Below are 72,089 nucleotides of genomic sequence, written 5' to 3'. Positions count from 1 at the left end.
ATCAAACCCTAGCAAATATTTACGTTAAATATGGTCCTCACGTTGATTACTGCAACGGTTGGGTAAGCCGTACAACTTAGCCTAAAGCTGAAACTGTGCAATAGTGACATGAACTCCTTTGCATGGTCGATGGAGGGCCGATACAACTCTTTAAAGTCCAGTCCCGCGGAAAAGACCTTCTCATCAAACTCCTACAAGTTACAAATATTATGAGCTTGGCAACTCTGTGATCACATACCGATGTGAAAATTAGACCTTGCGTTTCGTCCTTCTCTAAATCTAGAAGTAAACTCGATAATTCCCTAAGGAATTCAGCCGTCAAACTATTTACGGGAGGTCGCTTTAACGTAACAGTCGCAATTCCATTTTCCGAGTTCCAACAGACATTCACGAATTTGTATTTGCTGTAATCGGCACAAACGTATGGCATCTTTGATCGGCTGCGGTGCACTAAACCTGTCAAAGTTCTTTTATTCTTATCATTTCGTTATTGATTAGATAATATGTGATACTGTACATTAGTATAAAATTTAATCTCTTCAATAACCTCAAACAAACATAGTTCAAGTCCAAACATTTTGTTTGTCGATAGGTTTGTTCCATAGAGGAATTCCTCGATGGTTTATGCTAAACGATGGATCAATTCCTTCAGTATGTCGCTGCTTCTTGTTGTGGGTGACGTCTTGAATTTTTCTAACCCCACTGGTTGGAAGCCAAATTGTTGCCGTCAAGGTTAGGTCTTATTGCAACGAAGGCGATTACTAAATAATCAATAGATACACAAATGAAATGTACACAATACGTTTAATTAACAGTTCAAGTACAATAAAAACGACAAGACAAATAAATCATATTCTAGTGAGAACATAAATTAAACACACTATGTCCCTGTAACAGTGTGGACGTTGTGATAATCAAAAATTAACTTGCTTGATGAAAGATAATAGCATTACAAGGAGTTATACAGTATATGTTTTTTTTTAATTTAAAATAACACAATTCTTGGAAAATGTATCTCGTTTCTTTCAATTCCGAATGTAACAAATAGAATATAATTAATATAATAAGAACCTTTGATTATAAAATATGTAAATATATTTAAAGATAAGAACCATATAACATCTAAAAATGTCAAACGCACGTATTAGAAGAAATGTATTTTCAACACTATACCTATACGAAAGTAAACAACTTACATAGAACACAAGACAGTGGAGAAAAGGATGACCGTGAATCAATCACGTCATTACACAGAAGTTAACCCTTGTGACACCACAATAAATGTGTCTCTGAAAATAGCACACCTTAATGAAGCAATTTTTCCGTTAAATTGTTCTATACTTTTAAATTAACAGATTTTGTTCAATTGTACTACACAATACAAAACAAGTGTAAATTGTGCACAACTCTTGTGCAGATAAAAAGCAATTTTTTAAACCGAAATAGTTTAGTAAATGGTTGGGTTATAAGGGGAGGGGGACCTGTACACATAAACATTTAAAGACCGCCTGGCATATTTTCAAAATCCTCCGACACTACATTCTGCAAATTGTGACTTTGAGAGTACTTTCCTCCGACAAACCGTTTTCGAGATGTTCGCTCTTAAAGTTTTGACATCAATAATGGATATATTTCTTTCAGATGTCCCAATTGCCTTTTGTGAGTACTCTCTTCCGACAATCAGTTCTGGAGATATAAGGGGAATATATCCGATCACGATAAGGGGTCGAAAGAAATTCCTTTCGTTGAGACCTTTCATTAGAATACCATGAAGAATTAAACCAGTTCCACTCCCCCCTCCCCCCCGTCTTTTGAGAAAAGGACAGAAATAAGGGCAGTAGTTGGTCGAAAACGGTTCCTTTCGTTGGAACCTTTAATAATTAGAATACCATGAAAGATAAAATTAATTTCTAACAATCCCCCCCCTAGGCCCCGTCACCCACTTATCTCGAAAAAGAGTCCAAATCTGAGACCAATTGGTTACCGTAAGTAAAAGTGATGCACGTTTCACTTTCAAAAATAGCGTCTCAGGAAATAATTCGTGGGGAGCCCCCTTTTAAACCAGCGAAATTTGATGGCCGTCTAGCACACCTTCAAGGTATAGGCTACCTACTGCAAAAAATTCCAGGACTCTATGACCATTCCCCTAGAAGTAGTTAAAAATGGCAGAAGTGGGTCAGGACGGACAAAACGCAAACAATAGCACATTTTTTTAATTCTTAAAAAAATGCGGTAAAAATCAATTTCTCTCTTAATTTTGGTTGTTTCCACACTAGTCCTGTAGTAGCATCAAAGAAAATGATTAGAGCAAATCTTAAACGCATTCATTGACGGACCTTCCTACATTTTTGTTATCAGAAAGAAATAAAAATAAATAAAAAACTCAAAAAAATTGAAATACGGATCTCAGGTATTTAAATAAATTCAGCGGCGGCGAGTTTATCTTTTTTGGTTTGTAGGGCGATTATAATAACGCACATGAGAATTACGGAACAAAAAATAAAGTAAGGAGTACTTACAGCGCCGTTGGTTGGTTGAGCAGAACAGTGACTGAATTTTTTTTATTCTTCTATTGTGAAGTTTAGGTTTTTAGAGTTGAAGTTTGGCACGACACGACAGTAAAATTTTTATTAGCAAGCAGCAAAATTGGAACTTGTTTTCTTCACGACACATTTCCTCCTTCCACGAACATTTTGCGTGCGCACTAAGTAAGTACATACAAGGACGGACACAAAACGGCAGGGAAAATCAAAATTATTAGATATTAATTACCATTATTACCAAACTTTAGTGGCCCTTTTAAAATTCATTGAAGTCTGTGAAAAAGTTGTGGTGGAAATTATAAATATTTAAAACATTGTAACTGAAACATCACATCATGCAAAAATACTGGTATTATGGCTTGCTATGAATATAAATGAACATTATGCATTCAAATAAAGAAAAACACAAATTTCCCAAACGAAACAATTTCGTCACCGGTTTATTTGGGAAAAAATATGTTTTGGTCCTCTTTACTACCGAACAAAACTCCCTTTCTAAGCATTGTGTGGACTATAACGCCTCTTTCAATAAGCCGAAAATGTCAAAATCGTTCTTCGTTCGTCCCTTCAATTTCCTTAATTAAATTTAGAAGAATCTTAGTTTGCCCATCCCTTTAGTTCTTTCCAATATATGACTTTAAAATAGAAATACAGCAAACTAAATTTCAGATATAATATTTGACATGTACCAGGTACCTAGTTTGTATTTTAATTTGTAAATGTTTGAATATTTAGATAATTTTCTTTGATCTTTTGCATTTTTTTTTTCACGTTTCGTCAACCTTATCTGATCTGAGTTGAGTAATTAAACAGCATTTGAAAGTAACTATGAAAACGCATCTATTATATTGTTATAACTTATAAAATAAAAAGTTCTTGTTTTTTATGTTATTGATTTCAAAGAAGTATCATAAAAATTAGTCCAGGCGACAGACGTTTCGATAAGGAAAAAATTTTTAACAAACCAATTGTTGTTTTAATCTTTTCTTCAGATTGTAAATGTAAATAATAAGTGTTAAAAAATAATCCTCCAATTCCCACCGGAACATTTGTTTAGACAAATGGAAAGGTAAATTTTTATGATTTTTTGAAATTATCTCGATAAATAGGTACCAGTCGAACTATAAAAATTGTTCAGTACTTCTTTGTTTCTTGTTAAATTGGCTACAATAAGTTATGCCACATTTTCTTCTCAGGATCGATTTGCCTATAGAAATCAGATTTAAGTGAAACACGTTTGAGAGTGGATGAATAGGAAGCATTTACGAACAAAGTCTTAAATGCATCGATAATGCTTGCATATATGAAAGAAATGTCAAAGGTATTTAAATCTTCTATCTTTTGGTGCATTCATTCAAAACTTCAAACAATGCTGTGATTAAAAAGTGGAACAGATTTGGAAGCATACCCTAAATTACGCGCGTTTGTGAAAGCTTCAAGCAAAGGATAGGTACAAACCAAAGAAATGTTCTGCATTTACAGAAAACGACCTAAGAGGATTTTTTATTTCACCCAGATGACAGTTTCAAAAGTCATACTTGAAGTATCATTGCTTAGCAACTTTAAAGCACGTGTGTTTAAAAGGCCTTTTTTCGCACGCATTTGAGTGTTTAAAACGGAGATTGTGATTCAGGTATAATAAAATAGTTATTTATATAACAAGAACGCGAAGTTCAATTTCGCGCATTGAGACTGAAGGTATTTTGACGAGGCGAAGCCGGGTCAAAATATCAGTCAAATGCGCGAAATATCTTCGCGCTAGCGTTATATACAATATTTTTTCTACAACTGAACCGATTGTTAATTAAATTTGCTGTTTAAGTTCAACTTTGTCACGTGCGCGAAATACTTTTTTTCACTGTTGACGATTTCGCGCACGTTGTCAAGAGCAACCTTACTTATTAATTAACCGTTTAAAAATCTAGTACTTCGCGTTTCGAAATTCGTCAGAAAATGACAGGTTTTTTTGACAGTTGCAAAAAAAAGTTGACACACAATAAAAATTGTCTTGTTCCGATCGTAGTTGGAGGATTAATTTTCTACCACATATTATTTACATCCAAATGAAGGGTTTAATTAAAACAAAAATTAGCTTATTAAAAATTTTTTCCTTATTGACCTGCTTTTGGGTCTCTGACGCTGGACTAAATAGCGTTCTCTACACATCCAGAAATGCTTTTTTGCACTCCTTCGTTCTAAATCGCGTTTTCCCAAATAAACACCTCAATTTTACAATTGACTATCTACTTTCGCGCACTAGTGCCTAAAAATTCAACGAAATTATCTATTTAGTGCGGATCATAAACTAAAAAGTAGTATGATGGAAGAGTAAAAAAGAAAATATAAATACACTTTACATCATTCCCTGTAGTACAGGGGCAAAAATAAGCTTAAACCAGAAGTTTTGACAATAAATTGACATTTTAAATTTCTAGATTTCTACTTTATCGGCATAGAGGACTTGATTTTTTCAAAAGAATTATAATGTCGCAAAAATCTCGCGAAAAGGATTTGAATTTATATAAATTCGATTTAACTAATCCGTGCAAAAAATAGAATACATGTTACGTGCGTGAACAGTATTTGCTTGATTCGCGCGACATGCGTCGCTCGTGCGCGTTGCGCACTCGCGCCGCCAAACTTCGCGCTCATCTGCAAAATAACTGTTCCCACACTAATAATGTAAATAATTACTATTTCCGTGTTTGCATGGTTTCTCGTGTGAGGCGTAGAAAATTTTCCACGGGCACACGGACACGTAAAATCAAAAATGTAATGAGGTTTCACTCTACAATCGACCAGTTAGTAAACCTACAACACGAAGTCTTTAAAGGCTTTGCTAAGAGACAACATACGGTTGCAGTGTCTTTTGATATTTCTAAGGCATATGACACCATGTGCCGCCACAGTATAATCGAAAAGTTGCGTCAATGGAAGTGTGGAGGCAACCTGGCAAACTTTATTCTATCTTTTTTGGAAAAGAGATATATTACAGTTAGGCTAAATCAGGTAGAATCTACATTATGTAAATTGGAGAATGGTATACCCCAGGGGTCTGTCCTAAGTGTAACGCTTTTTCTCATTGGAATTAACGACATAATTAACTCCATTCCAGATACTGTACATAAGGTACTCTACGTAGACGATTTAGTGATATTTAGCAGTTCAAGTTCAATGGTGGAATTGGAAGGTCGAATACAAGAAGTAATAGATAACGTCGTGACGTTGGCTGAAGGTAGAAAACTTACTTTCTCTAGAGAAAAGACAGCGGGTATTCACTTCTGCCGATTGAGAACAGAACACGCTGAACCACAACTATTTATTAAAGGAAAACGGATTCAAATCAAAAACACAATAAACCTTCTGGGAATGATTTTTGATAGGGGAATGTACTTTAGGGACCACATTGAATATCTTAGTGCAAAGTGCAAAAGACGGCTAAATATCATTAAATGTATCGCTAATATAAATTGGGGCGCTGAAACAAATACACTGTTGCTGCTGTATAAAACGTACATACTACCTATCTACGATTATGGATGCATCATTTACGCCTCGGCTCGACCATCACATCTGAAATTATTAGATAGAATTCATGCAAACGGTCTTAAGGTGGTACTAGGTGCTTTTAGAACGAGTCCGCATTCATCGCTACATGTAGAATCTGGTATCCCTCCTTTGTATCTGAGAAGGAAAAAGATCCTTACTAACTATTACCTGAAAGTTTTATCGCTCCCAGAACATTTGAACTACCAAATCACGCAAGACCTAGATACTGCCAGATTATTTCATGCAAGACCTACCATGTGCCAACCAAGTATTGTTAGGGCCATATACTTTATGGATACAAATATCCCTAATCAACCTGATGTATTCCAACAACATATTTCGGAATACCCACCATGGGTAATCAGGCAGGATGATATTATACTAAGCCTTGAAAGATTTCCTAAGAATACTACACCAAATAAAGTATATCAAACTTCATTTTATGAAATTCGTAACAAATTTTATGATTTCCGAGCAATATACAGATGGATCTAAAACGACAATAGGTACTGGCAGTGCCATTCATACCTACGGAAAAACATACTCCTGGACTTTACATAAACAAGCAAGTGTATTTACGGCCGAACTTTACGCAATCTGGCATGCGTTATTGTTGTGTTCTCATAGCCATGGAAACAAATACATCATATTTTCGGATTCATTGAGTGCCATCAAACGAATTTCAAACATAAAAGATAAAAAAGATCCACTAATTAACAACATAAGCGCCATACAGCATCATTTACAAGAAAGGCGTATTAGAACCATTTTCGTCTGGATACCAGGACATGCCGGAATCGTTGGTAACATGGTAGTTGACAAAGCAGCACAAGAAGCGTCGAGAGGTACTTACCTTAATGACATCCCCGTAAGACCAGATGATTTGAAAGGGTGTATCAAACAATCGTTGAAAGACACATGGCAGAGCGAATGGAATAATGTAGATACTCACCTAAAGGAAATCAAGCCAACCATTATCCCATGGGAAAATAAGTGCTATGGAAGTAGAAGAGAACAAGTTGCATTATCAAGAATAAGAATCGGTCACACGAACTTAACACATTTACATTTATTAGAAAAAGAGCCAACAACAGAAATGCAACGAATGTGATATCTATTTGAGTGTCAGACATGTTCTTTGTGAATGCCCAACGTATAACAGACAGAGAATGCAAGTAGGTATACCAGAAACGGAACGAGAAATTTTTCGTGATGAGAAGCATGCAATAGAAACTTTAATGGAATATTTAAAAATAACGGGGCTAATAAAAAGAATCTAAAGGGAAATAGTGACAGTGATTAGTTTACAAATAAAGGCAAATGACCATAGCAGTCGAGCCTTAAAAAAAAAAAAAAAAAAAAGTTGAGTTGTCATTTCTGGCCATCGAAATATTTATGTCGATTCGGCTTTCGGAGCAAAAAAGTCCACATTTTTAGACATTAAACGAAAGCTTTCGAAACACACCTGTTATGCACTTACATAGCTACTTGCTGGTTGCGGTACCAACCTAATCCAAGTTCAATAAGGAATACAATCGTGGACAGTGCCAATCCAATCCCTAGTGCGACAAACGCGAAGCACAGATGGCGTAAGGACAGCATCACATTCTCTTCATCTATAGGCTTCTTCTTTTTGATATTCGCACTCATGTCGTTTAATATCTTACTTTCAATTCCAGATTCTGTCATTGTTGCAATATAATGATCGATATAAACGCTAAAGTAATGGTTGTGATAATAATGCAGTCGCCAAATCATTTGACCGGTTATGGTGTCGTCTGTAATTACGTATGTCTTAGGATGAAAGGGCGCGGAATGCAATTGGTCTTTCAATGTCACAAGCGCATAATTACGATAATGGTACAGATTCAAGAAAATATCGACATATTGTTCCGAGGACATTACGGGAACCGTCATATTCTTCAATTTTGTGTACAATCTGCAACCGGTGTCGTTACGATTAAATTGGTTCTTTATAAATTTATATGGAATGTATATAGGTAAATTCGACTCTGCCAGTTGTTTTAAGTTGCTGATCTGGAACTCGTATTGCGGTTGTGTTAAAATATTAATTAAATTGGATGTGAAGCCGCAACTTATATGGATGACGTATATTAAATACGTGATTAAGACACAACGTAGAATATGCGATTTTGGAACTGTAGCAATGGAACCGAGAATTGTAAGCGAACTGACGCTTGTCATCGCAACCGCCATGTTTCCGACAGTCCATCTTGTTTTTTTGCACGATAGAATAATCCACCACACAATAGTGACCATAATGAAACTGAAGCCGATTAACATCCAAACTGTTTTTTCAAAAGTAACGAAAATCACCTCCATCGGTGGTATGACATTTGCACGAGGTACCACCCATAAAACACTACATCTATAGACTGGCGATGATACAGCTCCTACATGGTCAGAACCAACGTCACCATAAATTAAGTCTACAGTAATGCTGGACGGGGAATAATTCGTTTTTTTGTATGTTTGGATATTTCTAATCGTCCATTGTAATGGTCCGCCAATAATTGAAGAAAGTAAAGTTGATAAACTGTAGCAATCATCCCTTTATAATCGTCATTCCATATACCATCTTGATTAAGGAGTGTAATAGGGCATCGGTTCAAGTTTATTGGAAAGCTAGCGTATTTTATTTCCTTTACATCATAGCAACTGTAGTTACTGAGTATGGTCGCCAATCTTCCACACCCATTTCCTATTTCGAAACGGTTCCCTGTATACAAAATCTCATCTTCGTATACGTAAATAAAGATATGGGAAACACCAAATGCCCACGACAGCCGAAACAATTCATTAATTTCTTGTTTCCAGTAGGCGGAAATCAATACTAATAACCTTAAACTTCCACAGCCTTTCACGTATGCACTTGCTCTATGTAGTTTGAGTAGCAGTATTTGACGTTTAAAAGTCCTTATGTGATTTACACATATAATCACGTGATCAGTATTATAAATTTTATACTGATTACCAATATTTATATGGACATCTAATACTGTTTTAGGAATTGTGGAACCCCACGCGCTATGGCATAGTTCACTATCATCTGTCAAGATGGTCAATGATTCAGAGTCATTGAAAATTGATTTAATAATCTTTTCAGCGCATTTTTTGTTTGATATATTTTGATTTTCTTCCAACCTTATACCACCTGCCACTTCGCAGAGAGAGAAGTGCAATAATAAACAGAACTTTGTTAACACCATCACTACAAACTTGACACTACACGACTACACCATAAAAGCTTTAGAGTTTTATTTTCCTTCGAACATTAAATAATCGGTTACCTCCTAATACTTGTTTTTATCCTGTTTGTTTGTACAATGTTGATTACATTATAATTGGAAAATTTGTTTGGTATAGGTACATAGTAGTAAGGTAGTTATTATAGTAGTGTATTTTCTATACTAGAGTAAATACAATGATTTTATTACTTGGAAATAAGGTGAGTCGACAGGGGCTCGTTTAGGGGGTCAGAGATTTTTTTTCAATTGTTGGTGAGAAATTACAAGGAAATAACTAGTGCAGGCATCAATTATTATTCGACATACTTTACATGTGCTACTTTGTCGTCTCATTCCCGTCCGGTAGTACCTATTGCTCCAAAACGTCCCGCGCTGGGAGCGGCGTGATAATTTCTAAATATTTTTTCACGATCCTGTTGGAGCATTTCTGTGATTGTGGCTCATGTTTGTTTATAGTCGTGAGTAGATCTCTAATGGTTGCCTGAGCTTTGGGTGTCCACTGCGAGGTCCACTGGAGGCAGAGGCGAACTAGTAACCTTTAAGCGGCAAGGGGCAAAAAACCGCCCCATTTTGCATGAAACTTCCGAGTTTATATTACCTAAACAGCATGAAACGCATAAAAAAGTTTTTGGGGATGTTTATTATATTCGGAGTAGGTACATCATTTAAAAAAAATTATCAAAGTCCTCGGCGCATTTTGGTGTGGCATATCAGTATTCTATGACTCCACCATCAATAATATTTTGTCGAAGACTACCACATTCCCTTTGTCGGTACCCCGTCCCGTTCACTCGCAGGTCGCAATAATTACCTTTGAAGTTTTGACTCAATCATCAGTATGATCTTATCGGGAGCTAAGGCTAACACATTCTCTCTGTCGGTACCCAGTGCCGACGTCCCGTTGACTCGCATTTCCGTTGATTTCGCTAAAAACCCGCCACAAAAAAGAACGCAATTTTTGGATAGGTACTTCTCATAGCTCGAGCTTCTATTATAGCGACACGAGAACGAAAGACCTAAGTTCTAAGAAACCTTTGGGCGCCGAAAGGCGACTGCACCTCGAAGACGCACACCTTGCAAAAGGTGGTTAATTTCGTCCCCTAGGAAAAAAAACAAAATTCTGTCACGCAGAGGTTGTACGTTTCCTGACATTTCCGACGACACTAATTTGAAAACAATCGGAGCAAAACTGTAGAAAGAGAAAAGCTGAAAAACCTCCAGTTTCGTAATCCATTTTTAGAAAATTTTTGAAAATCTATTTCTAAAAATGTTGCTTTTAATCTCTCTTTGACCGTCTGGCTGGCTGGCTGGCTGACAGCAAATGCGGGCCCGTAAAAGAACGCTTGTAGAAAGACGAGGAGTGAACAAGTACCTACGACTTTTGGGAACGGGTTTGCATGATGTGGGGTCGGCGACAATTTGGCGTCATCCCTGAGCGTGTCATACTAACCTGGAGAATATTCAGATTTTTCTTATCTTCTTTTACAGTTCTGGTCCAATTGTTTTCAAATTGCTGTTGTCGGAAAGGTCTTGTAAACGCGTACAACTCTTACGTGGCGGAATTTTGTTTTGTTCCTAGGGGGAAATTAACCACATTTTGCAAGGCAGGCGTCTTCGAGGGATAGTCGGCTTTGACCACTAAAAAGTTTCTTAGAGCTCTAAACGCGGTCTCTCTTTCTCGTGTCGCCAATAGAAGCTCGAGGTACAGAAAGTACCCAAACATTGAGTAGTATTTTGTAGCGGTTTTTTAAGCGAAATCTACAAAAATGGAATTGCGGGAAAACGGGACGTCGGAACTGGATACAGACAAAAGGAATGTGGTAGCCTCCGACAAGATCTTACTAAATGGCGGAATTAAAACTTCAAACCTGAGTTGCGGGTGAACAGAACGTCGGAGGTGGGTGCCGACAAAGGGAATATGGTAATCCCCGACAAGACAAATAAAATGTGGTACCCTTTAACAAGATCCTATTGATGGTGTGGTCAAAGTTGGCTAACAAAATACTGATCTGCCACAAGCCACACAAAAATGCGCTGAAGTCCCTTCGCTCTCATACGAGGACTTTGATAATTTTTGTAGCGCATTTCGATAAAAATAAAAAATGCGCTGTTGTGACCACTTTGTCCGTCCGTTTGCCCACCCGTTTGTCCGCCCGTCTGTCTGTCCGGTTGTTTGTCCGTTTCTCTGTCCGTCCGTCCGTCCGCCCGGTCGCTACTACATGTTTATCTTATACGTTCTACGTTTTTAGTGCACTTTCACGGTCAAAAAATAAAAAGTGCAGTTTGGCGTTGCTTATGTCTGTGTGTCTGTTTGCCTGTCTGTCTGTCTGAGTCACAAACGCTCCGGAACTACACTACTTATATATTGGTGTCACTCGATCGATCGAAATTAAAAATTATTTCACGTTTGTATTCTCGTTAGACATAAAATGTCGATAAGGGCTATTAAAATCGAAAAAACAAATTTGAAAGTGCACTCTTCTTGCTCACAAGCGGCTTAACGAATTTCGCTATTTGATTCGTTATGTTGTCGAGGCTTGCACCAAGTAAGGAATTTTTTCTGCGTTTCTTACTAAAAAAGTTATAGTAAAAAATCAATTTTTTCATGTAAGTACCTTAATTTTACACTTTTGTCGTTTTTTACGATCCCGAGATGTACTGTCTGATGTCTGTATGTCTGTTGTCTGTCTGTCCGTCTGGGCCACGCTTCTCTATCTCTGCCAAACGCTTGAACCTATTCGGTTGAAATTTTGCACAGTACACGTATATGTCACACGTCTATTGAAAATGGGTCAAATCCAATGACGCCGAAGTGCTCTGTCGTTTTTTTAGATGCTCTTTAGGGGTTTATTGGTTAAACGGTTGAAAACGAATTTGTTTAGAGCAACTTATTTTTCGAGCAAGGACTGTTAATGTGGAAATACCCTTTTTGTAAATCGTTTACGATTACTATTTTAATTTGTTTAATTTTAAGTTTAGAAAAACTTCGTTCACAACTGGCGGATGTAATTGATAAACTAAGTAATTATTTATCTGGCAAGAATTTTTTTATCAAGAACCTATAGCAACAAAACAAACATTCCTGATGCCAGGATTTACATCTCCTCTCACCGCATACCAGTGGCGTAACTAGGTATTTTTCGAAGCGGTGTCGGATCGTGTTTTGGCTCCCTACCAGATTTTTATGCCTTATCAGTTACCAGTGACAGCGCAAATCGCAATGCGCATCGAGTCTGTGCTACGCTTCGATACGTAATACGACGGCCCTTATAATAGAGATAATAAACAGCTCGGTGGGGTCATTCATTGGATCGTATGCGGGGGTTTGTGAGTGGGTACCGTAATTAAATGTTTTATGTACATTTTTCAAGAGAGACACTTTTCAGTTGCCCCTTATCTCGGGGGCATCTTTAAATAAGGACGACCATTTATGGAGTGACAAAACCGTAAAATAGTGCATTTTCAGTGTAGTAAAAGTGTTGCAATCAGGGTTTAGCTTCCGATTAATTGATGTGAAGTACTGACGTGTTTTTAATAAAAAAAAGTTGGATGCATGAATAATCTAATTCTAATGAAGTGAGCAAGAAACGCTTGTGATAAATGCATGAATTTCCTAGAAAGAATGATTTTTGTTGGAAAGTAACCAACGTGTAAATGTGATGACACATAAAAATTGTCAGTCTTAATTCAACAATAATTCCAAATAAAAGTCTTATTGTTAAGGTTAGGTCTTACTGCAATGAAGAGGATTACTGAAAATCAATCCACAAATGAACTGTACTGACTTTACACATTGCATTTAAATTTTAATTAACAATTCAATTACATTACAATAAAAACGACAAGACACACGACCAATTTTAACATATAAGTAAATGTAACAGTGTGGACATTGTGATAGATGACAGATAAATATCCTTAAAAGTATAATAGTTATGCAGTATACAATGTTTGTTATTTAGATATTTTAAAATTACACAGCGCTTATAAAATATATCTCATTCGTTTCAATTCCGAGTGTAACAAATACAATACAGTAACAATATAACATCTAAAAATATGTCAAACATGATAAACGCAAGTAAGTATAGAAGGAAAAGTGTGAGAGTGTGAAAGTGTTATTATTTGAATCAGCTCGCTTTTCTACACCATTACAAAACCACTTACAAAGAACACAAGACGGTGGAGAAAATGGTGATTGTGAATCATTTAGGTTATAAATTTAATACACATGAAACCACAATAAACGTGTCTCTGAAAATACCACATCTCAATGAAAAATTGGTAAATTTACCCCAAATTGGATGTTAGGTGATCAGAACCCCAAATGAAAAGTTGTAGGTCAGAAATTGTGAAATTCGGTTTTCCGGTGTAATTGTCAAATTGTCAACCGATTTCCGACTTCGACGAAATTTGTTATCTATGTCTTTCAATAAAAAAAAAGTATCCAAAGCTGGATTTAGAGAATGAGACGCCGTACAGTAGTTTTTTTATAATATAAACTAAACAAATATAGAAAACAAGCTCCTGGGTATGGCTATAGCATGTGCAAAACCAAATTTTAAACCTGATGTTAGTTTTGCTTTTATTTAAAGTGTATATATATGAAATTTCATTTAATTGCTTCCATAAATAAGAAAGTGGCACTGTATATCCTACACAAAACCATATTTGGAAAATGGCGCTACATTTGCTTGTATTCCAAGCGGCTATGCTTCAAATTTCATTTAAATCCCTCCATAAATAAGAAAGTTGGCACTGCGCATGCGCAAAACCAAATTTTGAAACTGGCGTTAAATTTGGTTTTATTCCAAGTGGCTATGTATCAAATTTCATTTAAATACCTTCATAAATAAAAAAGTTTGCAATTCTGTTTATAAATGGTCGAGATGCGAAAAGGGCACTGCACTGTGAATGTTGATCGATTAGGCTCATTTTTGAATTGCGTTTTATATGGCTAAAGGTATACGCATATTGAATTTCATGAAATTCGGTTCATAACTCACGGAGATGTCCAAAGGGCCTTCATTATTTTTTGGGCTACATTGCCAATTCACGAACTCCGATCTACAAATTTACCATCTACTAAATTTTGTCGTAATCGGTCCATTTGTTATCGAGATATCGTGCTAACGGACGGACAGACGGACATACACCGCAAAATATAAACTCGCTAGGAGCTCGTTAATAACGCATCTCTAGTAGGTAGTTCATATTTTTTATATCCTGCCACTATTGTGTTGTCTTGCCACGAATTTTGTTTTTGAATTTTGAAATATCACTCTGATTTCGGTATATTCATGTTAAACATCCCCAGATACCAAATTTTGTCAAGATCAACCCCATCTTAGGGTGGGAAATTAATAATAATTGTTTGTTGTGGTAGAAATATTTAAAACTGAAATATTAATTAATATACCCCCAGGTAGTTTATTAATAGATTTTTTGAAAGCTTTAGTTAGAAGTTTCTGCAAAAATGTTTTTCAAATTGTTAGCTGGGATTTATTCTGAAAGTTGAATGGATATAAAATACTTTCAAGAAACAAGATGATGGGTACTTTGAACAAGCTCAGGAAATGACGAAACAAGCTAGCACCTTGGTTCCCTACTTGTTATTACACTTTGCATTCCACTTAAAATTTTGTTATTTTTTGACCGCAACATGTTAGGATCTACCATTTATAGGTTTTACTCACAAACAAATGTCGGATATGGAAGGTATAGCTATAGTGTGAAAATACATATGGCTCTTCAAATTTAAATTGAAATTCTAAAACCCATTTTTTTTAATGAATAGCCATTATTTTAGAAAAAATACCAATGCACATATTTTGATATTACATGTTCCTATATACCACCTTGAAGAGTTTTTGATTGATTAATTTCAAATTGTTCACTGCACTTTTTTAAATTAAAAAGAAGTGATATTGGTTACGTGTTGTCCGTTCCACTTCTGTGGCATTAAACTACTTTTAGGGGAAATGTTTTGCAATAGGCAGCCTATACGCTGGAAACGTGCAAGGCAGTATGCAACATTTTTTGCATGGGGGAGGAGGAGGGACTAATTAGTTCAAGAGATGAAGTTTTGGAAATGTTAAACGGCCATAAATTTTATATACGATGACCAATTTGTGTCAAATTTGGATATACGTATGCCACTAGTGGCGCCAAGAAATTTATTTCTAATAATAATAATAATAATTGAACTTTATTGAACATGTTCTCTGGCGAAATCTAGCTCAAGGCTATTATTTCTCTATTTGGAATTTCCAACCTCTGAATTTCATTAATGGGTTAAACCTCTTTGTTATGAAAAAATTTAATGTCTGGATATCAGGAAACGAAGAATTAAAAATTGATAAGTAACAGGGTACGGTGACATTTTTTGAATGAGGTGCGCAGGGGACGTTAAAAAGCAGCTCTGTCCTTCAATTGTATTCGTCGTTCCCTATAAGTTCAGCACCCACACATCGTAGCAACCCGTCCCTTGCTTTCACACAGCGTAGTAGGTAAGCATTATTTTATTCAGGTTGGATAGTTTTGTTTAGGTTTAGGTGATCAAGCGCTTTTGGGTTCAGTAGTTAGCAGAGAAGTTTTGCTTTTAAAGTTTGAGATGTGCAGTGACTCCTACGGAACGTTACAAGCGCTACTTGGTTGAGGTAACATAATGGCTTAATGGTCCCCTAATACAAGAACCTTGAAAGAGTGACATCAATGTGAATCATTCAAAAACCTTTGGAAATAGTGCGGGACATGTAATACCAAAAAAGGATATTGGTCCTCTGTCAGATACGAAAGTAAAATTACTTCATTTAAGAAAACAAAGAGTGTAAAGTTTGAAAACCTTCAATCAAAGCTCCCAAAAAAACACCTTTTATGCTCCTGCATACTTACTGGTTGTGATACCGGCCAAATCCGAGTTCAATAAGGAATACAGTCGTGGACAGTGCCAATAGGGCAAACGCGAAACACAGATGGCGTAAAGCACCACATTCTCTTCATCCAAAGGTTTAATCTTTTTCCTATTCGCACTTAAGTCGTTGAATATCTTACTCTCAATTCCAGATTCTGTAATTGTTGCAATAAACTGCTCGAAATAGACGCTAAAGTAATGGTTGTGATAATAACTGAGTCGCCAATTTATTTGGCCAGTTATGGTGTTGTCTGTAATTACGTATGTATTAGGGTGAAAGTGCGTGGAAATTAATTGGTCTGCCATTGACACAAGCGCATAATTGCGATAATTGTCCATATCCATGAAAACGTCGGCATATTGGTCCCTGTTCGTCACGGTAACCGTCATATTCTTTAATTTTGTGTACAATCTACAGCCGGTGTCGTTACGATTAAATTGGTTTGTTATAAATCCACGTGGAATGTATATAGGTAAATTAGACTCTGCCAGTTGTTTTAAGTTGCTGATCTGGAACTCGTATTGCTTTTGGGTTAGAATATTAATTAAATTAGATGTGAAGCCACAACTTATATGGATGATGTATATTAAATACGTGATTAAGACACAACGTAGAATTGGAACTGTAGCAATCGAAGCAAGAATTGTAAGCGACGTGATGCTTGTCATCGCAACCGCCATGTTTCCGACAGTCCAGCTCCTTTTTTTGCATGACACAATAATCCATCATGTGATGGTCGCTATGACGAAGGTGAATCCGATTAAAATCCAAACTGTTTTTTCAAAAGTAACGAAAATTACCCACATCGGTGGTATGACATTAGCACGAGGTACAACCCATAAAACATCACATCTATAGACCGGCGATGATAGAAATTCGACGTCTTCAGACTCAACGTCACCATAAAAAAAATCCACAGTAACGCTGGATTGGGGATATTTCGTTTTTTTAGTATGTTTGGATATTTCTAATCGTCCATTGTAATGGTCTGCCAATAAATTAAGAAAGGTAAATTTGTACTTTTGACCAATCGTTATATTATAATTGCCACTCCATAAACCATTTTGATTATGGAGTGTAATCGGGCATTGATTCATGTTTATTGGAGCGCTAGTATATTTTATTTCCTTTATATCATAGCAACTGTAGTTACGGATTGTGGTTGCCAATCGTCCACACTCATTTCCTATTTCGAAAAGGTTCCCTGTATACAACATTTCATCTTCGTATACGTACACAAAGATATTATAAAAACCAAGTGCCCACGACACCCGAAACAATTCATTAATTTCTTGTTTCCAGTAGGCGGAGACAAGTATTAACAACCTTATACTTCCACAACCTTTAATCACTCTTGCTCTTGCTCTATGTATTTTGAGTACCGCTATTTGACGTTGAAAAGTCCTTATATGATTTACACACATAATCACGTGATCCGTATTATAAATCTGATACTGATCACTAGTAGGTATATGGACATCTAATACTGTTTTAGGGATTGTAGAGCTCCACACGCTATCGCATAATTCACTATTATCTGTCAAGATGGTTAATGCCGCAGAATCATAGAAGATATTTTTAATAACCTTTTCAGCGCATTTTTTATTTGATATATTTTGATTTTCTTCCAATTTCATGCCACCTCCCACTAAGCAGAGAGAGAGGTGCAATAGCAAACAGGCCTTTGCTAACACCATCACCATCACTACAAACTTAGCACTACGCCATAAACACGTTCCTCCTAACAATAAGTAGGTAATCGATTACGTGCTTTTATTCTGTTGTTTACAATGATAATGGATTCCATTACAAAAACATCCTTTGTACCGATCGAAAATGCTACCACCACCAATCAGGAACGTTATCCTTAATACATATTGGAATGTAATGTTGATACAACGACAGATTATTTGAGTGCTAACGTAAGTAGTTTTGTTTTGTACACATAGTGAAGTATATTTTCCTAGGGCCCATAATATTTGTAGGGGGTAAATAGGTGAAGGGTGAAGGTCATCCATTCTTTACTCATTTATTAATTTCAGTTATTTTTGATAGACCACTCATCCTCAATAAATTTTTGGATAAACTGAATGGTTGTCGGCCGTGCAGACTGGTGCTGCCAATAATTTTCTAAACCAACTAAACAAATTTACTGTTCAATCTCAGAATAATCTGGATTGTACAGATTAAGTAATAAGTTAGGATAGCAATTACGGCATAGATATAGTATGAACCACGTATACTTGGGTATGGCCATAGAGGAAATACAATAAGAGTTACAAACAAATAGGATAAACTGGCATTGCTAATTTTCGCTAAGGAGATGCTGTCATCTGCTTTTTAAAGGGGTGTAACTAACCGTAAAATTAGAAAATCGTACGTTCATTAGCGTGCCGATTATGCGGTCCCCTCGTTCTGAGATGGCGCTATATAGTTAATCGAGGAGCGCTTAGTTACGAAATGCGTTCTCGTAAATCTAGCTTAGAAAAACGTACGTAGTTTCTTCACTCTCACACTTTAGACTCTTTAGTTTCATTAAAATTTTTCTCTACGTTTTAAGACATAAATACAATTTCAAACGAAATACAGTTCAACAAACGCTCAACGTACTTATTTGGTTTCAGCAATGGAGCAATTTACGACATTTACTGTAATGGTCAACACTCAACTGCAAGTGTACAATCTAATCTACTATGAAATTTGACACTTTCTATACAATGTGTAAAAGATAATTCGCGAAATATGACACAACAAAAGGCGTAAAATTAGGAAAGAGAGGTTTTACTCAGTATTACAATCACTTTTAACGACAATTTATTTTAATCTTACAAAATACATTTTATAGTTAACAAAAATGCATCAAATTCATGTCTTGGGCATTGAGATAATGCTCTTGGTTTTTTTCTCAACCATCTTGGTGCATAAATAACGATTTTGACATATTTTGATCAAAATCCATATGGCCTCAAAAAAATAATTTAACATTTTTGAATTACACACGTGCGGTTATCAAACGTGCACGTTATCAACTCTTTCAGCATCAAGATAATGCGTTTGAAAGCTTTTACAACTCTAAATTCATGTGTAAAGAATAATTTTGGGTACATTTTGCTCTAAAACTTTTGACCTAGACCACAGAGAAGAGTTATATTGAATTGTTACACTTCTAAGAGTCATAGGGAATAATCTAGCGAAAGTCCGAACTCGATACATGACCTAGGGAATTAAATTTATGTTGATTTTTATTATATTGAGTTCGCAGTTTTTCCTGTTCCCGATTCACTCGAAGTCCTATAACTTTTGTTCCTGTTGAACCAGCTTCCTGAAAATCAATAGCGTCCGTCCTTAATGTCCAACGTACCCGTACACCAAATTTCAACGCAATCGGCCACTTTTAAAAAGAGTTAGAGCGCACTCGGACGGACGGACGACAATACAAAACTATAAAGGATCTGAGGATCCTTAATAACGATAGATTAATGGTAGGAAAACTAATTGATAAAATTGTAGATTTTCCCAAAATTGAACGAAATTTATGAAACAACGTGCCAAACAAGGATCAAGATTATACAAACAACGTGTCAGAGAAGGGTGAATATACCTACCACAGCCTACGTTAGGCGGCATGCGTTGTTGATTTTCAGTGCCCTTCCAGTGACAGAGTACACAGTTCCGAGACTAAGAGCAAATTCTCTCGAGTCTTTATTTTTATTATTAGTATCAAATTGTGATTTTTTTAACACAAAGACTTATTAGAGACGATAACGTGGAAATATTAACATGGTATCAGAGTTGTACTGTTGTAACACAGTTTTGTCGCGTGTAATGTTGGTTGCATACAGCCATCTCTCCATGCCGTGACATGGTTCTACATTTGATCCCCTTTTTTTAAAGTATACATCGCCCATATGTATACATTTATGAAAAATTCCCTGTATATAGATGAGATCTGCATTCCGGGGTTGCCATGTTTATTTTATTTTCGTGTTTCTGTAGTGTGAACTGTGAAGTTAACGTTAGAGCCTGGGGTGCACCTACTGCAACTGTATAAAGCCACATTAAACTAAATTCATAAAAACAATAAATTGCAAGATTAACTCAAGCTCAACAGTATTCGGTTAATTGTTTTCCAAACAACTATTTTACGAGAAATATTCAAGGGTAATATAACAAAACCTTGATAAATAGTCGACTATTTTGATTGCATCTAAATTTGGATTGTATTTTATAATAATTTAACGAGACATATTAATTTTGGCGTTAATAATTATTAACGCCAAAATTATGTCGAGTCAAATTAATAAATACAAGAGAAATTGAGCAGCAATCAAAATAGTCGCTTATTAATCAAGGTCGTGTCATATTTATGAAGATTATGTCTTGAATCCAATTATTTATATCAGAGAGGCGTATTCGCAAAATGAAACAAATATATATGATTTATTCAAAATATCAACAACAATCTACAAAATATACATATATATGTATCAATGAATGAATTGAATTCCACATACACTTTACACTGTATTCTTTATAACCTTCCCCATCTTCTTTTTTCATGTTCCAGGTCAAAATATAATTCAGTTTTGTGAATGGTGTTGATACATTTAGTTCACATTGACGATGCTCGTAAAATTTGGTAAACTGCCTCCATACGCTATTTTTTCTCCTCACTGTATTACGCGGGATTGTCTGTGGACTGGACCTCAGAGTAAGAAATAAAGATTAATTTGACTGTTGAGAGGACGAAAGTAAACATTAGTCAGTGGCGTAGGGTTTATTTATCTTTATGGGCAACAAAGTTTATTTTTTTTTTTAAAGGTGCAGCTCATCAACTACTGGGTTATTAGTGCTACACCCTCCTTTGATCGTTGTCACTAATCGCAAAACGAGTGTACTACTTCGGAATTATAGTAAGAAGAAATAAGGTAAGAACAAGTTGCACATATATTCACGTCTTCGGGTCTGTGAAGACGGCTTACTTGAACACACACAAGATAAGACCTCGGATAGGAGGAAACAGGTAGTAACAAAAGGTAAGAAACAGAGGAAAAACCTAGGGAAGAAATACATGTACTAGTTCAGTTTTGAAAACCACAAATAAACGACGTTCATCAGAATTCTTTGTCCAATCTAGTAATCCTAGCGAACAGGAGGATAGTTTTCTGGTTATTTGGAGACAGTGCTTCTTCCAGTGTGAGTGGCACCCGTAACGCTCTTCTTACATTCTGGTACCTCGTGCATTCTAACAATAAATGGGAAACGGTGATTTCAGTGTCGCATAGGTCACAGATATCTGGTGCGGCTTTTTGGAACAGGTGGGAGTGAGTGACTCTAGAGTGGCCAATTCGCGCTCTGGTAAGAAAAATCTCCTCTCGTCTTGTTCCGATAGCAGGCCATGGATCGACTTTTGCTTTTACGCGTCGGAGTTTGTTGTTATTTTGTTGATCCCATACTCTTTGGAATCTCTCCCACATGGAACTTCGAACTTTTATTTTGATATCCTCGGCTAGGATCATGTTGTGGGACTCTCCAGAAGTTGTCGCGTCCCTAGCGACAGAGTCAGCGCTTTCATTTCCCTCTATACCTATATGGGAAAGGACCCATATAAATGTGACTTTGCGGTGACTCTTAGATAATTCTTGTTGGATTTCCGAGCTAAGTAGATTTCTTGGGTTAAACTGTTTTATACTCATAATTGCACTAATGGAATCTGTGTGAATGAGACTATCTTTATTGTTATTACCTTCATTAATATGCTTAAGAGCCTGCCATATAGCGAACTGTTCGGCTGTATGAATACTACACATCCTTGGTAGGGAAAAACCGAGGTGAATTTCATTGGCGACAACTGCAGCCCCCACCTTTCCGTCGTCCGTTTTTGATGCATCAGTGTAGATATGACTTCCCAGCTGACGGTCCTGTATTTCCTTCAAGGTGTTTTTGAAAATGTTGGGATGTGTTTCATCTTTGTTGGAGGTGTTAGAGAGTTGCAGATTTATTCTTGGTTGTGATAGAGTCCATGGAGGTATCGTCTTATTTATTTTTAGTGTAGATACAGGTAACTGTTCAAGGTTAAAGTCATTGTATGCTTTTCTCAGCCGTTGGTGGACAACTTGAGGCAGATTTCTTAGTCTGGATGTCAATTGAATAGCTGGGAATAGATATTTTTTTGTCGGGTGATTATCAGCATTTTTCACGTTCACGCCGTAATTTAAAAGAAGTTGCTGCCGCCTTATAGACAGTGGTGGTTCTCCCGCTTCACATAGGATGCTTATTATGGGACTTGTTCTGAAGGCGCCTGTTGATAATCGGATTGCATGATTTTGGATCGGGTCCAGGATTTTTAAGACTTTTTCCTTGGCTGATGAATATATAATACTGCCATAGTCGATCTTTGATCTTATAAGTGTCCTATATATTCGCATCATAGTTTCTCTATCCGCTCCCCAATCGAAATTTGAGAGTGTTTTTAGGATTCTCACCTTGGTGGTACAATCATTCTTGAGTAGTTTAATGTGTGGGACCCAACTTAGTCTTTGATCCAGGGTCATACCTAGAAATCTCACTTGGTTCACGCATTCAATTTCTATATTATAAAGTTTAAGAACCGGCGGATGAGAATTTTTTTTGTGACGTCGACTGAACATAATTGTCTTGGTTTTATGGGGTGAAAACTTATACCCTGTATTCTCGGACCAGTTCTCAAGTTTTCCTATTGCACTCTGTAGCAATTGTTTGGCATTGTCTGGGTTTTTTCCGCGATAATATATGGCGAGATCATCTACATAGAGAGATGTTTTTATTAGGGGTGATATCGAGGTGGTTATTTTATTTATCGAAATCATAAATAATATAACACTGAGAGTGGATCCCTGCGGTACTCCGTTTTCCTGCCTGTATTGAGATGATAAGAAACTGTTGTGTTTGACTCGAAAGGTTCTATTTTTCAGGAAATTTTGTACAAAGTGTAGAATGTTTCCATCAAGTCCAAATTCCTTTAAAAGTCTTAATATGTTAAATTTCCAGGTTGTGTCGTAAACCTTCTCCAAGTCAAAGAACACTGCTGTTACTTGCTCATTGCAGTTAAAGGCTTGTAGAATTTCTGATTCAATGGCAATCAGTTGGTCCACTGTTGATCGTCCTTTTCTAAAATCACTCTGATCTTGATTTATTAGCTCATTACTTTCAAGAAACCACATCAATCGCCTACAAATCATCCTTTCTAAAAATTTACACAAACAGCATGTCAAAGAGATGGGCCTATAGTTTGTTGGACTTGTTCTGGGCTTGTTGGGTTTCAAAATAGGAATTATATGGGCTTCCCTCCATTTATGAGGGAAAACATTACCCGACCAAATATAATTTAACAACTTGAGTAAGTAATTGAGGGTATCATCAGGTAATTGCTTGATCATTTCGTAGGAAATATTATCTGGGCCAGGTGCTTTATTTTTGGATTCACCTAGAGCAGAATCGAACTCCCATTTGTTTTGTATACATGTGCAAACGTAATAACGTATCACTAAATATTTATGATCAAAAGCTGTATGTGTTTGAAAGGTCCCTATTGATCTATGATCTATGGTGATACTTCAAAGTGGGAACTTAGAAGGAAATATAAACACATTAAAATGCGAAAATTCCAGACACTCTCTCCATGTCTCTGGAAAATTCCCGTATGCACGTCTATGACTTCAAAACACAAAACGATGAAAGGTTATGTTAGGTAATTCAATAATTCCACAAGTAATACAGCTTTTCCCCATTTCAGAGGGCTCCCATAAATTAATACACCATAAATCGAATAAGTCCTGCACTATAAAAACGCCTAAAAATTGAGGAATCACGTTTTAACGAAATAAACAAAATACCTCTCGACGGAAAACAAAGTTACAGCGTTGCCGTTGCCGCTATAGTGCACTAATCACAGAGACTTGTTTATAACTAGACCGCGCGTAACGTAGATTTTCCTTTAAGCGCCTTTTGCCAAGATAGGATAGGCAACCAACTGTTAACCGCGCCGCGGAAGTACGTTCTCGCAGCTTGTTTTAGCATATTTATTCTAGATTTTAGTAGCAAAAAAAGATAACATATAACTGTTTAACTGTTTTATTCGAATTTATTGGTATTTTATTTGAACTAAATTGGTATATAACTGCCTTACTCTAGTCCTAATTTGATTTATATGTGTATTTTGGTGGTTAACACGTATGGGAAAATATACTATATGTAAGTAGTAAAATATGATTATTTAGCGGATTTTGATTCAATATATGCCTATCCAAAGACCCAAACGGGCTGTAACTGTTATTTATTTTTCTTAGACTGCTGATAACCATTTGTTTACAACGCGGTGTGGTGTGGATTGAATGAAAAACCTGAACACATTTTCAGCAATTTGGAAAATTTTTAATGCATCGCTTGATACGTGCAACAATCCTCCACGATTTTTTCTAGTTAAAAGCTTTCTGATGCGAATACATATGGAACATTTAACAGACTTAGCTATTTTCTTGTAACAAAACCTGAAATATACTTGTACCAGTAAGTACTTAGTTACGTCTATACCTAATAGGCAAATAGGTACTGCCGTTATCTTGCTGGTAAAGGATGTCGAATAATAGTTCTACGTTATTTTAAGTGAATGGGAAAGTCGAAAACGCTCGGTATTGCATTGTTGTTTAACACCTTCGTCGGTATCTTTCTAGAAAATCGGCTTCATTCCCCGCAGATGCACTATGGTAGGAGTAAATTTTTCTCTTCGAATGGCTCTGATCCATTGGCCCTTTAAACTTTTATTCGTTGGAAATCTGCATATTATTTAAAATTTTATCTACCGAGTACATGTTGATACGCACGAGTTAACCTAAGTTTATTGGTTTATTCTCAACAGAAATTTATCTGTTTACTAATTCGAGCTAATCACGAAAATGATTAATGAACGGAACATCTAAAATAACAGCTTATTTAATTATATTGCACATCATCCCTGCGATTTTTGCCCCGCAGTGCATTGTGTGTTGCATACTGTGTCGACAACACCTTAGATACGTTACGCGCAGTCTAGTTATAGCAAGTCTCTGACTAATCACCGTAACGTTTCTTGTTACACCGTTTAATTGTAAGTTAAAATTGTTTGGGTTACTGGAACTCTTATAAGCATCTAAAAATCCATTTTTTCTACAATCAATATACAAAGTACGCATTTGCGCTCGTATTTGACAACGCAAACGTCATCTTTTTCGAGGAATGTCACTTTGTCGCTTATAAGCGACAAAATAGAAAAAACGCTCGCTCTCCCAATTATTAAGTATAAATCAAATATGCATTGCTCAGAGTATCCAATGACAACGAGTAAATGACATCTTTCATTTGGGCATAAGATTAATATGATTTGAGTGAAAAATTAAATTTCTGGAAATATGTGAACTGCTCGATTGTAGAAAAAATCTTGTGTGTAATTCGAGCGCAAATTGATTGTCGATTTCAAGAGATTGCCGCGCTCCTTCGTCGCGCGTCAACTGTTTCTTTCAATCGACAATATATCATTTTGCGCTCTTAATACACAAATAGCTATAGATTACTCCAGATGCATATGTTATTAATATTCCCTTAAAAACTATCTCGTGAAATGTGACAACTTAGCCTCCTGCAATGTTAGTAAACAAACGAGATGCTGGCACGCATAGATAAGCATCAAGGCATCTCTATCTTTATTTACTCTGATGACTGGACTACACCACCATCATTTCTTCGCTTGTGGTTTCGCCAAAATGATTGATTTCAAAAACGATTTTGACGTTTAAGTTAAATGCTGTCAGATGCTCAAGCTGTCATGCTGATTATTTCCTTCGTCTATTAAATGTCAATTATCAACCAATCACACTTTTGATTCCTAGTGTTTGACGAAACCAATCAACACGATCCATTAGCGACTATTTTGCATGGTGCACGATAGCCGACTCACAGAATAAGACCTTCAGACCTTCACAGAACATAAACATAAATGGCGCTAAATTGTCACTGATTACAGCGTTTCCCGTGGTTGTACGGAGAACTATTTATCGCAGACTCAAATATTTTTTTGCAAAACCTGTAATTTTGCTCGTTACAGGAAATATTTTTACCGTCGATTTTATACATACACATGGTTTTACACATGTCAATTTTGTCTTTTGAAAGATTTAAAATATGAACAAGTTATGTGACCGTAAAAGTGTTGTGTGGCGGATTGTAACGATAAAATATCAAAAAGGCATCGTTTCGCATGTTTAGTGCTTGAAACGCGAAGAGGGCTGAAATGTGCTGTTCGAGGTGCTGTTATTTCTCTCCTATTTATGCAAGGTATGGAATTTATAAATTACCAACTGAATAGGCGCAAAAGGGTGTAGACTTGAGTTTTATATTTAAGTATATAGACGTAGATACTTATATTGTAATTCCTTTTAGACAATGAATAAAAAATACGTTTCACTTCCACCCTCGCTTCTCAAGTAAGAAGTAAGCACCAGGATCAAGTTAACATTTGTTGTCAAAAACTTGTGTGACAATTTACTGAAACGGTTTTATTACCTCTTGGAACAAATAATTTAGTTCTAAAGATATTTTTTAACAAAAATATGTAGTCCAAACAGCAATTAAAACCAAATATTTCGTACGACAAATCGTTATGTAAGGATCTTTCTTCAAAGGTTAACATCTACAAAGCGTAAGTTCCACTCACTTCTGAGTTTTATATGTAATTTGTAAACATGTAATTTAAGTTCTCTCTGTTAAATAATGTAATGTGATTGTATCTAAATACACTTTAATTTAACAACTGTGTATTCTGTGTATTCTGTATTGTGTAGGTGATTATAGAACACCCTGGACATTGTGAAGTTAGTTACGTTACGAATTTAAGCTAGGTTAGGATGGAGTGGAAATATATATAATCGACAATAAAGACGACTACAGCCATCAGAAGTGGGATAGTGGAAAACGTATTGTAAGTCCGGATTGTTAAAAATAAAAGGCCAAATTTAGGATGTTGGGTGATGAAAGTGTACACATGGCACGAGGCGGTGGCGATCCAGATACATCTGTGAACGAGGAGCAAGAGCGACAGAATCGACGGTTGGGATCTGAAGGGGTAATGATGACAGTCGAAGACATCATACAAGCAACGATACGAACATTGGAACTGTCTAGGAATCAACCTTCGCAGGAGCCACAGGCGAGAGGGACAGAACAGTTTATGACAGGTACTCGATTTAGTCATAAAGAAGTTGCAGCCTTACTACCGGAATTTAATGGAACAAGTAACGTAGAGACGTGGATACAACGGGTAGATGCGGTGATGAGGACTTATGGGGTACCAGAGGACATCATGACGTTAGTAGCAGTTGGAAAATTAAAGGATCAAGCACTACAATGGTATCATTCTAAGCTATCTTTTATAAATCTAAAATGGAATGCATTAAAACATGAGATGGAAAATATGTTTAAAAGTCGACCGGACCACATTCAGTTGATGCGGAAATTTGAGTCAAGGAGGTGGAAAAGATCGGAAAAGTTTTCGGTGTATTTCAATGACAAGGTCACATTGGGCAACGAACTGGAACTGTGTGAACGGGACATGATTGAATATGTAATTGACGGTTTCGATAATCAGGTGTTACAGGTGCAAGCACGTATGCATGACTTTAGACAATTAAATGAACTTTTAAGAATCATGAACAATGTAACTGATCGCGATCGCGGAAATGGAAATAGTACAGCGTCCGTACCACACGTCAATGAAGTAGTCCGTAATTCGCAAAATAGTAATACTACTCATTTTAGGAACCGGAATACAACTTCAACTCGAGACAACATGCCGCCAATGAGATGCTTCAATTGCAGCGAGGAAGGCCATAAAGCAGTTAGCTGTCCCAAACCAAGAAGAGAAAGGGGATCCTGTTTCCATTGTGGCAAAATGGGCCATAAACGACCAGATTGTCCGGACCACAAGAGATCTGTCCAGGGAGGCACCACTCATGTCCTCCATGATGAACTTAAGGTGAATGACTATGAATGTTCGGTAATTTTCGATTTGAATGATGTTGACTTTAGTTGTAGTTATAATTTAAGATCATTGCTAGATACAGGTAGTCCTATTAGTTTAATTAAGAGCAATTATGTACCTCCAAAATTTTATACACAAGATGCTTCACAGAGTGAGCACTTTTCGGGCATAAATAGGAGTATTCTAACAGTTCTGGGTATTTATGAAAAAGAGGTTCTCGTTGATGGGATAGCCGTTACAATCAAGTTTTATGTAGTCCCAAATGAGACCATGCAATACAGTGCAATTTTAGGTCGGGATTTTATTAGTAACCCTGATATTAAGGTAACCTTTGGTTCTAAAGTCTCAATTGTAAAGAATGACAATCAGTTTCGAGAAATATTAAACATTGATTATGTTCATAGTTCAGAGTTGGTTAAAGATGAGTTAAACATTAATGCGTCTTTAAGTTCAAATATCAAAGAAGCTGTGTATAACTGTTATGAGAGTAATTACGTAAATAACCTTCAACAACCGTCTCTTGAACACAACTTTGAAATGAAAATCAGCCTAAAACACGATCAACCCATTTCGTTTCGGCCTAGAAGATTATCTTATGTAGAAAAAATAGAACTTCAGAAGATTTTAGACAACTTATGTCAGGAAGGTATAATTAGACCTAGCTTATCGCCATACAGTAGCCCCATTGTCCTAGTAAGGAAGAAAACTGGTGATTATAGACTTTGTGTGGATTATCGCGAACTTAATAAAATTATCATCAAGGACAACTTTCCGACACCTTTAATTGATGACCAATTGGATCAACTTCAAGGAAAAAAAATATTCACGTCATTGGATTTAAGAAATGGATTCCACCATGTTAGAGTCGCCGAGACATCAGTACCGTACACATCTTTTACAACACCATTAGGCCAATTTGAATATTTGAGGGTACCTTTTGGATTAACTACTTCACCACGAGTCTTTCAAAGATTTATGTGTATGATTTTTGACACCTTAATTAGAGAACACAAAATCCTATTATATATAGATGATATTTTGGTTGCCACAGAAACATTAGATGAGCACCTTCACATTTTGGCCCTAGTTTTCAAACAAGCAGCACTTTACAGACTCGAGTTTCGTCTTGATAAATGTTTTTTCTTACAAAATGAAATTGTATATCTTGGTTACGAGGTTAGCGAGAAAGGCATACAGCCTAGTCCACAAAATATTGAAGCAATAATTAAGTATCCACCACCACAAAATATTAAGCAGTTACACGGGTTCTTAGGATTATCTAGTTATTTTCGACGATTTATAAAAAATCATTCTTTAATAGCAAAACCATTATATAACCTTTTGAGAAAAGGCGCTAAATTTAATTTTGGAGCTGCACAATTACAAGCTTTCGATACCTTACGAGGAGAATTGATATCACAACCCACTTTATGTATCTACAGTCCACATGCGAAGACAGAACTCCACTGTGACGCAAGTGCGTTAGGTTTTGGGTCCATTTTAATGCAGCAACAGAATGATAATAAGTTTCACCCAGTATGTTTCTATAGTCAGAGGACATCGGAAACGGAATCTAAATACCATAGCTATGAACTTGAATGTCTTGCAATTATATATTCATTGAAAAGGTTTCACATTTACTTGCACGGAATTCATTTCAAGATTATCACTGACTGCGACAGCTTTAGATTAACTCTTGCGAAAAAGGACATTGTCCCAAGAATAATGAGATGGACACTAATTCTACAAAATTACGATTACGAGATTGAACCCCGTTCAAATGTCAGAATGAAACATGTAGACGCCTTAAGCCGTACTCAGAATATTTTGGTATTAGAAGGAAACACTCTTGAGCAGACGTTAGCAGTGAAACAAACCATGGATTTGTCAATTGACCAAATTAAGAAGAAGTTGGAGAACTCTGAAGACAAATTCTACGAATTAAGAAATGGCCTAGTGTACAGGAAACGCAATAAAGATCTATTATTCTTTGTACCACACAGCATGATACCAGCAATTTTACAAACATACCATAACGAGATGGGACACGGTGGAATTGACAAGACGGAAGAATTAATAACCAGAACGTATTGGTTTCCGAAGATTAGACAAACAATTAAAAATCATATTAGTAATTGCATAAAATGTATTGAATATTCACCCCAAAGTGGTAAACAAGAAGGCGAATTACATAACATTCCAAAGGGTAAAAAACCGTTTGTATGTCTACACCTTGATCATTACGGTCCGTTAGAAAAGACAGCAAACACATACAGATATATATTTTTAGTAGTTGATGCATTTTCTAAATTTGTTAAGCTTTATCCCTGTAAAACCACAAATACCCAAGAAGTTATAAAACACTTAAAGAGATATTTCGCAAATTACAGTAAACCATATAAAATTGTGTCGGACCGAGGAACATGTTTTACGTCAAATGATTTTAAGGATTTTCTTAACAATAATGAAGTTCAACAAATACTTATCGCCACGGGAGCACCATGGGCGAATGGTCAAGTAGAGCGCATGAATAGAACCCTTACTCCTATATTAGCTAAAGTTAGCCGAGAAAAGAATACCTGGGATACGTCTTTAGGAGATGTAGAGTTTTACTTTAATAATACAATAAACCGAAGCATTGGGAATACTCCGTCACAACTAGTTTTTGGGATCGATCAGCGTGGGAAGGTCATAGACCACCTACGTGAATTTTTGGAAGAAGAGAATGACAATGAGGATCGGAACTTGGACGACATTAGGTCAAAGGCAAGTGACAACACGTTGGTAGTGCAACAACAAAACAAAATTCAGTATGATAAGAAGCACAAAATACCATCTAAGTATCAAGAAGGAGAATATGTTATGATAAAGAATGTAGATTCTACAATGGGAACAAATAGGAAATTACTACCGAAATATAGAGGCCCTTATATAATAAAATCTGTCTTATCAAATAATAGGTATGTCATCACAGATATTGACGGTTACCAAAATACACAAATCCCGTATGAAGGCATTGTCGATTCATCTCGTCTTCGACATTACTCACTAAACTTACGTAAAGAACTTGACTGTGACATTGACGATCGCTTTGAGATTGAGTACGAGTCTGACTAATTGTATTATTTGTAGTTTTAGTTTAGAATTTAACCTAGAAATTTGTTATGTGTTAAAGACAAGTACTTTATTTTATACTTAAAACTGCGTTTATGAGATAGTAAATAGGAAATCATGTTACGAATTTTGCTTTCAAATTTTTAGTTTTCTGTATGCACACGATCGAGGTCGATCGGTAAGTCAGGATGGACGAGCTGTAGGTGATTATAGAACACCCTGTACATTGTGAAGTTAGTTACGTTACGAATTTAAGCTAGGTTAGGATGGAGTGGAAATATATATAATCGACAATAAAGACGACTACAATTGATATTTATGATTTATCAATCTCGCCAGGAAAGATTGCCGATCACAGCACACCTTGTGTCGATCTACAATCTATGTTTTTCTTAAGATGCGGGCGACTTCCGGAATAGGATCGTGCTAATGTTGCACAAAAAGTCTTTTCGTTCAACATTGACAAGATACTATCCCGGAAGTCGCTCGCATCTTAAGAAAAACAGAGATTTTAGACCGGGATCAGGTGTTCTGTGACCGGCAATCTTTCCTGGCGAGAGGTTTAGATCGAATTGGGGAAATTACTTCATGACTTTAGAAGTTGGTCACCAGATGGCGCTACTCTGATTTTGAAGCTTAAAAGGTCCCATTCACATGCGGATATGTACGGCGGATCTGTACGGCGGACATGTACGCGGGACAGATCCTATCAATTCGTATGTGTGTATCCGCGTGTTCGGCGTACATATCTTGCTCGCCATCCGTCGATCAGGACGACGAGCACGGACAGCGAGCTCGACAAATCCGCACGTGTGTAGTCGTTTCACGGATTTGTTTGCCGGACATAGAATCACAAAATAGGAATTTCTTGAAAATATGTTTGGAAATTTAAGAAATCAAAATGGAAATGCGATTAATCCTACTCCAATTAAACAGTCATTAAAAAAATATTTTGTTTAAATTACTTTTGAATATAATGCAGGCGCAAACTGTGCTAAAGATTTGAATGATCTTTTGGGTAACTTTACAAACAAAATTGCGGAACAACACCGCACTAATGGTGACCGACTATTAGTCGAATACAATCCGATCAGTTACCTTTTGGTTTTTGGTGATATTTTAAAAGTGAAATTTGAAGACTACGGTGATATTAACATTCCAGAACAAAATGTGCATTTTTGGGGAACAATTTAAATACTGGTAAAGATTGTAGTGCCTTACTCCACCAACCAAGTACACCTAACTACTAATGAAATAATTTTATGCCATTTCCGAGCATATTCTGCCAAAAAATTGTGCAAATCATGAGGCGTTTCCAATTCTCTAAGTAAAGTCATATGAAGAGTACTTTTTCGATTCAAGAACCACTGTTTTGACCACAGTCTCTTCTGTTTCCTATCTTCAAATAAAACCATATATCCTGCAATTATTGTCAGTTTCTTCTTATGATCCATAGCAATTACCACAGCACTCAAAACCACACAACCCAGGGGCTAGCACTACAGAACTGAAATAGTGAGAGAACGCCGCCTGCTCGTCTATTAAGATTTGTCCGTGATCTGTGTACAGACATATCCGCCTGTGTGTAGCTCAAGGCGGATCTGTCCGCCGTACAGATCCGCCGTACATATCCGCATGTGAATGGGGCCCTTTAGTTCACAGTACACCCACCAGGGTCCGCCAAAATACCATACAAATTTGTAACATTGCTGTTTCTATTCTGAGAAGGCCGTATTCTGTGAGCCGACTATCAGCATGACAGCGTGTGCATCTGACAGCACTTAACTTAAACGTCAAAATCGTGTTGTTGAAGTTTTTGAAATGAATCGTTTAGGCTGAAAGGTTCCACCCTGTATATACAGCTTACGACGATACATACATTTTTGAGAGTTGGCAACCATGCAATTTCTAGGTGGGAAAAAAAGTTGCCTGCGCCACCTAGAAAGCACGAACGGGAGTTACGTTTGGCATGGTCTTGAATGGAGGTAGTGAACGTTTCGCTCCATAAATGTTTGTTGTTATTTTGTGTTATTTAATGCAGGTAGTAATTTTTGCATTTCTTTATATCGTATTTGTGTTTTGTATGCCGCATTTTATATTTGTTGTGTGTTTGAATCTCTGTTTTTGAAATTTACTTTGTTTAACCGCAATGCAATCATATGTGTGATACCGTTATGCTATTGTTTTTTAATTGTTTACATTTTTGGTGTAATGTTTGCTTAATTTATGTTTATTGATGTTGATTACTTGGTCTTGTCCTTGAAGTTACATTCATATAAGTTTTCATTTTATTTTAATACTTATGTGGAAATTGCTGATTCGTTTGATGTATGTACTGACTTGTTGTATGTTACTAACAATTTTCTCCGTGAATGAAGCAGTCTCGGGAAGGTGGAAAAAGAAACTGTAGTCTATATTTATTTGTTAGGGCACCTAATTCCGTGCACTGTCTTCGACATCCAACTGTAGGTTCGAAACCCCGAAACCAGGGGCGGACTACCCATCTTGCAGGAGCGAGATTACGCTAATCAAAGCTCTTCAGTTTAGAATCTATGTGTGATAAATGAGTGGCGATTCAATAATTTCCACATATTTTGTTTTTAGTCAAATTTGCCTACAAGGCCATGTAGTTTTCCATCTTGCTTTCAACAAAAGGACTTTATTGCACCAAAGATGAGTCACATCCTGTACTTTTAACCCTTTCTCAGAATCTTGGTACCTGCTTCTACCTGGCCCATTGTCCCCAAAAACTTGCTTTTAACCTTGAGTGTAACCATCCTTGTGTATATGCATTTACTATCTTTGTTAACTACTGCTTAAACTTTTACAAAATATTTTGTTAATTAACTTTTGGACTGTTTTAATCAAACTGCAAGGTTTTTCTTACGTCGTACTCTTTTTATCCTTGGCAGTGACTTTTGCGAGAGTACGACACCTTTTGGCTTTGTTTGTTTTGTTTATATTAATGTACATCAACTAAATTTCCGGGTTTTCACAATCATAATAATTACGATCATTATTAAACAAACTTCTCACAATTTCAGTGTTTTATTTAAAGTTCCTTCCCTACTGTGCTTCAGGTCAAAGCGTTGTCTACAACTAACGTAAGGGGGCCCTGCCTTAGATGTTTTATCACGTGCCACTTTTCAAATTTAAGCGGGTACTTGTTTAGTTTTAGAGGGAATAGTCATTCGGGTGGCCATTTTTTAAAACGTTGCCGGGTTTATTTTATTTCCGTGTTCTTGTAGTGTGAAGTTAGCGTAGAACCTGGGGGTTAAGTACACTACAAGGCGAAACCACAAGCGAAGAAATGATGGTGGTGTGGTCCAGTTTACAATCCCGCATAATACAGTGAGGAGTAAAAATAGCGTATGGAGGCACTTCACCAAATTTTGCGAGCATCGTTAATGTGAACTAAATGAATCAACACCATTCACAAAACTGAATGATATTTTGACCTGGAACATGAAAAAAGAAAATTGGGAATAAGGTTATAAAGAATAAGTATAGTGTATATATAATAAGTACACTTTAGTGTATGTGGAATTCAATTCATTCAATTGATACTTATGTTTGTATTTTGTAGATTGTTGTTGATATTTTGCATAAATGATATCAAACTGTTTCATTTTGTGAATATGCCTCTCTGCTATAAATAATTGGATTCAAGAAATAATCTTCATAAATATAACACGACCTTGATTAATAAGCGACTATTTTGATTGCTGCTAAATTTCTCTTGTATTTATTAATTTGACTCGACATAATTTTGGCGTTAATAATCATAGATGAAAGCCCTCGAGCTTCGCTCTCGGGGTTTCATCAGATTATTAACGCCAAAATTAATATGTCTCGTTAAATTATTATAAAATACAATCGAAATTTAGATGCAATGAAAATAGCCGACTATTTATCAAGGTCTTGTTATATTACCCTTGATCATAAATAAAACACCTTTTATTTATGATGCTGATAGTCGGCTATCGTCTATCGTGCACCATCCATGCCATGCAAAATAGTCGATAATGGATCGTGTTGATTGGTTTCGTTAAACAGGAATCAAAAGTGTGATTGGTTGATAATTGACATTTAATAGACGAAAGAAAATGACATATGACATATGTCGAGAAATATTAGTGTTAGATCGTCTAAACATGCCTTTATTTTTTGACTGTGGGCACAGGAGAAATGGCCGGCTGTGCAACTTACCACAGATTAAAAGTACATTAACCTCAATTGTGTTTTTAGCATAGGATTAAATAGGTTTTAGACTTTTAGTTTAAATTTTTGCAATTTCTGAAGTTAAAAAACAGTTTCGTGACGTTCGCTGCTTTCTCGACTAAAAAATAAGCCCGCATTAACCTGCTTTGAGATTTCTGTGATTTTAAGTTTTATACCTGGTAAACAATTATAGGTTGCACTTTGTACCTCTATCTCCTGCTTGTTCCAGTTTTAATTTAGGTACAGATCAAACATGATGGCAAGTACGCGAAGCCTCCTTAGGACAAAATCATTGATAAGTAATTTACCACGGTTCAGTAGTAACTATAAGTGCCTCGATGTCTCTGTAAATAACGATAATAACATTACAACCGTTACTTTGAAACGCCCACCTGTAAACAGTTTGAATTTAGATTTGCTATCGGAGATTTCGGACGTGCTAACGGATCTAAAGAAAAGTAAATCACCCGGAATGATATTAACCTCGGTATATAAGACATGAAAGTTGATCTATGTGTAATTAAATATTTTAGTCTTCCGATAAAGTATTTACGGCAGGGTTAGATATTATGGAAATGCACAAGCCAGACCCGGAGAGATTTAAACAATTTTGGTATGCCTTACAAGATGTTTGGATGAAGCTCTACGGCAGTCCCTTTCCAACTGCAGCAGCAATAAATGTTTGTCCCCCCCACTTGTGATTCAATGTTAATTGTAATTTTTAGGGTCACGCGCCTGCAGGTGGCTGTTTGCTTGCGATGTGCTGTGAATATCGTGTTATGGTACAAAATTTCAACATTGGTCTTAATGAAACCCAACTGGGCATCGTCGCGCCTATATGGTTCATAAAGACGATGTTAAACACTATTAGCATTAGAGATACAGAGTTGGCACTAACAACGGGTAGGCTTTTTAAGACAGATGAGGCATTAGCAGTGGGTTTAATTGATGAAATGGCAACCGACAAGGCAGATGCACTAAAAAAAGCTAATGCTTTTTTTGAAAGATTCGAAATGATACCACCTATAGCGAGAGCTTATACAAAGGATAGTTTGAGAGGCTCTGATATCGAGGTAAGCAGAATTGGAATTGTAATATCTCCTTTGTGTTCTTATCAGTTGGGGTGTTCATGATACAAAATCGTATATTATTGATTTGAATGCCAGAAGGCAGAATGTAAAGATAAATTGTCAAATATGTTAAATGATTCAAAGCAGATAAAAACATGCCAAAAAGTGACAAGTGGAGTATCCTTGTACTACCCAGAATGTCATTTTGTATCGAAATAAACAAAAAAGTACAGGGTGTTAGGTTTAAAAATCGGAAATTAAGCCAATTTCAGGTTGAATGGGGATGTCGTAAACCATAAGAGATACCAAGTTGCTTAAATGGGCAAATAGTTATGCAGAATTTTATGGTGATTAGATTTCCCATTCTAGGTCTCTTGTAGCTCTACAAATAGCGAAGTTATGGCCAGAAGACCGAAAATATGAATCACAATCTCTGTTTTAAACATTCAAATGCGCGCCAAATTAAGGCGCGTACTGACCTGAATGTGCATGCGCTGAGTCACGACGCACGCACATGCACGTTCAGATCTGGACGTGGCATTCGCAACGACTCAGCACATGTTTATCTTCTCGCGAGCGGTGGCGAATGCACATAACCCGAGCCATCGGCTGTCGGTTTTTGTCACCGCTCAAAGGAAATATATCATGCGTGCGTGCTCAATTTGGACGTCATTTTAGTCAGTTCTTGCCCGTACGAACGCGTGCATGGTTTAAGTAGTAATTGACAAAATGGAGTGGAGGTGCCATACGCATAAAATTTTGAAACTTTTCAGGATGTAGTTCACGGAGCAGTTGGGGCCCACCACTTTCATTTCTGTACCTGAAGATCTGCTGCATCCAAAATCGTTTAGGCCGCTTGTCTCGTTTATTATTTTTTTTAAGTAAAGTGTGAATTACTACATAAGCAGCTCCCGCGGTAATTACTTCCGCCATATTTAGAAATGAACCGCACGAATGGTCGGAACAGACTGAAACAAAACATGCATTCGCTGAAATTAGTTTTAAAAAACGATATCTTTGTCCATTCGCACGCATACCAGTTCGTTCGTCGCGACTCAGCGCATGCACATTCAAGTCAGTACGCGCCTTTATTAGACCTTTAAAACACACGTGCTTTAAAGTTGCTAAGCAATGATACGTCAAGTATGACTTTAGAAACTGTCATCTGGGGCTGAAATAAAAAATCTTCTTAGGTCGCTTTTTGGAAATGCAGAACATTTCTATGCTTGTACCGATTTTTTGTTTGAATCTTTCATAAATGCGCGTAATTTACTATAGATAGGGTATGCTTCCAAATCTGTTCCACTTTTTAATCGCAGCATTGTTTGAAGTTTTGAATGAATGCACCAAAGGATAGAATATTTAAATGCCTTTGACATTTCCTTCATATATGCATAGCCGTCTATAATTACAAGCCATGCTGAGAAGTTTGGCAACGTTGTCCGAAAGTCAATCGGTGGGCCGATATAATTTTAATGGCGTCTTGTTGCTCTTGAAAAATTGCATTTTTCCTCTCTCCTGTGCTTCGCCTTGGTGGTTTTAATACAGAAGAAAGATACTTAAGCAGTTTACAATTGTACATTTTGTATATTGTATATTTTATTTATTTACTAAAGTAGATAATAACATTTTTATTTGACGTTAAAATTCGGAACGCTGTAAATTGGTAACTGCATCATAACGTGTTTTCCATCGAGATCTCCGAAATTGGTGAACTTCTCTCGAAAGAGGTCGAGGTGAAGCACACGCTTAGGCACTTAATTTCGGCAAAAGGACAGTAAATCGCTGTGCATCAGCGAAGTTTTATCAACGACCAGGTGTGATTCGGAATGGCAGATTTTAAGCCAGTCGCTACTCCAGTGGGTCTATGTACGAAGCTTTTAAAGAGGGGAGCCCCGTAGACTTCAAATTCCCGTACCGTGTACTCCTGGGAATAAGTCGGAAGGTTCCTTCAGAAAATCGACTTGACATGTCCGTGCTAGAATATCTGAAATACCAACTAATAAAATAATTATTGTATTCTTTCACGATAAACACTTACCGTACTTACGTACCGCGTAGTGTGTAGGTCATATTTGAGCTTGTACAGGTACTTTGAACAAATACAAGTGCTTGTAAAGGGCCCACTAAGGAGTAGCCTGCTTTAGAGGTTATGACAACAAATCGATATATTTCGTTTAGCAACTTACCTGAATAATAATTTCTGTTCATTCCGTACGGAGTAACACAAATTGTCGCAATCTCGCTCTGTTAAAACAGGTAAAAAAGAATATTACACCCAAAACACACATAAAATACACCTGAAATCTGTCAAGTTGAATTAGGAATCGGCCTACCATGCAGTGTTGCCATAATTCTCAGCACGGCTTGTAATTATAGACGGCTGTGATATATGCCAGCATTATCGATGCATTTAAGACTTTGACATATGACCTTAAGGCGCTGCGGTACTTCTTGCGGTAACATTGTTTTTTGAGAATATAAGTTATACACCAAATGAAAACGTTGATAATAGCTCTTAAAAAAATATAATCGCGAACATTTATAACTCTGTAAAAAACAATTCTTAGTCGGTTTTTCACGAACTTTCTACGGATATAACTAGGTAACGGTTGGATGCATGAAGCTGATTTTTTTACAGACTAATGGTAGGTACTGCCAATGACTTGGTTTCTTTTTTAAATTTTTTCTCTAATTATAAGATTATCTTATTATTATAAGATATGTTATATAAAGTAATCATTGAATTCAGAATAAAAAGGGCTATAAGAATATGATCTCGGCATATCAGGGTCGTATTTAAAAAAATTGAAGTTGATAATGGCCTCAATAATGGCTCTGCAAAGACGAAGTCGGATTAAAAAATTAACGCCAAAAAAATCTCGAAAAAAATAGTTGTTGACCAGTGAACAGCGTGTAATAAACTTTCCAGAGAGATCACAATTCACAAGTGGGGATTTTTACGTCAGTGTGGGTTGTGATTAATGGGGTAGTAAAAATAAGTCATTTGGATTGTACCTGATTTTTAAAGAAATGGTAATTTTTTCATATATCCTTTTAGCCATTGTAACTTTTCAAAGGCTCACACTGTATGCGTGTTTGTGGTTTTGTGAATTAGTAAATGAATCTAATTACACAGCCTTTGGCCATGACGTCACTTAATGATTACTATTATACGCCTTAGAAGTACAAAAATAACGCAAACAGTTGCTAAAATAACGCCATCCGTGCAAGATTTGTATAGCCGATGTACTGTATACGTATATAAAATGTTGAAACTGAGGTAGTAGGTGCTTATGAAGATACCTGTGTAATTATTAGAGAGCACGTAAAAATTTAAATGACCTCTTCACCGGCGAACTTCCCATTAAAACCTTTGAATACAATCAACCTGATGAATTTAGCCTTCAACTTTTATGGTTGAAGTGTTTGTGAATACTTATTACAATCTTTTTGCATTTTGGACTTTGTATAGGCATGTTCGTATAGCGTTTTAGTGTTTCAAGACTTCTGCCACTTATTCAAAATGTAAGTACATGTGCGTTAATAACTAGGTACTTACCTATTAAAAATTACTACTTACCTGCATACTTTTAATCTATCGATAAATTATTGTTGTTAGCTACTCTACCACCTACATTTTATTATTGTACCATGGGTACCAAAAATTTAAAAATGCACTCTGTTACATTTTTTGTTTTTTTAGTGGGAGCTTATGACGCATAAATTAGGTAAGGCTGGAGAAGGGGGTCTAGAATATTTCCCAAACGTCTTCGCATTTTTTGAATCATATTTACTTATAAACACTATTTTAATTCAATACTGATCATTTAAAGAAGGAGGAATGGTTCATTTTTCTTTAAAATAATTGAAAACCGCCCTTTATCCTAATCAAGGTGATATTTTAGGAAGTTAACACCCAGATCATGGATTTTAAACTACTAAATTCGTTTTGTGCCTGATTTTGAAGCCGGTTTTAAACGCCTCTTTTCTACTGAAAGGTCTAGACACGGTTTGAAGTGTACAAATCATTTTATCTTCACTCAACCCGAAACAAATCAAATGTTGCTGAACGTAACAACATGAAGAGAAGAAAAATTTTAAGTCTCTAACCTATACTCAATATTCGTGTCTGCACACGCTCAATATATCACACGTACATACGAAAATCAGAATCGCGGGCAATTGCTTCAATAGGACCTTTAGAGGTTTGTCCAATTTATAAATTTGTGAAATAGAAGTCACTGTTCGTAGGCTAATATTTAATACTGTAACGGAAACGCTCCAGACATGACGTCGCCTTTGGCGCTCTGGAATTTTCTACGCGCGCGATAGTGGGATTTGTGTAGGAATATTCGAGAATGTACGCGGATGTTCTGGACTTACATTGCTTGCGTGTATAAATGGTTGCGGACCGAACATCGCGGCAGTTTTACTATCGAACGAGATCGAGTACATATGAAACATCGAGCGCGGAAATATAAATTGCGAAGTGTGTGATATAAATAATCGATATAAATTGTACGGTTTTTATAGTGTTTTAGTTTTGTTTAATAAATATTGATATAAATCAAACCCGAATTTATAAATAACGTTACAATACATTCGCAACTCTCTGTGAAATGGAACTCTCTTACTGCTGCGACTGGTAAAAGTGGACCACCATTATCTTTTTCTTGAAAATAACGAATAAGATAAATAAGTTGCTTACTTTTTCTTGGTAAACCAGATGGCAGTTTGGGGTAACGCAACTTTTGTGGTGCAGAATATCGCAGTGAGACTTACGGAATGCTTCTATGCGTGCGTGCATTCCTGCACTCTTCATGTGCTTATTGTACCGTGTACGTATGTTTACTTTACATTAGAAAGGCGTTGAGTTACACTGTCAAATACATATCTCGACTGGACGTTATTTCTTTTGACTTTTACTTATTTTCTCATTTTTTTAAATATTCGCGCCGCCATAAATATTGGAAGTTGAAATTAGGCGAGCAAAATAAATTATTTTTATGATACGAAGATAAATTATGTGTAACAGGAGTATTTTATTCCAGGATCTTAAAAAGAATAGAGAAAAGGATATCCAAACTACTCTCTCACTTATTACACAACCTAAGGTACAGCAGGGTTTGGAATTTTATCTGGCGCTTCTTAAGAATAAAAAGGAATCTGCTGCTTGACTACCTTCGACCACAAATTGAAGGCACGAAAGAAGATTAATATTAATGTATTATTTTAACACATCTAATTGTATAAATTAATAAAAATAAATATTTTATATATTACATGTATGTTGCTAATTGAGTAACGCATTCAAATCAGTTTCCAGTGTCGCTGGAAGTGTTAGGTAGGAATGTAATTCTTCAAATTCTTCTCTTTGGATGTCCAGAAAGTGATTTATCTCCAGGACTTTTCCACGATTTCTCATAACTTCTTGCCTACGAGTTTTCTGGTAAGTAAACAACAAAATGTAACATAATTATGAGCACTACTTTTACTTTTAAGAGCAATTAATTAAAAGAAATGAATTCGATTCCCTTGAAATCAAAACCTCAAGATCTAGAGTGAAGATTCAAAATGTTGGGAACTTACAAGATCAATGGGTGTCAATATAAGCAGGAGTAGCAAAGACGGTCTTTCATCATTTTTTTACAAGTACTAATAGAGGAGTAAATTTTCCCGTTTATTTGGAAATTCCAAGGAGCGCTTTAACGGAATGTACAGATCTAAAAATTTTGCTTGGATTGTGTCCAACGACGATTAGAGTTGATTATCATATGGACTAATCCGATATCCTGTGAATTTGTTTTAGCAACGGCGTAGAATAAAGAGTGTGCGAACTACTCGTTTAATTTGGAAGCAATATTGATGCATTGTAAGAATCCACGGCCGCTGAACATTAAGACCTTTCCAGTGTGAAGAGATTTCAAACATCCTTTAAACGTTTCCTAGGACATTGAGCGCTAGGCTTTTGATAAAATTTAAAAAAAAAAGCATTCCAAGGCCCTCTAGACACTTATAAACTTTATATTACCTCCACAGAACATCATCATTGTCCTCAGAGATGTTTCAAAAGTCTTTACTGACCTTTGGAAGCTCTTCTTCAAAGATTTAGGGTTCTTCCAAAGGGACTTTATTTGTCTACCTCTGAAAAATGATTAAAGCTATCGAAAATCCTCAAAAGGACTTAAAGAATCCATGGAATGCATTTGAATGATTAGAACATTTTGGGAAGCCTGCATTTCATCCCATTCGAAAGCTTACCTGTTCCAGAACTAGTTAATCCTCTGGCAAGAACATAAAAATCGCTAAATAGGTAGGTAGGTACCTAGCTGTTACATGGTAACCAAAAAGTTTTATGAAGAGACTCAACATTCTAAAAAACGACGCTAGGAAACCAACGGGTGGGGCAGAAAGTTTGGTAAAAATCGAAGGTTTTGAAGTCTCCTTTGTAGATATGTTTATCGCTTTTCCAGAACATTTATAGCGTTTTTCCTTCCCTACATAAATATTCAGTCTGAGGGCAAAGGATCCTGAAACGGGCCCCCAGTGCAAGCCATTTGTGTCCATTATTCCCTCAAAATTCCCTCTTTTGATCTCGTATAATTACCGTGTTAATCCAGAAACCAGATTGTGAAGCCAAGATCGCGCCTTACCAACCAAAGTATCTTCGCGAACGTCAATTGCGAGCAAATGTGCATCATGACTGGCTCCCAGTGCGTTATTCAGAATTTCTTTATCGGACATTATCTGCAATAAAAACCGTTTTTACGATCGAGTCACGATAAAAATTAAATTACATACAATCTTTAAATCTTCTGGTAGAGGATAGTCATCCTTTGTTCCCGCCAATGTTAGCAGCGCCACAGCCTCGACGCCCAAATTCTCGGAATAGGCCTGTTCTAAATTCCTCAGCTCTGTGAAGTAACCTTGCGCGTTTTCAATGAAGTAGTTAACCATCTCGGTTATAGTTTGTTCAAAGTTTGAAATTACTTCCTCCATTTGTTCGTACAAAGTTAATTCTAGCGCCATTAATTCTTTCCACGCCTTATGTAAAAGGTCATTGTATTCATCCGAGTAGACTTGTAATGACTCGTTACATTGTTCATTGTTACAATGATCATTTTCAATTTCCTCCTGCAATTTCTTCACCTTGGCAAATATGTCCTCTTTCTTCAACAGAAACTCTTCCATTTTCTCCTGTAATGTGTCCGTGAAAATTTGCAGCAATATGTATGGAACTGACTATGCTTAACAATTGACTCTTCGATTTTGCGCCATTTATAGTTGCAAAAAATTCATCAACCTCCGTTTTCCTTATCTTGTACTGCACTTGACCCAAATCGAAAATTTGCTTAGTGAATTTCGTAAATTGCTCTTTGTAATCGAGATAGTGACCTTGCTGGGCGGAATTCACTAATAAGAACGCCATCCCCTCGGTATCGTCTTTGAACATTTGATCAAACAAATAGGAACTGCCCAGAAACTCGACGAAACTTCCCACGTGAAGCTCTTCTTCCGCACGCTCTGCTTCAATTTGATCGAGGATTGCTTTGCGTTTAGCTTCTTCGATTAAAACTTCATCGTGCAGTTTTCTAAGAATCTACCACTGAAAAAAAAACAATGGCAAATTTCGGTTAACTTACGAAAAGGTTTGTAGGCCAAGTTCACGATCGGATTCCAAAATTATAGCGTACTGATAATAAGTAACCTGAGGAAGAAACCCAGATACAAATATAAGAAAATCTTCACTATCAGCACATGGATTTCCGGCCATATTTACCGATTGCAAATGCGTAAAACGTCGCAGATAAAAAACCTAAACACCCAATTGCAATACAAGAATCAATGTGTACACTTACATTTCTTCGGTCAGTTATACAATTTTGTCCAATAGTAAATATCAACAATTTCGCTAACTCATCCAAATTTTCAATGGTTGTAATCAGGTTCGAGAATAAGCTGAGAATCTCCACGTTGACGAGTTTACCTAGATTCTCAATCTTGACAATTTTATTAAAGGACAAATCTAACTCTTTTAAATTGACCAAAACGTCCAAATTTTCGATGCGTTCGATTAAGTTATGGCTCAAACTTAATTTTGTTAAAGATGTTAACATCCACAAGTGATCGATACGTAGAATATCTAAAACTGAAATAAGTGTACTCGTTATATTGGGCGAAACAGACTCAAAAATTCCAGCCGCAGTTGTTCAACTTCTTCTAAGGGTATTCCCTCTTCTTGTTGTATACGCCCAGCTTCCCCGCGCGGTCTGTGCAAATTGATGCAGTCGTTAATCATTTTGGTGTTTATTACTTTTGGTTCCTCGCGTTTACAGCGGTCCATTTTGAGAGGGTGTAGATATTGATAAAACTCCGGTTGTTACGTCAATAAGCTGTGCAACTATGTCAAAACTGACAATTTCAATCAATACGAATTAAAACGAGAATAGTGATTACAGAAAACCCAGTTTCAAAATTTGTGTCTGTATCTCTTTCGGTTTAAGAGTTCCCATAGTGAAAATGAAAAAACTCACCCTGTATAATAACGTGTAATTTTTTTTAAATAAATACGTTTTCTGTAGTAAAACAGTTTTTATTTTTTAATCGGGGAAGGAGCGCGTAAGCAATTTTAGATTTCAGAAAGGAGACGCCGTGGTAAAGTTTGGGAACCATTGGATTAGATGCACGACGACGACGGCTAGCATCTTAATAGATATGGATTTTCTTGAATACGAAAGAAAATTTTAATCCGACCAAAAGAATGGTATTAATGAAATTAAATGCACATCTGAATCAATGAAACAAAATAATCCGTATAATTTGCTTGTCCCTGATCCTTATCAATAAATTAAATACAAATCTGTTCATGCAAATAATTCTCATGGGTCGATTCCTTCAGGAAAAATTCAAATTACTTCAAGCAAAATTAATGTGTAACAGACGCCTCCACAACGCGCAGAAAGTCGAAGCAGCTCAGGCGTTCGGACCGTCGGGAACGTTTTTCTTTGTTAATCCATCGCACACACTTGCACGTTTTGGAGAAGAGTACTCACAAAGGGTTATTGAAACATCTGGACTAGGCATAGTTAATGGTAGGATCAAACCTTTAAGTGCGAATATATCACCCAGGGGTGCTATTCTTGACCTCACTCGAATTGGTTCGTATTCGTTTTAAAACGAAGTATGAAAATTCGCATACGACTATCATTTGCTATTCATGTGTACCCTTCGTAACGCTTGTAATTTCAATTCGAATGATATGTTTGGCAACGTAGAATTTGGTAGCAGTAAATACCTTCATACGAAAGGTTTTCTTGACAACAGTTTGTATACACAACTGCTTTCTTATAACTGAGCAAATTACAAAAAGTGCTTATGGGCCCCACAGACTTCCGACTGTTGTCGGTTGTTGGTACCTATGTCGAACAAGTACGACAGACTCCATACACCTCGTGTTTGTTCGATCGGAAGGCAAAAAGTCGGATGTTGATATTTTACACGACGTCCGATTTTACCCATGCACTTCCGATTTCTTTGTCCGATCGTGTCAACTGAGTTACACGTCGTGCAAATCGGACGAACAAGTCGGTCTTCTGTGAGGCCCTCAACAGTGAGTTGCGAACAGTGGAATTTGTAATATCTACGAAATTTGGTCGCTTCCAAAAAATCGTACAGCAACCAAAACCCTCGCCAAAACCTTCACAAGAATGACTATGCGTAAGTATGTAGCTGTAAGGCCAGCCAGACCAGACCAAGAGACTTGTCTTAAGACATGCAAGTGCGTTAATTAACATTAACGTGCATGTGAGAGTTTCAGCCACAGATGGACGTTGTTGTAGGCGTTCGTTAACTCACGTGCAATGTCTCTTGGTGTGTTGTTTCGTTAAATGAAATATGTTCATCACTCAATTCCTCAAATGGATTTTTAAACATATTCTGAATACGGTCGACAAGTTACGTCAAGGTAAAAAAAATGGCACATGTCATAAATTCGACTGGTTTATACCGCTCGTTGTAAAAACGAATGACATTTACGAATTCGAAATATTTTCGAACGGTCAAGAATACCATTCGACCAAAGTGCATCGTTTTGGTTCAAAAAACGAATAACCTTGATAAATACGTAGGGTCAAGAATAGGACCCCAGTAAAAAACCCGAAACTGGCTCTATTTTCTGAACAAAACAATTGCTATTCGCGTAACCCTTTAAACCAATAGGAAATCCTGATTTCGGTCATGTACTGGACTTTCCGCACAACGGAATGAAACTTTTCTATGCCTACCAAAATATAAATTGGAAAAATTGCTTTTTTCATTCTAAAGCTTAGATGATATATATTCCAGATATAGCCACCCATTTATTTGCAATAAGGAGCATCTGTGCCAACATACCTAACTCAGACAGAGATCTTTTGGACCGTAAATAGAACATGGGTAATAGCATCCGAATGTAAACAGCGGAATACCACAGGCGACGCAAAAATGTATAACATGGAAATAATCATGTTGATCAAAAAGTACCTTTCCTTTTATCAGATACGTATTGTATATTATTTCTTCATAATAAATAACACAAATTGCACAATAAAAGGATTGTGGTAGCTGGTAGGGATATTACAGAGACAACTACTTCGAATCAGCATCTTTTATTTTCAAACTTTTTTCAACACGGATTCTATTATAATATTCTGTTATAAGACAACTGCAATAAAGCAATCGTTAATAATTACAAATTTACAAAGTGGGATAACAGACTATAAAACTATCATTAACCTTCCGGACTACACTATTTCCCTAATCATATAAATTCATCGAACTTTGTATTTATAAATACGATCGAATATAAATGCAACTTACAGCGAATAATCACAGAGGTAAATCTAATTACCGAAACAAAAGACACTTGCAAATTTGTAATAACAGTAATGTATAAAAATAATACTTTAGAAATATTGCAAAAATAAGTAAAGCTAAATCGTAAGTACAACTCTTGTAGATAAATTTTGTAGTACAGGCTTTATGTTGGTTATTGAACCGTGTACAATTTCAGTGTTTGCAAGTAGTGGGAGTACCACAAGTTATCGAAAATTTATGAGATAATCAACTGACATTTTTCTGAGAACTAAATCAATTTTATTATGAATGAACGATTATTTGATGATTTACATTTTACTTGTTTAAGATTACTGGTTACATTGTTTGCTAGTATAAAATTTAATTAACCGGCCAGTAGGGACATTTTTGTGTTTAGGCTTTTGTTGAAGGTTGAAATAATTTCTTGAAATTTTTATCACACTGTTGACTCTTATCTAAGAGTAAAAAATATTTTATTTCAGAAGCAGGCTAGCATTGAAGTTGCGTAATTTTTATTATTATTTATTATTCAAGTTTACGAATAATTCGCTAATAAAATTGAGTTCATTGTTCTCAAATTATTGGTTCCAAATGTTAAATTATTAATGTACCTGAAAAATTTGTTGAATTCTTTCCTGAGGAAAATGGAGTCAAGAGATAAGTCAACGGATGGCGAAACTGTTGGCCAACCTGAAAAAGGATCCAGCGCATAGAAAGACCGCAAAATACATAGCAGTCAAATAAATAATGTGCTATGTGATAGGGCCGAAAAATATTGGGACTAAATATGCGAGGATGAAATAGAAATAAAGGCCAACAAAATGGAGTTCGCCCGTGGATACTTCACCACCGAAAGATACAAAGAAGCACAAAAGCGGTATGATGCCTATCAGGAGCAAAGCGCCAATATGGAGATGCAGAATTCGAGCAGAAAAATAAAATCGCCGATAATCAAGATCCCCATCTTCAGGACCGGGCATGAAAACTGGACAGCATTCCATGACCTATTTCAGAAGTTGATCCAGTCCAACCAACCATTATCCAGCAAGTAAAAAATGCACTATTGGAAAAGTCATGTGGATGGAGAAGCCGCCAGGTTGATTCAACATCAACACATTAGCGAGAGGAATTACCAAACAGCATGGAACATAATGGCCAAGCGGTACCACAACACCAGGCTAATTAAATCGAAACTACTAGACAAAAGTAAGCCATAAAGAAGATGCACAACAAGTGAGGATGCTTCACAACACAGTACAGAAGTGTGCAAGGGATCAATAACATCGGACATGAACCATCGTCATGGGGTCCGATAGTAACCATGGGACGCTGAAACTAATAGGATATTCGAGCAGTCCCTCAAAAATCCAGACTCTGGCACTAGACGAAGTGATGGAATTCATGAAGTCAAGATTCCATTCTCTGGAGGCTGTAGGAATGAAGAAAGGGTGGGCATATAGCATAAATGCAATACATATTGTTACTCATTTAAAAACTGTTCTGCATGTAGATACCCTCACCACTTGTTGCTACACCAACCCCTAAAAATAGCACCAGCCACAAGAGTAAGCCAACCGATGTCCCATGCAACTACTAGTAGGAGAGCTGGTAGACATTTTTGGGTAAGTATTTGAGGCACGCTGAAAAAACAACAAAAGACATTTACCTTCATGTTAATTGCATATTATGAACCATTCTCTTTACAAACATAAAAACTACTCACAATTATCACGATTAATCAAAGGTACAGCCCAAATAAGGTATAAACGCAAATAAAGAAGCAAAGCAAAGAATCAGCTGTTGTTATACGGACAACGCCATTAGTTTCCGGTTTATTAACGATTGACATGCGCAATTCAATTTGGTATAAACTTCTTCTTTTATCTCATTTCTTTTCACTGCAAAATTATAGCTATCTGGGTTGCGCGAATTGGAACACGGCTTGTATTCTTCCATCATTAAGAATGCGCTATCCAGTAGTATATAATCAAAGGCAATAGCTAACAGCCGCGCTAGACCAAGGAGAATTCAAGCTACAAATGCAACAATCAATCCCTGTCAAATAAAGAGATCCATCAGTATCACAGTTCAGGAATGAAGAAGTCATTAGGTATATTACCAGCAGTAGCCAAAATATTCGATCCATTAGGATAGTTGACACCCATAGCCATTAATGGCATAGCTACTCATTCAAAAATTATGGTTAACGAACGCTTCATGGGACAGAAGGTTTCTGAAAGTTTAAGAAGATTCAAGTTCCAAGATGGATACATACATGGGTTTGTGATGCACCACAAAAGGCAGAGAGCGCGGTAGTATACATAAAAACCAAAGTCCAAGGTAGACTCTGCACGAACAAAGCCAACAATACCGAAGTTAGAATTATGTGCAGCTGTACTACTAGCCAGCAAGTAGATACTGACAGACAGCAAGATCAAGACGAAATATTGCGAGTAGAAGGAAGATTATCCAACTCACTACTAACATACAATGAGAAGCTCCATCACGGTACATTTAGCAAACGAAATCCAGCATCACTACAAAATCATAGTCACATCTTTTACTAAGCATTTCCCTTCTCTATTCAACACACTGGAACGCTGACTAGAAACTTGCCGTCGGGATCTGAGTGCTGTGTAAATCTCAGATTCTATGTTCGCGGCGGTTTCTAGTATAGGCGTTGCGCCTCTATCTGATTTTTTCAATCAACGACGTGATGGAGTGGGACAAACACAGTGAGGTAGGAAAGAGAAACTACTTGCGTTAGACGAAGACAGTACAGCTGACCGTTTTTTACACATCACCATATCACATTTCATTTTGTTTGAATGGTTTTTTGTGCTTTAGTTTTTCTTTGTACCATGCTAAAATTTTTCAATTTTCGTAGTGTACGTTGTATAATAAGAATGGGAATGCTATATAATGACTTTCTCTCGAAAAACACGACCTATTTGTTTTAACTATATAACGTTTTGTTAAGGACCAATGAATTTAAAGATCTTGGAATATTACTAGACAATCGACTAGTCTTCAATACGCATATCAAGGCATTAACTTCTGAATGTAACAGAATGTTAGGTTTTATTATTAGGAATAGCAAATTATTTTCACAAATGGCTCCAATTATTATGTTGTATGAATCCTTTATTATAAGTAAGCTTAGCTATGTATCTTTGATTTGGTCATCCGGTAGCGTTACTCAAACAAATTCTCTAGAAAGAATTCAGAAGCGTTTTTTGAGGTTTCTATTTTTTCGGAAACACGGGTTTTACCCTAAAGTTGGCTATATAGACTTGTTATAACTAGACCGCGCGTAACGTAGATTTTACCAGAAACGCCTGTTGTCAAGATAGGATAGGCAACCAATTGTTCATCGCGGGGCAGACGTACGTTCTGCAGCTTGCTTTAGCCATGTTTATTCTAAATTTTAGAAGCAAAAAAAGATAACATATAACTGTTAACTGTTTTAATCGAATTTATTGGTATTTTATTTGAACTAAATTGGTATATAACTGCCTTACTCTAGTCCTAATTTGATTTATATGTGTATTTTGGTGGTGAACACGTATGGGAAAATATACTCTTAAAACTAAAGATGTAAGTAGTAAGATATGATTATTTAGCGGATTTTGATTCAATATATGCCTATCCAAAAACCCAAATGGGCTGTAACTGTTATTTATTTTTCTTAGACTGCTGATAACCATTTTGTTTACAACGCGGTGTGGTGTGGATTGAATGAAAAACCTGAACACATTTTCAGCAATTTGGCAAATTTTTAATGCATATCGCTTGATACGTGCAACAATCCTCCACGATTTTTTCTAGTTAAAAGCTTTGAATGACTCTCTGATGCGAACATCGCATCTGCACATATGGAACATTTAATAGACTTAGCTATTTTTCTTGTAACAAAACCGGAAATATACTTAGTACCAGTAAGTACTTAGTTACGTCTATACCTAATAGGCAAATAGGTATTGCCGTTGTCTTGCTGGTAAAGGATGTGGAATAATATTTCTACGTTATTTTAAGTGAATGGGAAAGTCGAAAACGCTCGGTATTGCATTATTGTTTAACACCTTCGTAGGTACCTTTCTAAAATCGGCTTCATTCCCCGCAAATGCACTATGGTGGGAGTAAATTTTTCTCTTCGAATGGCTCTGATTCATTGGCCCTTTAAACTTTTATCCATTGAAAATCACGAGAATGATTAATGAACGGAACATCTAAAATAACAGCTTATTTCATTATATTGCATAAATCATCCCAGCGATTTTTGCCCCGCGGTGCATTGTGTGTTGCATACTGTGTCGACAACACCTTAGATACGTTAAGCGCAGTCTAGTTATAGCAAGTCTCTGATAGCTACAATGCCCTATTGAGTGAGTTTAATTTTGTCAGGGTTAGTAATAAACACGCTTTCCAAATTCTAGAATATCTGTATAAACTTGCTAATAACTTAATCGATTATGTTACCATAGTGTCGAAGTTGCACTATCTTGTTCCTAGGCATAATTCACGCCATAATTTGTTTTTTTATTATAATACCCCACGCTGTTATCACCATTTCAAGTCACCAGTAAACAAAATGTGCATATTGTATAATCAATTTTGTAATTGTATTGATTTATTTTCATCTTTTAATGAATACAAATTTACTTTAAGGAACAATATACAATTGTAAATTCAGTTAAACACATTTAGGTACCTATCTCATTTACTTACTATTTACTAACTTTAAAATTTCTTGCACTTTTTTTTTTTTGAAACATTATTATAAGTTTGTATTTTCATTTTGTTTATTCTTTGAAATTTCCTGTAATAGGCTTTGCTGTTGGAAAAAATAAAATAAATAAAAATAAATAAATAAATAAAGAATCCATTTTTGCATTTTGGATTTCTAAAGCTGTGATATAAGGTAAGCGTAGCTTTGCATTTCGGAATTGGGTTAATTTAATGCAAAATCATTTACACAAATTCTGTGTAGTTAAACCTAGAGTTAAACAATATCTTCCAACCGTAGTAAATGTGTGCCCAAATTGATAAAACGACAGGAATTAGGAAAAAACCAGGGAAAAGAATATGCACATAACCTTATTCTTTTTTGGCGCCTATTTCACAATTTTACCTTTTGTTTTTATAAACCAGCTTGAACATAAAAAATAAAATTCAATTTTAGTTAACAGACATTCATAAACAATACACTTTCATAGGTTACGAGAATGGCATATGTTGATATTCAGTTTACTGATGAAGACGGTGGGGCTATAGCACTAGTTACCGGTAGGTACATGGATTACACCTAGGAAGAAATTCGTATATTGGCTTTCCTTCAAAACACAAGAGTGATATGATAAAACCTTAAAGAAAGGCGATACTTGGGCTTGGAAGGTATTTAACTTGTACAAGTGACGGTGTACAGCCTCAACTAGCATAAAACCTATTGAGTAAAAGAAGATTGACCACATCCTCGAAAAAGCTTTTATTCTTTTTCTTTTCCACTTTTTTTTAATGTGATCATTGATCACTTAGTTTCTAATCATCTTTTGAAAATTCACGTTGACGAGTACTCAAAACTCAATTTTGGTTTAGATGTGCCATCCTGTATAAATAGTCTGAAAGACAGATACTGTTGGGCCACACTTAAATTTGACAGAAAATAATTGTATTCGCCATTATCTCTATTGAAACTATCTACTACACTGCACTTCCATCTCTTTCATCTTTAAAAGTGGAAGGCATTTAAGTCAAAAATTCAAGCAAGAATGAGTGGTGGCACGTAGTGGTATGTCTTGGAGGATCACAATTAAAAAAAGGAGAAAAAATGGGGCCACGGAAAATTTTTTTGGGTATTACCGCAACACGTAGTTTTTTTGGGCCTATCAAATGGCATTAAAAAGCTTAGTGAGTTACAAATTTTTAAAAAAACTCACCTGTTGAGTAGGTACCTCGCCAAGCACTTATTGTTTTTATTGTGTCTAAATTTCACAAACACGTTTTATATTGGAATTGAAGTCGTCTATCCTTCTTTTTGATAAATTCTTCAATAACCAATTCGTTAAAATTTGGAATTTTTTTAATCATTTTTAATAATAATAATATTTATTGCCCAACAGAATAAAATTCCAATTATAGGACAATTATTAATAATCTCAATAGATAACATTGCTAGGGCAGTTAGTCTATCCTCACACTTTGTACTTCTAAGAAAAGTTTTTATCCGTTTTAATGTAGAGAAGCAACGTTCGGCTTCGGCGGTTGTCATGGCCATCGTAACAATTGCTTGTAGCACTAGAAATATCTCTGAGAAATCTATTTGTAAATTATTTTCAATTAAAAATTAGACTGCTCTGGATACCTCTCTAAATCTGATTGTTTAATTGGTTTTTATTTAAAAGGGAAATGTGCAAATTGCTGACTATAAATGTAATCCTGGGCAATTTGACGAATATATTTCAAAAAGTTTTACCGAAAATAAATTTGCCATTTCCACATGCTCTGTGAACAAAAATCTTCTTTTGGTTTCTGATATTATGGTGTCACAATTATCCAGTATTCGTGATGTTACTTTTAAAACCGAAACGAAGTAGGACTTACTTCGTAGTCCGGCAAATACTGATCACAATTACAGTGTGCTCTTACTAAAGTTTACAACTTGGACTGTCGAAGGGCGCACAGGGAGAGGCGACTTAGCGTTTGAACAAATCAGAGATCGTAGCTACTTGAGCACTGCACGCGGAGGCGAAATATTCATTCTTATACCCGTTAAGGTTTTGCATTTCAGATAAGACAAGTGAACTATTTTTATAGCGGAATACGAACATGCAAGAATGCACGTGCTCATGTGCACTTATTAAGAAACCGCCACTGGCAAGAATACTTCCAATATTCGCAAACACTTAAGAAATTGATAAAACAAACAATTGCACGACAAACAAAATAATATCTACATTATCAATGGGCTTTGCAAATTTCAGAGATCAAACCTGCTTAGACAGCCAGACTAGGAATGGACTAGTAACGGATCCGGTTCCGTTTGTACCTAATTAAGCTTGTGCAATATGGTCGGCTCTTCCTTTAAAAACGTACCAGATCGCTGAACCGTAGGCGATTTCTTGTGCGCCGTATCCACATTTGTACTTTTCTTCTTTTGTTCCGCAGAACCGGTCCGCTTTGGAGAGCTTTGCACGGCAGGTTTAACGGTACGCTTGGGTATAACGCTGGGTGCGGGCGTTTTTCTGAGAACCTCCCTTTTGGGTTGGGTTTTTTGGGTGACGGTACTGGCCGTTGACGGTCGTTTTGGTGGGTCCTTTGTCTGGATCGGTTTGGGAGCTACAGGTTTTTGTGTGGGCACGTTTCTGCTGGTACTTTTAGCTGCACTACTTTGAGTCGGGTTTGTTAATGTACTCGTCCGCCTGTACGTCGACGGACTGGGGGGCATGTAAGGGGTGCGAGCTGCTATGAGTAAACTGCGCCGTAATGATGGACTCTGCACTTGTGTACGGTTTGTGTTTTTAATCGCAGGGCTTGAGTTTCGGGAGGAATCCGATGAGCTGCTTAAGTCTAGTCTCACCTTTGACTGTTGCGTAGCGCTTGATATTTTCATTCTTCGTAAATTGGCCGCGCTGAGATCACGAATTCGCCTCCGTAGGGCGGGCTCCAGTTGCATCCAAACGGAGCTCCTTGACGCTTGATCAATTTGTCTTACAATGCAATTTTCTACTTGCGTACATATTTTATGAAGAAAGCTTTGAAAATATTGACTCCACGTTTTTTTAAGCTGCCTATGGCAATTGAGGTAAGTATGACAAGCTTGATCTAGCTTTAAAAGCTCGGCAGCGGAAAGTAAGGTTTCCTCCAATTGCGCAAGAGTATTCAACTGATCGTTCAATGCGAGAAAGCTGGGGCAATTTAAAACGGCCGAAAAATGTTGCCTTAAATAAATCTGACAATGATCAGCTAATTGCAAGGTCAACTGGGCAACATGCTCCGCCCACTTTGCAGTTGGCATCGCTGCAAGCAATGTATCACAGTTTATAATGGTTTCTAAAACCGTTTCTGGTGCCATGTAGATAACGTGTTGTTGATAGCATTTATCGCGTAATTCGCGTGGTAAATTTGCAAAAGCGCGTGTGGGCCAGACCTCAATGAAGTACTGCGAAATCCACTTTAAGCTCGCCTGGTAGAGATCATCTAATCCGTACGTGACGGACAATGGCAACACTTCAAAGACACCGGAAATACAACCGGTGCAAGGTTTATGAAAATTATGGCAATGGCGAACTTTTAAAGCGTGTGTTACGACTTCCTTCAATCCTTCAAGTCCCAACATATCGGCCAGCGACGCAAGCTCGATAACACTAATGGATTGAGGAATATGTGCGGCGCCACTGTATATATGGCACATAGCAAAATGTACAGCTGCATACGAGTATCCTTGTATCGACACGACATCTTCTGACGGTTTTCCACCCAAAACAGCGGCGAAATATTGGCAACGAGACGACAAGATACACTTGTGCGCCCGCAATCTTCTTCCGTTAACTTCCACAGTCACATCGGGTCCGATTTCCTCCAGAAACATCCGTAGCAAATCGGTACCCAATCGTTGCACAGATCTCTTAGGAGGTAGAGTACTGGAATCCGACAGTGGATTCGTTTCGACAGGTTCGCTACACTCTAAATGGAAGGGTTGCGGTGAACTTCGATAACTCGCCGAACGAAATGTGGCTAGTGGACTCTCTACCCACGACTTTTCCGGTATTGATCGACTCATTCGCGGGGAAAAAAATAAATCCATTCTCGGAGATTGTTCCTCCAGATCAGATAATTTTACATACTAAAACCAAAAAATAAAATTAAAAAAGCAAACACATCGTTTATTCGTTCTATTTAAATTTTTTTGGATATGCGGGTCAAAATCTATACCGCTAAAGTCACTATATCTAGTGACTTTATATAACACTATCCTAAAGCGCCATCTAGCGGATATGAATAACCCTAATAGGATAATTCAGACATATGCTTGAAATACCTACTATTCATGAGAGAAAAAAGAATTTTTTTTTATCCCACATCTCATGTTCTACTACTGACAGACGGTTACAAACCTGGTGCACTATAAATAGGATCCCTGCAAGAATCAGTCACCACTGTGGTTGACTTGTATCCATTATTCGTTATCGATAAGCGCTTGCTTAATTTTTTTTCAGGTCCTTACCTTGATACCTTTTTTTTTAAATGACTGCCTATATGAGGTGTGATACATTAATGTGCTTAAAGCATCGCTTCTTAATATCTCAAAAACTCTCCCTTTGAATCGCGCTGTATATAAATTATTGTTAGTTGACCAATATTCAAATCTTTACGATCTAATTTTGACACTGAAAAAAAAACAAATGAAAACACATTTCACACAATAATGCAAATTGCATAGTAACGTCTCCCACGCCTTGTATAATTAAATTAATTATTAAAAAAGCAATTATTATTGTTTTGGTTTAAAATGAAAGTTAATTAGATTAGTAGACGATCGAATTTAGCCTCGAATTTAGCACTTAAAAATTACGTTTTTACCATTTTTTTTCCTGTGAACTAGAGTCAAATACACAATGTAATCATTATCACACCAATTGAAAGAAGTACAAAGGAATTATTAAAAATAAATGCGCATAACATTAAGTAATTCAAAACGCGAAAGATCAGCGTTTATTATTCTATACGCATCTGCATGCCAGCTGTACCTATGAATATGGAGGATAGCTGTTCAAATGCTACGAAACGAAACGAAGCTTAACTTAAATGAGGCTGTATTTACATGGATCGATTTTTCGAAATAAACCATTAAAAATGTTGATAAAGAAAACATTTTAAAAGCACTATTTTTTTAATGGCCATTGTGATTTTTCCTCGGATTTTTCTGTCCATTATACTGCGCCTCCTAAGTGTAAATCTGCCATCTCACTGGAAAATGTAAATTCTGTTCACTAGAATGCCCCCAGTGATAGCTCGCAAAAATGGCAAGTTCAGCATCCAAGATGGCGAGCCAACTACTGAAATACTCCTGCGAGCCACTACCGAAATATGACCCATCACCAACTGCCAAAAACTGGTATCCCGAGCAACTGCCAGAATCTCACACCCCGGGTCAACTGCCGAAATTTGACTTTGCACCCCGGGCCAATTGCCAAACTTTGAGTCGGGCCAACTACTGAAATATATCACGCGGTCCAAAAAATTTTCCCACACTTAATTGACCATATACCTTGCCATATACCTACTAACGTCGGATACTAATAATTAACAACGCCAGCTTAAAGAGCATTAAGAGTTGCTGTTGAGAAGTGTCAGAAGAAAAAAATAGTTCATATATTTCAAAGTACAAAATATTTCGAAAACAAAAAAAATTTTCAGAGATTTTTTAACTCATTTTAACCAAATTTGTATCTCTTTTTTTTCAAATTTCTTTATAATGATTATTGAATAATGTGCCGTTTTCAAAATAAGTATATGGGGTCAAGTAAAAGAGTTATTGGACCTAACCTCATTTTTTAAATGGAACACCCTGTATATTTGAATCTAAAATTACAGCATATTAAATTCAAATTTTCAAAAATATAACACAAAACTCCAAAGAATTTAATATGCTATTTTTTTTATGAAAATATACAGGGTATCACATTTAAAAACGTACTTGTTTGCCGAACTACTTATTTTAAAAACAGCAGATTATTCAAAAATCCTTATAAAAACTTTTGTAATAAACATTTTCTGTATCTTCTTTAATTTAGACAATATAGGGTAATTCTGAATTTGGTACTTTTTTTATTTTCCCCCGAGTTTTCCCCTGTATCTCTTAAGCGAGCGAATATTTTCGAATATTCATTTTACCATTTTAAGTGCTCTTTATGAGGCACATGACGCCTAAATGGAAGCATTAATTTTTAAATTTGTTTGACATGTCAGTGTTTACAGTCACTTTTTATCAATCATTGAATTTTTTTAATCCTCAATTAATGAATCACTAAACGACTCAGTTTACAATGTTGGCAAATTTATATCACACTCATACATTGTACAGGGTGAGTCAACAAGTGTGTGGTGTTTTTAATGTAGAACACTCCATGAAATTTGTCGCACATATTAGCTAACATTCTGTATAAGAAGTCATCTTAACAAAGGCTTGCAAATGTGATTTGATTATTATGATTGGAATTTTCTTTCAAACTATAACCTTTTCATTGGTTTTACATAATATAGACAAAATTCTCTACTTTGTGATTACACCCTGTATAATATCAGAGGTAATACCATATTAACATACAAGAGCACAATATCAATAGATCCTCCCTTAGAGCCATAATAGCATAATAGCAATAGCAAATGATGCCATTTAATAATGTAACGGAAATGCTCCAGACATGACGTCGCCTTTGGCGCTCTGGAATTTTCTACGCGCGCGAAAAGCTGATATAAATTGCGAAGTGTGAGTGATATAAATAATCGATATAAATTGTACGGATTTTAAAGTGTTTTAGTTCTGTTTAATAAATATTGATATAAATCGAACCCGAATTTATAAATCACGTTACAATAATAAAAGTGTTCTATAAACTGCCATCAATAGAATAATGTACTGGGCATTTAAAGACTTTTGGTTTTTGCGCACTATAAAGCTCAGTTGACCTGAAATCAGTAACAATTTTGCCTCACCTGTTGTGCAGGACGGGACATGTTATCGGCTGGTTCCTTGTTATTGTCAACAGTTTCTTTTTGTACTATTTTCTCAGAATCTGGTTTTGGTATCTCCCGAGGTATCTCCTCTTCAATTGCTACCTCCTCACGGCCCATACATTTTGAATTAACACAGACCTCAACTGCAGCATCTGCACTCACTACATGTTAATTTAATTATTAATATAGGAACAATCAACTTGAAGTACTCACAAGGACAGTCATCATTATTGCTGCTACTGCTACTAGGTCTATCGCTCAATCGAGAAGTCGACAAACTTAGAGGTGTTCGAAGACCGCTCTTCTTTCGATTGTACAACGACGTACTAAGCCTACTAGGCATCTCCCGTTTCGGGACATTAAAATCGATTGTCATTGAAAAAATATTCTTCTTTTCGACGGGTGGTGCAGCAGGTGGGTTTTCGACGACCTCGACATTGCCTAAATCTACATAAAATCCGACAGGTGTTTTCCGTACCAATTCTGAATCTAACTGTACGATAGAATTGTGTGGCGTCGCCGTCTGCGTTTCGTCCACTTTCTCCTCGTGTAAATCGCCATTGAGGTCCTCGCTCGTCGGGCCGCTGTCGAGTGAAGGCATTTGTAGCATCGAGTGTTGAGGTATCGACGAGCGAAATATAAGGGCTCCCTGACGTCTCTCATCGCTTCGTCTAAGCTCAAATTCGCCTTCGTCGCTAAGGCTTGTGGCGTCTATGAAGCAACCGCTGAAAAGTTGTTTTTGCTCATTTTGCAACTGCTTTTGGGCTTTGGTGCGGCTTTTCTTTTCGTCGTCACTTCCCAATCCAGAATCCATCGCGAATTTTCATAATTACAAATTAAAATAAATAAACATAAACGACATTTTTTACAAATTGAAGAAACAATTATTGGGGACGGACAGGGAGGCACTACAACCACTTCCACTAAAAACACAGCCACATCTTCACTTCACCTTTCTCAATGCCGTTCTCCCTTCTATGGAAATTCGTATCCCCTCTATTGTACCATGCGATCAAAAATGAATTGCTGTCGAGTCGCCTTTGGAATTTTGTTTACATGGGATGGGAAACTGACCATAGTACAGTACATACATGGACTGCTAATTGCAACCAAAATTTGGTCAAGGACATGGCCTGGGTATATAAGTTTCAGGGTAAACGAATCTATCCGAAGTTGTTCGATGAGACACGATTTGAACTGTCAACCTTTAAATTAACAAACGTCAAAAAATTAATCGCATAGAAATGCCAAAAAATCAAACCTATACCTATTTGTGGAAGTATAGAAGATAATGAAGAGCATTTAAAACATCTCGTACTACTTAATTGCTACAGAAGCTGCTGTTTTTGTAATACGAGTGGTGTTTACACGACTTTAGTTTACCCTGAGATTCACATACCCACGACTACAGCGCCCCCTATCCGTGACCACCTATTTTGTATTGAAAGCATAGGGCTAATAGCAGTCCATGTACTATATGGTCTAAGGATGGGAAATCATACTCCAAAGGCGACTCGACAGCAACTCATTTTTGATCGCCCGTTAGGTACTGTATACAGGGGGAGGCAAAATTTAAATTTAAATGTGTGGCGGCACGACATGAAAATTTAAATAGCAACCGCTGAGAAGGGACTATGGCAACGAAAAACATGGAGAAGTTACGAGAATAATTTTGATGGATAAACGTGTTTTATGCTATTGCATATATATCTTGTTTGATTGATATTTTTAATACGTTTAGCCTTTAGGACCCATAAATATTTATTTATAGTAAATTTATTATTAATTTTTTGAAATACACAGTATATCAACGATAAATAAAACATAAAAGAGTCCTTAAATGGATTAAGTTGTTACTTTTGCAAGTAAGTTTATAACACTTAAATTAAACACACGAGCGCGGATTTTATTCAGAAATTTATCACTTCAATATCGATGTTAAAAACTGAAAATAAGCATAACTTAGCAAACAAAAAGCTTCTCGAAAAAGAATGAGTTAATTTCATTTCTTACGTAGAGGAAAAATACAAAATTCGTATCTATGAAAACTAGGATTTCTTTATCGACATTACACAGGCTGATTCAAATTCGAGGGCCGCCGCCATGGGGATCTCAGAAACTGTAGGAGATAGGTAGGTAGTTTAAATTTGGAAAAGTTGCGTATTTTGATGCTTAACAAAATGCCGTTTTGAAACTTAAAAAAATTCCGACTGCTGTCGGAGATATCCTGAAGCAAACAAAATTTTGAAAAATCGCTTTTATTTTTTACCGAAATTATTAAAAAAGATATTTCGAAATAAACACAATTTCTTATTAAAACCATTGAATAAATTAAACTAAAATATTGATTTCGTAATAATTGTTTGCAAATTTGTGTTGTTTTCGGTGATTTTTTCCACATTTAGTGATCGTAATAATTATAATAAAGAAAGTGGTAATATGATGCTCTATTGTATTCTCTTCTTGATATGGACATCAATGATTTAACTTTGAATTCAATCACATCTTTGTCTATCGAATATTTTTCGAATATTTTTTGTAGATTTTGTTTTGATTCGGATTCATGGTGCTACAAAACGTGTACTTCCGTAAAAAAAGTGGGGGGGGGGGGTAAAAAAGGTTGGCGTATAATAAAGCGCTTTCGTGTCTACTTTTTAAGGAGACTGGAGAGTCAAATCGCAATTATATCACTCATCTCGTGAACGTCTTTGAGAAAGGACGATCATTAACGATCAACCTACACGGGGCGTCTTCTAAAATTTATGAAATAAAAAACTGTAGGAAAACAAAGCAGTAAACAATTACAGTATCCCTAGGTAGTGCAAGTAGGTGTTCTAATCTGGGTTTATTTTCAAGTTGATGATGTGAATACTGTGCATACAGTGTATAACTGGGCCGATATAATTTTAAATTTCTTTATGGAATCTTTAATCCTTTCTCATTTATGCGTATCCTTTAATTTTCATTTTTCTTTATTGTTTACATGCAAAAATGGATCGAACTCCTATTTCAGATCGCACTGATTTGTTTGAAATGGTACGTAAAAAATAATATGATAAGGATGCGCGTCGGGAGAATTGGGATTGGTTCCATTTTATAACATTGGTTTTGCAAATTAATGTGAAACCTAATTTGCAAATTCGTTTTGAAATCGACGAATTTTATGTTTTGAATTAAATAAGTTAAAAACAGAGAAGAAGAAGACTTTGATCTACTGAGGAACCGGGAACAGCTCATAACAAAATATATGCATTATTCGGTTAAAAAAACATAATACCCTCTATAATACCGCAGATTATGTTACGATAATAAAAAAGCAGTAAGTATCTATATAAAAAGAAACAAGTAAAAAAGTTTTCGCGCTAAGGCGAGTAACTTAAGCGCATTTTCCATGAATGATCAGTACTTCCCAAAAGGCCATAGCTATGTGCGCTGTGATTTTCTTTACTAGTAGTGGCATATATGGTTTAAATTTCAAATAAATATCTCCATAAACAAAAAAGTTGGCGTTGCGCATGATCATATTTAATTTATGCTATAGACGAGGCTATAGGTAAGTATGCGATCTCGTATGCGATGTTTGTTTTTAGTTTTACTAGAAGCGTTTATAGTTAAACTTTAGAAAGAGAGATTTTCATAAGTAAAAAAGTTGGCATTTTCCAGTCTGCGCATGCGTGGATTTGATTTTTACTATGTGCGATATGTTTGCTTTTCCCAATTACATTTGTAGTTTTCGATTTTTACTACATGTGATATGGTTTACATAGAAGCATCTATGGTTAAAATTTCAAAGAAATATCTTGATAAATAAAGAAGTTGGCACTGACTGCGCATGCGCACATCTAATTTTTGCAATATCAGTTGTTTTAACTTTAACAGAAGCATCTGTGATTAAAATTTCAAAAAGATATCTCGATAAATAACAGTTGATATTGCGCATCCGGCGCATTAATCTGATGTTTATAATATGCGATACGTTTGCTTACACTAAAAGCAACTTCGGTTAAAATTTCAAAGAAATACTCCATAAATTAGAAAGTTGCCATTGAGCAGTCTGCGCATGCGCACATCTGGTTTTACTATATGCGATATGTTTGCCTTCACTAGAAATATGTGTGGTTACAATTTCAACCGCAGCCTGCGCATGCGCACTTTAATCTGATGTTTACAATATGCAATACGTTTGCTTACACTAAAATCATCTTTGGGTAAAATTTCAAAGAAATACCTATAAATAAAACCGAGTCTTTAGAAGAGAAAAATATCTTTTAAATGACTGTTTAAACTGAACTGGGATGTAGGGACCAGTTGCGTTTGATTTTTTATTTTTTAAATTTCCAAATATATTTTCAAGAGGGTTGGCCCTGGTTTAAAAGTCTAGTACAAAGAAATTTTCTATTAATTTTTAAATCATCCCATATACAGTGTGTAAATAAGCGATCGGGTATACAAGAGGGAATATTTTTAAATATTGATTTATGACAAAAATTTATTCTTCATAGTATTTTTTGCTTGCTTTGAAAGTAGCAATAAGCGAGTGCGGGGTTTTTAATAAATAAAAATAAAGAAAAAGAAGAAAAAACGACCTAGGCGTTGGTGGGTAACAACACCATTTACAAATAGGAGTTTGTATAGTGGCAGTCACTTTACTAGAGGAACTTCAAAATGAAGATGGTGGACATTTTAAAAAGGCAGACAAACGACTAAAAACTCAAATTTCCCTTTGATGTACCGCTCACCGAGCGAACGCAATCGAACGCCAACAGCGCCGTTGGAAGCGGTTGGAAACCGTTGGCTCGCGCGGTACACACCAATCCGAACACCTCCAAATCTGTAACCACAGGCTTGCGTTGGAAACTCGGTCTGTACGCGCCTATACGCTATTTTGATTATAATGTAGAATAACTTTCAATAAAAAAAATTAATTTTATTATTTTTCCAGATTTCTATAAATAAATTTTAGATTATCGAAACGTTATTGGTACTTTCACAGCAAGCAAAAAATATCGTGAAGAATAAATTGTTTTCATAAATCAATATTTAAAAAAAACTTCTTTCTTGTATACCCCATCGCTTTACACACTGTATAATAANCTGCTGGCGAGTGCGGGGTTTTTTAATAACGAATTCTTTAATTTCAAAGAAAAAGAAGAAAAAACGGCCTAGGCGTTGGTGGGTAACAACACCATTTAAAAATAGGAGTTTGTACAGTGGCAGTCACTTACTAGAAGAACTTCAAAAAGAAGATGGTGGACATTTTAAAAAGTCAGACAAACGACTAAAAACTAAAATCGCGACAAATCCTGTCCAGACCACATCAAATTTCCCTTTGATGTACCGCTCACCGAGCGAACGCAATCGAACGCCAACAGCGCCGTTGGAAGCGGTTGGCTCGCGCGGTACACACCAATCCGAACACCAAATCTGTAACCACAGGCTTGCGTTGGAAACTCGGTCTGTACGCGCCTATACGCTATTTTGATCATTCAACTTTCAATAAAAAAAATTAATGTTATTATTTTTCCAGATTTCTATAAATAAATTTTAGATTATCGAAACCGAGATCGAAACGTTATTGGTACTTTCAAAGCAACCAAATATATCATGAAGAATAAATGTTTTTCATAAATCAATATTTTAAACAAATTCCCTCTTGTATACCCCATCGCTTTACACACTGTATAATATAATAAACCCATAAAGAGCGTTTAAAAAAGCGGCAGAGCACCTCACTGTGACCCCACGGAGTCATTGGATTTCACCCATTTTCAATTGGCTTGTTACATGTGGCATATAGGTCAACTGTGCAAAGTTTGAACCAAATCGGTCCAAGTGTTTGACAGTTATCGTGTTCACGGACAGAAGGACACCATCGACTCCCCTACAAAGCTTGCATCGCTTTGCTCTGCCGCTTAATAATGTGCTAACACACAGTTAAAAACTTTTGAACTTTGAAAATTACACGCTTGTGTATTTGTCGAGCTCGACACGCTTGTATCCATCCTATAATAACTTCTACGACAATCTGCAATATTTCTTGGTTGGTCAATAGTAGCACCTCACGTAAATACTTACAGCTTTAAGTAATGGTCTCATATTCACTTAAACACATCTTACAGGACTTCACAAGTTAATTATAAAGACGTCAACCAGTGACCACTATAAAACATTTTTTACTTTATTTACAATGTAATATAATCAACATTTCGTGCACATAATTTACAAACTTTATAAAACAAGAATCAACACCATTCTGTCAGTACGCAACAGATAAGTCGGTCACATTAATACTCAATTTAAAAAAAATATATAAATTAAATTCGCTAAATATAATTAAGTCAGAAGTTCATTGGAAACATTACGAACGAGTGTCATCTATCCATTCTCACACATTGTCGCCCAAAACAGACAGTTACCTACACCACTGTAACAAATTAAAAAGACTGCCGTTAAGAACACTAGACTGCAGATCGTGCATGGTTTTCGTTCCAGAAAAAATCCAATTAAATATAGCACCATGAACATGACATGTGTTTGAATTAATGCGGGATTCACTGGTTTTGGAATTAACAGCACTGGAATAAGCCACTGCAAGCAATACATAGTCGTGCGTCGTGTAGCCCTTCCTTTACACTTTTAGAACCACTTTTTTAATACTGTTCGAAATTCTTTAATCCATTGAAGTCGGAATTGTAGCTACCATGGTAATTCAACTTATTTATATTTTCTTCGAATTTTCAAGCTGCTTTTTGACAGCTGAATGACAATTGACATCTGATGTTTATTTGGATTTTCACGCTGTTGCCACATCCGCTACATATTACGGGCAGTTACGAAAACGACAGTAGTGCTCCCCGAAATAGCTTTACTCGTTTTAGGTTGACATTGGTGACGCTGACGTATCACTTCTGTCAACACCAAACCATTCGTTTTATACAAAAACTTTAACCAAGTGCACAATAAATAACCCTATTCGTTTTAAAATTGTTATGTCAGCCCTGTGGTTGCCAAAGGGTGAACATGCTCAAAGGGGATGGTCCATTTTAGGTCAACATTAAATTTACGAATAAGTGAGGTTACGTGTGTCTGTATAGGTACAAGAATTTATAATTTCCAATCTCTCTGAAGTGAGTTATAAACTCCTCTTCATTGTAGTTAAGGATAGTAATTTCGCTATAGTTTTGTACATCATTTCTTTCCGTTCTTGCCAAAGTACTAACTATTGCTTCTATTACTTCATCGTCCGATTTTGAAGATGAAGTAACAAAATCGTCGTCGCTTTCCAAAAATAAAACAATCAAATTTTCATTAAACATAATTATGCAGGTAGTTTAAGGTATCTAAATAGAAAAATTTGTATGGTTATGTACCGTATCCCGAGATCATTCGTTTTATATTAACCCTAAGCACGAAATTTATTATGACGCAAGTCACTCCAATCACGTGATTAATACGAATAAAGCTAGTGCCTATATGAAACATGTTATGCTCATGATCCTACGTTCAGAAACCTACCGTAAAACACACAAACTACACCTTGATAAAAAAAACGCAGGAAGGTATATATTTCTTTTTTTCTATTCGCTTATTGATTATATTGATATAGATATATTACATGTAAATAAAATTTGTTTAGAAACGGGTTTGACAGATTGCCAACATTAAGGTGTCATGACGTCACACTAATCCTAAATAATTCGATGGTGCCTGATTTCTGATTTTTACTGTATGGTCTACTTGTAACAGAGTGTATACAACTCCTTATAACATAACCTCACATTTCTTTTTGACCTTCGCAAAATTCGAAAACTGAATTTTTAAAAATGGTATTTAAATGCCAGAGTGATAGTTTTTTGAAGGAGGTATCGTAGGTGATTTTTGAAAAAGTATTCTAATTTTATTTCTTTCAAGTTTACCTCTAAAGTTGTTTCTTGTACCGAGGCAAAGTTGGTTACTTCAATTGATGGCAAGGAACAGACAGTCGACGGCTATGAAGTGATACTAGACGACACAATTTTATTTCCCGAAGGCGGCGGGCAGGTTTCTTCCTCTTGTAGTTCGCAAACGATTGTACAATATAAACGTTACAGCCCTCCGACCATGGACTCATAAACACAAGCAAAGTTTATCAAGTCAAACGAGTGGGCGATAAGGCAGTTCATTTTGTTAATAATCCGCTGATTGAAGGTGAAGACGCTAGACAGCTTGTGAACTGGGAGAGACGGTTTGACCACATGCAGCAACATTCTGGTAGGTTTTAACTCACGTTTCACTCTCTATCAATGGCCCATATGAATAAAAGTAAGCGAATGCTTATACTTGCAAAATTCAAAGTAAATACTCGTAAGTGCTCCTTCGCACTGGGCGACTTAGCAGCGCTTCTAAGCATAAGGACAGGACGCAGTGCAGCGCTGCTAAATCATGCTAAACAGACAAGTATGAAGGGACAGTTACGAGTATTTACTTTGAATTTTGCAAGTATAAGCATTTGCTTACTTTTATTCATACGGGCCAATGTATGTAGGTCAGCATTTAATTTCGGCCGTGATCGAACAGGAATTTGGTTTTCAAACTCTGTCCTGGTATTTAGGGGAACAGGTTTCGTACATTGAGCTAGGTGAGATTCATATTACCATTATCAATTGAGGTACAAATGTCCATTCCTAGATACCCCGACATTTGACTCGTCTCAAATTCGACAGGTTGAAAATCGAGTAAACGAACATATTCGTGCTGCAAAACCTGTTCGTGTTGAAGTTTACAAATCGGCGAGTGAAGTTAAACATGTAAGTGAGAAGCATTGCGTAACAGTAAAGATTAAAATCCACAAAACCTGGAATTGTAGGAATTTTTGCGCATAAAATGCCTTGTAGTAATTGCCTCTATGTAATCTAGTTAAAAATAACTAATAGTTAATCCCGAACTCTGTGGCATACTATAGTTTATTAAATTTACAGATGGACATAAGTGGCTTGCCCGATGACCATGTTGGTGATGTTCGTGTGATAATAATCGACGGTATTGATACAAACATGTGTTGCGGCACACATGTTACAAACCTAAGCCAGTTGCAAGTAGTCAAGATGCTCGGAACGGAGAAGAGTAAACGTAAAAACCAGCTGTTGCTACATTTTTTGGTGGGAACTCGAGTGTTGCAACGTTTAAGCCTTTGTTTGGAACGTGAACAGCAGCTTACAGTGTTACTAAAGTGCGTGACACAACACAGTTGTAAATGTTAACTTTTTTGCATTTTTAGAAATAATGCAAGTGAACATCCAAATTTAGTAGAGAAATTGGTTAAAAATAGCAAAATGCTCACTAAAGATTTACAATCTGTCCTAAAAGACTTGGCAGCATTCGAAGCACATAAATTCAAATCATTGGAACCTAAGCCGAAGTATTACGTCTTGCACCGAAAAGAAGCAGAGCCCGATTTTATGCAGAATTTCTTGAGAGAAGTTGGCCCTTGTGATACATTGTTTTTCTTATCAGTCGGTGATGATAAAGCACAAGGTAGTCTCGTGCTCTCCGGATCTGAAACCATCATATCCGAAATTGCAGAAAAGTAAGAAGCAGATCTTCAAAAATGTTTCACCAACTTGTCTTGTAGGGTGCTCGCACTACTTAATGCTAAAGGTGTGGCTAAGAAAAACGTACTTAACGCCAAAGCAAGTAATATGAAAGGAAAAGCTCAAGTTATAAAATTGTTAAAGGACTACTTTCACTGAACTTAAAAATGTTTTATTATAGCAACAATGTACATGTCGTAGGTCTTGAATAAATTATTTAAACATTTATCGATGTAACATGTTGCCCGCATGAGAAATCTAAAAACAATCGAATTAATTTTCCCAATTTATAAATGCCGTAACTTACAGTTGCTTATCTTAATCTTCTAGCTTCACGTTCTGATTCCAGTAACGTTAGAATGTCTCCTTCCCGAACAGGTCCCTTAACGTTTCGGATAATCTGTCGATTTTGATCACCGATAAATTCTACTTTGACTTGTGTACATTGGCCTTGTGAACCGGTACGTCCCAGAACTTTAATCACACGAGCCCTTACTACTGGTTTATCCATTTTAATTAATTTATAAGGAGCAAAACCACGTGCAGCTTTGGTTAATTGTTAAAGGATTCAAACAAAATGGCAGATGACAATTTTTTCCGCAGCTGCGCAATAACGACGCTTGTTTTATTACTTGCAGCCAACATCAGGTGGAACTACTGAATACTGATGTACAGTATGTTTCCGTTGAACGGTCCAACCACAAAACTCCAAAGTTAGCTTCCTTCTTATTCAGTCAGTAAATTACCGATCCATTATTGCTATAAATGTAGTCTCATGTCATAGGGGCTTGCATTGCAGAGTCCAAAAGAATCTTTTCTGCAATGTTTATTAATTTATTTCGTTTGCCTCTTATACGTATAACCTCCCGCGAATGGATTTTTTTAGTTCCGATTACTTCGGAAGATATGTCAGAAAAACCGAAATTTGCCGATTTCGATACAGAAAAATAAAAACACCTTCGTTTTGCCACTTTTGGTGCTCTTCCTTTGGGAGATTTTCAAAACAACGATTCGTTTCGGGGAAATCATGATAAAAAAAATTACATACTATATTGAGTATTGAGTTTTTATTACGAATACAACGATATACTTAGTACGGACATCATCATCAACATAAGTTTCCTGGAAAATGGAAACATTGTCCAATAGAAATTCTCGTTGTGCGCGTTTGCAATATCTTGTTGAAACCAACAGTTGCCAACTTTTGGTTGCACTGACCCTTGAACTCGCACATACCGATTGGTTTACAATGCTTGATATTTCGACTTTTTTAACATTTTGCTTATCTTCAAACACAGCGCCATCTACTACTTATTCTTATAATGAATGCAGTATAGGTCTCGTATAATGAATGGCTCCTTTGCTTTTGAAGTTCAAATAGGATTACTCAAAAATTACTTGATCCGACGGTAAATGTCTGTCACATATTATTTGCCCACAATTACAACATTTATTTTTTATAAATGCATTCTCCTTGAATGATAGAGTTTGTGCAACAATATTGTCTGTCTCGCAATTAAACTTTATTTAAGGTTGTTTTGTTACCCAATAAATGAAGTTATACATCACTGGATGGCAGCACGTGTACAAGTATTTACGTAGCCAGTTTTACGCAGCACAATTTGTAATCTCACGTCCGCCTTACGCAGCACAACTTAAAGTATACTACTCTATGACAAGATATAGTACATATCGTCAGTAAACTATAGTCCATATGCGCAGCAATGTAACATAAATTATTAAATCGTAAATGAAACGTCATTTATAACGCGACCGATAGTTGTATTTAATAATATGCACCTGAAATGCAATGTAAAAATCCGTTCCCTACGAGTGAAAGTTTCTCAAAACCAGCCGTACGGAGTCAGCGGTTCTCAATACAACATCCGTTGCGCTATAAATGACATTTGATTTAAGACTTATAATATATATTGGTCAGCATATGGTGTAGGTACCTTTCTCAATATTTATACCTGAGAAGCATAAATAATAAAAAATACACGTTTTGAAGCACCACGAAGCCGAATCAAACAAAATCTGGATTATCTCTATCTGTCTGTCTGTCGGTATTCTCATTTTCAGGTAAACGACTGAACCGATTGGAACCAAATTTGGTACATATATGTTTAGACATACCTAAAAGGAAGAGCAGAAAAGCTTTTGGGTAGAATCACGCATGTGCAGATATGCCGGTAGTATAGGTAAATGCTGCGATAAGTTTGCCTTTACTAGAAGCACATGTGGTTAATATTTCAAAAAATAGCCGATTAAGAAAGATGATATCGCTCAGCTTCCGCATGACACATTTAATTTTTACTATGTGCCTTGTTTTTCTTTACTAATTTCAAAGAAATGACTATAAAGTTGGCACATTGCGCAGTATGCGTATGCGCACATCTGGTTTTTACCATATATGCGATATGTCGCCAAGCGGAAAACATATTCTTGGTAACGATTCTACTAGTTGTGTGTCCATTGGTAATAATGCATGCGAATATCTTAATAAATCAACAGTTGTCTTCTGTACGCGCAGACCATGCGCATATTATGTTTTAAATGTAGGTACCAGGTTAGTAGGTATTGTTTCTAACAAGAAAAGAGATATAAAGGATGATGAATATGTAATAATACCTACATAACTGGTTTTAACTTTACCAGCCGCTGGTCAGGCGCAGGAGCAAGCAATTGGTGTAAATTTTCTTGGTTCTTGGTTGTTACCTAAGCTACCGAATGCAAACAGAACGAACTAAATATCTTGAAAACTGTAAGAGTAGATGCAGCTTCGAGTGGACCGACGGAGAAAGTGGCAATAATAGCGCCTTCCAACATGTATTGGAAAATGCGCTAGAACTGCCCTCTGCCATATTCGCTATGCGCACCACTTTTTTGTAAGACGAACATTTGGTGCAATATGTTTAGGTTATTTCAACGATGAAGTGCGCATAATTTTTTTTTAAAGTCACACGAAGAAACTGTCCGCAATTGCAGTTCCAAATATAAAATTTTGGGGGGACCAGACTTTTAACACGCCCGTTTAAGGGTGCATCTTTGAAAATACAAAATTAGAAAGAATACATCCAAAATCCCAGAGAGTCTTACTTGTTGTGTTCATAAGAAGAAAATGTAACTAGAAACGCAAATTTGGTACCGTTCGGGGGTGTAGCTCCAAGACATAGATTAAAAAATCTATGTCCAAAG

The 72,089-nt window shown here is 36.3% G+C and overlaps 5 protein-coding genes and 1 long non-coding RNA gene across 9 annotated transcripts in view; 3 read left to right on the top strand and 3 right to left on the bottom strand.

Annotated features, from left to right (window-relative positions):
- LOC116172950 (enoyl-CoA delta isomerase 1, mitochondrial-like) overlaps positions 1-2,716 on the bottom strand; it is a 4,048-nt gene extending 1,332 nt beyond the window's left edge. Inside the window, exons 1-4 of one of the 4 annotated variants that reach the window (XM_031490229.1) lie at positions 2,520-2,716; positions 518-761; positions 239-456; positions 42-191 (exon numbers count right to left, since the gene is read on the bottom strand). In XM_031490229.1, coding sequence (XP_031346089.1) covers positions 42-191; positions 239-430 — 342 coding nt within the window. In that variant the 5' untranslated portion in view covers positions 431-456; positions 518-761; positions 2,520-2,716. Of the gene's footprint in view, positions 1-41; positions 192-238; positions 780-2,519 lie in introns of those variants that run through there. The other 3 variants (XM_031490232.1, XM_031490230.1, XM_031490231.1) reach the window with 3 other exon arrangements.
- A 32,897-nt stretch (positions 2,717-35,613) lies between these two features.
- Positions 35,614-42,016, top strand: LOC116173784 (enoyl-CoA delta isomerase 1, mitochondrial-like). Its single transcript, XM_031491473.1, has 5 exons — positions 35,614-35,838; positions 35,889-36,146; positions 36,193-36,339; positions 36,385-36,732; positions 41,784-42,016. Exons 2-5 carry the CDS (start codon positions 35,913-35,915, stop codon positions 41,907-41,909), a joined length of 855 nt encoding a protein of 284 aa, XP_031347333.1. The 5' UTR covers positions 35,614-35,838; positions 35,889-35,912; the 3' UTR covers positions 41,910-42,016.
- LOC116173783 (dynein regulatory complex subunit 3-like) lies at positions 42,010-45,551 on the bottom strand. The gene is made up of 7 exons (XM_031491472.1): positions 44,920-45,551; positions 44,592-44,875; positions 44,376-44,548; positions 43,976-44,324; positions 43,534-43,929; positions 43,340-43,479; positions 42,010-42,167 (listed from the first exon to the last, which is right to left on the bottom strand). The coding sequence occupies exons 1-7, from the start codon at positions 45,074-45,076 to the stop codon at positions 42,026-42,028; spliced, it is 1,641 nt and encodes a 546-aa protein (XP_031347332.1). The 5' UTR covers positions 45,077-45,551; the 3' UTR covers positions 42,010-42,025.
- Positions 42,059-42,579, top strand: LOC116173785. Its single transcript, XR_004145984.1, has 2 exons — positions 42,059-42,181; positions 42,235-42,579. It is a non-coding gene; the product is annotated as an uncharacterized LOC116173785 (long non-coding RNA).
- A 6,291-nt stretch (positions 45,552-51,842) lies between the features above and the next one.
- Positions 51,843-60,526, bottom strand: LOC116173169. Its single transcript, XM_031490483.1, has 3 exons — positions 59,536-60,526; positions 59,302-59,483; positions 51,843-56,428 (listed from the first exon to the last, which is right to left on the bottom strand). The coding sequence occupies exons 1-3, from the start codon at positions 60,134-60,136 to the stop codon at positions 54,632-54,634; spliced, it is 2,580 nt and encodes an 859-aa protein (XP_031346343.1). The 5' UTR covers positions 60,137-60,526; the 3' UTR covers positions 51,843-54,631.
- Positions 60,527-67,035: 6,509 nt separating this feature from the next.
- LOC116173170 (alanyl-tRNA editing protein Aarsd1) lies at positions 67,036-69,117 on the top strand. Its single transcript, XM_031490484.1, has 8 exons — positions 67,036-67,184; positions 67,234-67,362; positions 67,413-67,572; positions 67,847-67,939; positions 67,990-68,108; positions 68,280-68,530; positions 68,579-68,887; positions 68,933-69,117. The coding sequence occupies exons 1-8, from the start codon at positions 67,146-67,148 to the stop codon at positions 69,048-69,050; spliced, it is 1,218 nt and encodes a 405-aa protein (XP_031346344.1). The 5' UTR covers positions 67,036-67,145; the 3' UTR covers positions 69,051-69,117.
- The last annotated feature ends 2,972 nt before the right edge of the window (positions 69,118-72,089 follow it).

The sequence above is a fragment of the Photinus pyralis genome, unplaced genomic scaffold (genome assembly GCF_008802855.1).
Source record: "Photinus pyralis isolate 1611_PpyrPB1 unplaced genomic scaffold, Ppyr1.3 Ppyr1.4_LG6, whole genome shotgun sequence".
NCBI lineage: Eukaryota > Metazoa > Arthropoda > Insecta > Coleoptera > Lampyridae > Photinus > Photinus pyralis.
The sequence above is the reverse complement of the archived record's forward strand: the minus strand, read 5'-3'. Positions and strand labels throughout refer to the sequence as shown.

Coding starts and splice junctions, on each gene's coding strand:
- LOC116173784 (XM_031491473.1), top strand. CDS start 35,913: ATGATGGCAAGTACGCGAAGCCTCCTTAGGACAAAATCATTGATAAGT. Junction 36,340..36,384: donor CAACTGCAGCAGCAATAAAT/GTTTGTCCCCCC, acceptor TGTAATTTTTAG/GGTCACGCGCCTGCAGGTGG. Junction 36,733..41,783: donor TGAGAGGCTCTGATATCGAG/GTAAGCAGAATT, acceptor ATTTTATTCCAG/GATCTTAAAAAGAATAGAGA.
- LOC116173783 (XM_031491472.1), bottom strand. CDS start 45,076: ATGGACCGCTGTAAACGCGAGGAACCAAAAGTAATAAACACCAAAATG. Junction 44,876..44,919: donor ACTGCGGCTGGAATTTTTGA/GTCTGTTTCGCC, acceptor TTTCAGTTTTAG/ATATTCTACGTATCGATCAC. Junction 43,930..43,975: donor AGAGTCAATTGTTAAGCATA/GTCAGTTCCATA, acceptor GACACATTACAG/GAGAAAATGGAAGAGTTTCT.
- LOC116173169 (XM_031490483.1), bottom strand. CDS start 60,136: ATGGATTCTGGATTGGGAAGTGACGACGAAAAGAAAAGCCGCACCAAA. Junction 59,484..59,535: donor CAATAATGATGACTGTCCTT/GTGAGTACTTCA, acceptor ATTAACATGTAG/TGAGTGCAGATGCTGCAGTT. Junction 56,429..59,301: donor TGTCCCGTCCTGCACAACAG/GTGAGGCAAAAT, acceptor TTTTGGTTTTAG/TATGTAAAATTATCTGATCT.
- LOC116173170 (XM_031490484.1), top strand. CDS start 67,146: ATGGTATTTAAATGCCAGAGTGATAGTTTTTTGAAGGAG. Junction 67,940..67,989: donor GGTTTCGTACATTGAGCTAG/GTGAGATTCATA, acceptor GTCCATTCCTAG/ATACCCCGACATTTGACTCG. Junction 68,109..68,279: donor CGGCGAGTGAAGTTAAACAT/GTAAGTGAGAAG, acceptor TTAAATTTACAG/ATGGACATAAGTGGCTTGCC.